This window comes from Tamandua tetradactyla, unplaced genomic scaffold (genome assembly GCF_023851605.1).
Source record: "Tamandua tetradactyla isolate mTamTet1 unplaced genomic scaffold, mTamTet1.pri scaffold_133_ctg1, whole genome shotgun sequence".
NCBI lineage: Eukaryota > Metazoa > Chordata > Mammalia > Pilosa > Myrmecophagidae > Tamandua > Tamandua tetradactyla.
Genome location: NW_027518269.1, coordinates 15,988 through 88,076, shown reverse-complemented (window position 1 = coordinate 88,076; position 72,089 = coordinate 15,988). Strand labels below are relative to the sequence as shown.

Genomic DNA, 72,089 nt, shown 5'->3' with positions numbered 1-72,089 from the left:
TGACCAGGTAAGGGGCATAACAGCTCCTACAGTCACAAAGGCATCAGACAAGAGATAAGGGCTTTTACAGTCCTTTAAGATATCCACACAGCTCAATTATAGCTTAGGACTTTCAGGTATACCCCTCTGTCTACTCCAATATCCCAGAAAGCAAAAGGAACAACTATATAATGATTCAGTAATCAAAATCATCCTTCAAATCCTTATTTCTCAGTTACAATACAAACAACTAACTTCCCCTAATGAAAGTTTGCCAAGAACCTTTGACTCAATCTTGTAAATATGGCAACTATCCAAACTTTCTTTACTATCACTGTCATTCTTTTATTTAACATCTGTTTGCTTTTTCCCTCATTTGAAGCTCTTAATTGTTCTCATTCCCTGGAGTCCCTATCTTCATTTATGTAGCGAAATATATCCATGTACCACTGTCTAAGTAAGAACTGTATAAAATAGATTTCTTTATTATGTCACCTTCTTAACCACTTCAATGATTCTGTCTCCTCCAAGCTCAGAATTTAAATACCATTTAAATTTAAATTTAACATTTAAAATAAATTTGACATTTATTTATATTTAGTTCCATTTTTATCTGTCATTGTTATCCAAGAACTTGGTCTAACAATACCAAATCTTAGCATCATGCCCTTATCCCAATTTGTTGCAGACTTATAATAAATCTAAGTGTTCTTATTAAAATTGTCTATAAATTTTGAGTAAATGGTGTATATGAATATTTGTTATCTGAGCACAGAGAATGAAATAAACTGCAACATTTAATGATTAAGAATTTTTTAATTCTCAAAATTCATTTTTATAGCTTTTTTCTGTTTCTGCTAGATAAATTTGGTGAATTTTAGGTGAGTTGGCCAGATGATTGCATTGAGTTGCAAAGCTCTGATATAAAAGAGCTAGGGTGGAAAGACAAAAATTCTATATTATTGGAATAATAATGATCTCCAATAAGCATTGCCTCCACAGAATGTAGAACTGAGACAGAGATACCAGAATGTAAAAAGAAGATTAATTAGGTGTCCTTATTTCCTAGAAGCTGAACATACTGCATTTGATATATAAATATTAGTATAAACTAAGTTAAATTGTCATTTAAGGTATATGGGCAAGAAAAGGCAGGTTTAGTTCTTTCAACACAATAACAGAGACTTATAATGTGTTGATTAAAAGCATAGACCCTACAGACAGAATACTTGGATTTACATCCCAGTTGTACACTCACTACCTTTGTGACTTTGAGCAAATCATTAATAGCACTATTGCTCATTTTTGGATGTGAAAATTGTATATTACTCTAGGTTTAGCATCATGATCAGGATTAAAAGAACTATTCCATATGAATTATTTTGAAGAATGCTTGTCACATACCAAAAAATCAATAGATATTAGTTATTATTGAACAGTTGGGCAAAGTTTGAGCTTCACTAGACATTATTAACTATTTTAGTATCAACCAGTACACCATTTGATCTCTGTTAAAAAAGGGGGGGGGTAATTGGAATTAGTTCCATGGTAGAATTCTCACCTGCCATGTGGAAGAACCGGCTTCAATTCCTGGTGCATGCACTTCACAAAAAAAAAAAAAAATAAGCAAAACAAAAAAACAAACAAATTAAACTCAATGAATGATGCTGAAATAATGGGACACTCATTTGGAAAAAAATAATGAAAAGTGACCCTGCCATACAGCATACCAAAAAAAGGGCCAATTGGGGAAAGAAATCATGATTGAACTCTCATAGTCTTTTGGATTTCTGCTTTCTTGAAATATATATGATTTCCTCTTTAGAAAATGTCAACAGTCCATTTGTTTCTGTCTACAAACATGGGAGTAAAGTCTGTAAACTGGTGAAGGAGTGGGCCAATGACCACTGCCGTGAAGGTGAGAAATAAAATTATATCCAGTGTTCAGAAAGTGAAAGGTAGAAAGAAATACGTTTTTGTTGTGCACTTCTATATTTTTGTAACTGTGAAGAACAACCCTCAAGAAAGTAAATATCAAAGAAAAAGGCTCATCTTTAGCACCAGTACTCAAATAAGTGAGAGGTCTGGGACATGGGACAAGGCCATCTCTCCCCTGAAGGTGGCTTTCCACTAAAGTCTTATTGCTAATCACAGAATTGAACACTGGGAAGAAATCAATTAGATAATTTATATTGAGGAGTACTTGGAATGATCTTCAAGGGAGTTATAATCTTTAAGACTGAAAGAATATAGCAGAATGCAGAAAAGTTGTGAGATGCCAAATAGAACAATGAAAGGAAACAAAGGAAAAGCCTACTAATGCTCTCCTATGCAATTGTCAGCTTGCAAGAGAAATTCTGAAAGCAGTTAATAAGATGATACATTTCTGCAGCAAGTTTGCTATATTGAATCCTATCATTGCTTTTAAAATATTTTTTCTATTCTGTTAAGGCCAGGCCCCCTCCTCAACCCCAGTCTAGTTACTTGTGTGTCACCTGTTGGTATTAATACATTACCTTGGGGTAGAACAAATAATATTATATCATTTATGGTATTATTTACAACTAAAGAGAATGGCATTTGCATTTGGATTCCTAATCAGAGACCATTAATTCTGACAGTCACTCTATGAATAAAATTTGCTAAATATGCTTCTCTGTTTTCCTTGTTTTTGTTACAAAGAACTTGAGAATTTATGGCTTTTCTTAGCCCAGGCATGCTTCCTTTCAGAACATCAGTTTCCTCTGTGTAAAATGAGTGAATATGAGGAGATGAGCCATTAGAATGAAATCCAGCTCTAATATTCTAAGATTCTGTCACATTACTTACCAGTTTAATACCTTTCTTTCATCCACTTTCTTACTACACTTTCAACAGCCTCAGTTCCTGCTATAGTTGGACAATCAAATTTGTCACTGAGAGTCAAAATTAAAAAATAAATTCATTGCAAAATTTATCAGAAATCATTTGGGGCATGTATTCTGTGTTCATGTAAGAAATTTTGCCTCCCATAGGAAGGCTGTAGTTCCTTAGGAAAATGCAAGACCTTTTTATATTTTGTTCTGAGACTGTTGAGAGTATCTCCATAATCCCACATCAGATCTTGAGGTCCTGAACTCTGATATGCAAATCCCAAAGGGCAAAGATGTGTGAGCAATTAAAAGTTCTATTCAGAGGTTGATTAAACACAAAATGAAAAGATGTAATGTGTTTTTCTACATTTTGAGAATGCCCAAGAGAAATATATCTTGGCTTAATTGGATCATAATATTTGTTACCTAATTTGGTTTAACCATCTCAAAACAATTGAGTATGCAAATTTTTTAATATTCCATATGAAGAGATGGTGGTATAAACTGGGGGAAAACAAGAAAGTTATATAACTAAAAATTGAGAGAGAAAAAGATCCTGGTATTCAACCTGTTTACAAGGAACAAACTGTGATGGAAACTAAAGACACTGTTATGTGCTATGATATATTTTTATCTGTGTTCAAATTGATTTATGGCAACCTTAGGTCAGAACAGGTCAAGGAATCTTCATTCAACCAATATGTATATGACATTCACATTTGGTGAGACCCTGTCCTAAGTATAAAAAAAAGTTGGATAATGTGAGCTAGATATGATTGATTTTTCAAGTACAGAATACTGAATAAAAGAAAGGGAGAAAAAAACAATTAATTACATGGAGACAGAAAAACAACAGGTCAGACTTGGAGATGTGAAAATTAAATTTAGAGAGACTAGATTGCCTAATGGATTTATATATATATATGGCTGAAAAGGCATAGTTGTTTTAGACTAAAATAGACTCAAGGGACATGAACTTTATTCACTGATAAAGAAGATATTTACAATTAGTTGTGTTTGTCATCTTATGGTTCCAATTTCCTTTTTAAATAACTTAAGCAAAAATGGGAATTTATTGTTGCTCTAATTAAAAATTCTGGACATATAAAAGTTAACATGGAATCCAATTGTATGAAAGTATAAAATCAAGCACATGTCTTTCAATGGCTCTTACTATCATTTCTTCCTTGATGACTTAATTCTCAGGCAGATTCTCTCCTCTTCTTAGCTGTTGATTTTGCTGTAGTCTTTCCTGAGGATTCTGCCTTGGCAGAAAGATTTTCTTTTTAAATATTTCCAGCAAAATTGAGCTAATTGACTCACTAGCCTAATTGTACTGTCAGAAACCAATCACTGTGACTCTTGGAGATAATTGTTGATACTTGACCAAACCCAGAGTCAATGCAGAGACAGAGCCCTGTAGTGAAAATGGGAGAGGTGCAGGTCCCTTCAGGAAAGCTGAGATTCTGTTTGTAATGAAATGGGAAATGCATATTGTTCCCTAAAGTTTGTAAGGAAAGGGTGATGATGATTAAAAAAAACCCAAGAAGGAACAGATGTATTCCTTCTTTGACAAATTCTCAGTGCTCATTCATATTCTCAAGAAAGCAAAGTCTTTACCTACGAAGAGAAATTTGAAAGCTTTTTGTGAAGCAGAATGTAATGCACACTGTCTTTTTTTCCTAAGACCATAATAATGAAATAAGGAGTCTTTATACTTAGTACTCCCATATCTCAGAAGGATCAAGAGGCAGGTGTAGCAGGAAGGCCTCCCCCTCTTTCTAGTTCAGCTGTGCTGTCTATGGAAAATCCCCAAACCCCCTCTCCTGACCTTCAGGAATGGGTAAAATTGCAGGCAAGTGAGATAAGACACATTCCTGGGATAGAAACTCCCTCCCCTAGCCTTCAGGGACTGGTGAAGCTGCAAGTAGGCAAGATAAGACATTCTGGGGTGGGGACCCCTCTCTTAATTGTTCAGCTTTGGGCCATTCTCAACTTAAATCAGCCAATGGTTTACCTTGTCTTTAACATGTCAAAGAGTCTATAAAAGCTAAGGTTGCCTTTTGTTCGGGGCTCAGACTTTCAGAGGTTACTCACTGAGCCCTATGACCATAGCAAATAAAACCTGCTTCACAAAACTATGGATCCTTAGTCTCAGCATGTTCTAACTTCGTGGAACATTCCAGGAGGACTGCAGCTTCATTCCTGGTTTTTGCACTACACAGGTAGTTATCCACACTAATGAGATACTGTGTTTTCCTGAAGCCCTAAGGACAAGGGCAGTGTAGATTCTAGATACTCCAAATACATCATTTATTCGGGTAATCAGGAATGAAAGTAAAATACAGAACACAAAGTAAAGTTTAAAACAATAGTAATAATAACAGATAATTATTTAATCAATTACAATAAGCCATATGCAGCATTAATAAGTTACCATGCAAGCTGTTTAATTGTCATGACAATTTTATGATATTTAGAATATTATCTCCATTTTAGATATGAGAAAATTTATAAACTTGATAATTATACATTGCAGAAGAAAAGGTAGAAAAAGAAGATAGCAACCAAAATATGAGTACAAATTATACCCATGTCAGTTTACTAAAGCTGCCAATAAATATACCAGAAGTGGATTGGATTTTTAAGAGGATTTATTAAGTTACAAGTTACAATTCCAAGGCTGTGAAAATGTCCAAATTAAGGCATTAACAAATGGATCCCATCTTTCAAGAATTTTCTCCATATCTAGGACTGATTTTAAATAAATGGGAACAATGGGTGTTCCTGAAGTTATGTTTTCTGCTCTACTTCATCGAAAATAATAAATGTGGGTTATTTGCTTGCCGCAGAGCTAAAGAGGAAAGTTTTCATTCAAATATTCTAGGCAGATAGTAGGGAAGTAGTTTGTGGTAACACAATAGAAAGATCAAAAGAAGATATTTCCTTTTTGAACAAGATAGTTAACATGTCCATAACTTTCCATGAACAGATTAAGTTCACATTGATTCAACCTTCAGAATTAAGGTGACATTTAGAAAGCATCTCTATGTTCATTTAAGATTCCATGAAGGAAACTGGTGTGAATGAAAGAGGAAAGGAGGAAGAAAGAGGGAAGACATAAGGAAAATATATATCCCTTTTAAAAATCTGTATTCTTTCTCATGCTAAAAGATGTCATCCAATGTTTGGTGTTCCGATTAAATTATCCCAATTCCCATTGATAATATTGCAAATTCCAAAAGATTATTTAATGCCATAAGTATATGAGAATAAGGTTTCTGTTAAAATTTCTCAGTTAAAAAGCTGAATTTGACATACATTTAAAAATAATTTTGGGGGTGGTGCATGACCTGGGAATTGAACTTGAGTCTCCCACATGGAGGGTGAGCAATCTACCACTGAATAAAAATAATTTTTTTCAGAAAATATATTAATTTCCATTTCTAGGTGACCAAATGCTTCTCATAGGTAAACAACTTGATGTATAGACATTTTCCCTTGGTCCTGAAGATGCCAGGATGTGTACAAAAAAGGTAAAACTTTATACCATAATTAAACTCCAGGGAACTGTGTGTGTTAAAGTCTCAAAACAATTATTATTCTCTGTAAGTAAATAATTATAAATGAAACTATCTCTATGGAGGGTACAAGATGCAAACAATTAATCTCTATGACAGTATCAGGAATTTGTTTTTTAAAGTATAACTTGGGAAATGATTGTTTAAAACCACATATGTAAAAAAAAACACATATGCCACCTTCTATATTCTTGGTATATTATTCATTATAGACGTCTACATTCCAGTATTATGCATATGACCCACAGCTCATATTGCCATATTACCATTCTTAAATTACATAATTATTTCTTCTTCTTTCTTCTTTCTCATAGTATTACAAAATCTCCTATCTTCCTGCAGGCTATAGAGTCTGAAACTACAGCAGAATTTCTGCAAATATCAGAAATTCAATTAGCCTCCTTGTCAGAAATTAATAGCTTACACAATTGGTACTTATGTGCTTGAATCTGTCCTAAATATTATCCAAGTATCTGCTCATTTAATATTCTTAATATCCCACCCAAAGATCTTAAATATTATGCAAGATTAAGTAGTTTAATCATCACAACATATGAACACGATATCATTGTTCATTATTTATCCACCTATAGGAGATGACTAAGGCATAGAAAGGTACAACTTGGTCAAAGCAGAAGTCTAATCATCAAGCTTTTGTTTTTTCCAGTCATATGACTGGGGCCAGTGCTGGAGCTGCATTTTTCCTAACTAATCTCCCCTATCCTGGTAGCCATTAAATGACACCACCTCAAATATCTGTTCTAGATGTGTTCTTATTTAAAATATCAATAAAGCTCAGCCACTTCCAACTTATGTCTGTGTATGCCTGGGTATCAACAAAGTATTTTCAAGGTGTACATGAACAAAAGTAGTTTCAAGTAAAGCAGTTCACATATTCTTGATTATCATGTAATGCATTCCTAAAATTGATCTTCAAAGAGAGTGAAAATAACATTGAGGAGCTATAGTAGTTCTCCTTCCCACCTATTCTTTCAAAACTTACCAAAAAGGGGTGGTGTGATGGGTTTGATTCCCATTGCCTATCCATGTTAAAAAATCACTCAGAAAACATGCAAAATCAAGTAAAAAATCAATGTTTAAGACATTAATGTTTGAGTTCAAAAAGGTATAAAAATTTAATGTAAGATGTAGACTAAGGCAGAATTTATTTTCATTCCATTTATTCTTTAAATCATTAAAAAATGATATAAATACATAAGAAGTAATCTATACATCAACTGGTTTACCTTATACATAATATTAAATTGCATATACCAAACTGTGATAATTTCTTCAAATATATTCTTTAGGCATTATTGTTCTTCAAATATAAAATTCTTTGAAATCATTATGATAACGTTAATACTGAGTGGAAAAATGGCAAAGTGCTTCAACAGAAATTTCACAGAGAAAAATTTAAAACATATTAATAATGAAATGTGTTTCCACTTGTCAAATTTTTCTTTTTCTCTGTGCCTAATTTTCAGGTTGACACCTATCTGATTTATTCTCAGCATTGGAATTCTTTCTGAAACCCTATTATATGCTAATTCAAAGTGAAAACTTGTGGGCTAATAATCTTGCATAAGTATTTTTTTTCCATTACTTAAATGGAAAACTTAAGGAAGCGTATCATACATTATAAACTTTATTTCTAGGATCCCCTGTTTGGATTATTATCAGTAGCAACATTTCTGACTCTCTTTTCACTGTATCTTTTAATTCTAGTCTTTATACTTAATCTATGGCCTACCCATAGTGTATTAAATTCTCCCTAAAGCTTATAGGTATGCCACCTACCATTGCTCATATTCTTTCCAAGTGTCTATTCTTGCTGAACTACCCTACCTTCACCCTTTATCAATATGCCTTAACTGCAGCTGGCCACTCAGTACAATTAATATGACTAATTGATGGTTTAACTTTACTTCTATTTTGTCTTGCGTCAGTTTCTACATTACATTTACTTTTATAAAAAGAAGATTCTCTCCTTCTACCAATAATTATGTGAGAAATTCAACGAGCTTGTGTTCAGGAAATCATTGGTTGGTGTTTTGACCATGATTTTCTTATTTGATTAGTAATTTAAACTCTCCAATCCTCTATTACCTTTTGTTTAGATATTGGATAATACTTAGAACCTTGCAACATTATATTGAAATTAAATTTTGACAACATATTTGACATATGACAATTCACTGACCAAAGGTAGAATTTAGTTAAGGACTATTTAAGTGAAATAGTTGAAGTCTACTTATCATTTTCTCCTTCACTAATATCAGCATTTTATAGTTTTTCTTCATTTTATTTTATTAAATGGATGAATGAAAAAATATTGGTCAATAAGTGGCATGTGTATCAGACTTAATATATGAACTTAGAGCACTATATTTATATTCAAGAATTGTGAGTTGGTTTATCATTTTCATGAGTATTATATCATTTAGGGTCTACTCACTGAAACAAATCCCTGAAAAGATTTTATACATGACATTTTAGGTGTTGTAAGGCTGCAACAGCCTAATGAGAGTTCTCTAAGTTAATTTAAGGATTATTAACTGAGGGTAAAAATTTTGATTGGGAGATCAAAGGGAAGAGGTGTTGTTATCAGAATGTCAGAGCTTGGAAGAAGATCTCCAGGAAGCTGCTAAGTCCTTTGAGGAAGGCTCCTGGCTTTCAAGGTTTCTGAGCCCTGAGGATGGGTCAGTCCTCAGCAGTGTTCAGAGCTCTCATAGAATATACAACTCCACTGGAACACCAGTCTGCTGCTCCTACCTCAGGAGAGAGTGGTAAAAGGAAGACATGGAGATGAAACAAGAAGCAACAAACACAACTTTAAAGGGACTTGTAATCTGCAATGCAAGGTTCTGTCTTACTTAGCATCTCGTGGGGATGTCTGTTGGGCTCTGCCTGTGTCTAGGCATCTGCTCTTTCTGTTGGCACTCCAAACATTTCCAAACATTTGTGTCTCCATCAGCTTTGAAGCAACTATTCTCAAAGCATCTGCATCTGAGGTTGCTCCAAAATGTTTCCCCTTTTAAGAACTCTAGTAAGCTAATCAGGACCCACCTTGAATGGGTGGAGTTGCATCTACAGCAAATCAAAAAGTCAAACCCACATTTGGGTGTGCCACATCTCTATGGATGTATCTAAGTAAAAGTCCACACCCACAACTGAGCATGTCACATCTCCATGGAAAAATCCAGTTTCCCACCCTAAGCAACAGATCTGTCATCACAAGATTGAATCAGGATTAAAACATGGATTTACAATTGGGGTACATAAGTTTCAAACTGGCACAATGTTATTAGTTGAGATATGGCCAAACTGAACAAGGGTGGCTGAAATCCAACCTGGCTGAAATCCTTGTAAGCAGAGGAAATTTGACAAAGAAGAGAAAACTAACAGAAATTCCCAGGGCCAAGTGTTGCTGATGGCTGGCCTCAAAATAAAACAGTCTTTGGGGAGAGGATATTGCTTTGCTCATGTCTTGATTTTGAATTTCTTCTAGCTACAAAACCATGATCAAGTATGTTCTGCCTGTTTAAGCCAACCCATGATATGTTTGCTATTTTAACTGATGACAAACTAAGACACTTTCCAGGGGAAAGAATGGCATTAGATATACATTTTAGCAGATGTGATGATGTTTACAAATCAGGTAAATAATACCATGCTGCTAATGTTTGTTTACCATCCTTTTCTTTCTAGTGTACCCCTGAACTATTGCCACAGGCTGAATCTATCCTGAAGGAGAGAGGAAAAACTATAAGAGAGGAAAAACTATAAGAACAACTCTAAAAATCACTGTTTGCATTGATGGCTTATATCATCAAGGCAATTCAATCACACCAAAGCTACCATGCCTGTCTCTTTATTTAAATTGAAATAGTTATGAGGTCTTTTTTTTAAGATGGATTCAAATTAAAAAGAAATTTGAGTGGAGTTGATTTCAAGTTCATTATATTTAAATTGAATAATCAAAATATGAAACCATATCCTTTAAATGCAAATGTATGTAATGCACATAAGGTAATATAATTTTTTTAAATGCTTTTATTGTGAAATATAACATAAATACAAAAAGCAATAATTTTCAAAGTACATTTTAACAAGTAGTTACAGAGCAGATATCAAAATTTGATATGTGTTACCATCCTACATTTTCAGGTTTTCACACAATTTTAATGAAAAGTTTAATGCAAGTTTCAATGAGTCAACAATATTTTGATATTTCCAAATTTTCTTATTGTATTGTTGAAATGAATTGCCTCTATGCAGAAAAATAACAGATGCCCTTAATTGTCATACATTAAATCTTGGAAATGGATTTTTGGAAACCTTGCCAGAAATTGAGAATGAGTGACTCCAATGATTGCATAACAAACCATTGGAAAACATATTGGTTAAAAACAACAAACTCTTAGTATTTCTCATCCTTGCATGCAGCTGTGTTGTTTTGCTAATCTACCCTGTGGATGGATGATCTTGGCTTGGGCTGTTCATATGAATGAGATCAGCTCATGGTTAGAAAGCTTTAGTCTTAAGCCTGTTGCTTGGCTAATTGACAGCTTATATGATGTGGTTCATGAGTCTCTCATATTCTCTCAGTTTATTCCATGTTTGTTAAAATGGCAGGTTTTTAAGATTACAAGAGGATGTAAAAGTTATTAGTGTTCTAAAAGATTTGAACTGGCACAATGTCGCTTTCTCTCAGCCAAAACTAATTGCAAGAATTTCATACATTCAGGGAGTGGGGAAACAGAATTCACTACATGATGTGTAGGGCTACTAAGCCACATCGACAAAGGTCAGGAATAAAAATAAGAGTGAACAATCTAGGACATATTTGCAAATGAACACACAGGCTACTGAATATTTGTTGAAAATCATTTCCAAATTTTGGGCTTTCAGCAATATTGAAAGGCAGACTGAGTTCAACACATTCATAAAAATAATATTTTGTTGAAAATCAATGAGAGTAATTGGCACGTAACTTGGAGAGAGTTAAAAATGACATTGCTATAACAATACAATCTTCAGCATGGTTTCTATTTACTTTTAATATGGTCAAATCTTATCAATATTTTATTAGTATATAAAAGTGTAAATAAAATTGATACAAAACCTTATTGTCTTCTAGCATTAAGTGACTGTGATAGTTAGGTTCATTTGTTAACTTGACCAAATTTTGGTGTCCTGTTGTTTGGCCAAACGAGTACTGACCTGATTTTTTCTGGGAAATATTTCGTGTACTTAGACCATCAGTAAGTCAGTTGCATCTATGACTGATTATATCTACAAGAAATCCTGACATTGCCTTCAACAATGAAAGAATCTCATCACATCATTTGAAGGCTTTAAAATGATTTCATCAGTAAGAATAGAGAATATCCATCTGTACTTCTACCAGCCAATGTCTCGTTGGTAATTCATTGAAACATTTCATTAGTTTTCCTAATTTGTGACTGCCCTATGGGATTTGGACCTGCCCATCTGTGTAGTCACATGGGACAACTCTTAGGAAATTTCATAATATTAACTATATTAATAACTATGTATATATATAATTGGTTTTGTTTCCCTAGAGAATCCTAATACAGTGATCTCCTACCATGAATATGCTAATTAATTGAAAAAAATGAACTCACCATTCTAACAAAAATAAACATCCCTATATCTATTTTTAAATTTTGATACTCATATTTTAATTAAAATGTACAATAAAATTACATTTCTTAATTAGCAGTGTATTTATTATTGTGTCATTACAATACAAGTTTAATAAACAAGAAAAATATTTTAAAAACTTTTTTATAGTTAAATGTAACATATATATATACAAAGAAAAGAAAGAAAAAGCAATGATTTTCAAAATACCTTTCAAGAAGTAGGTACAGAGCAGATTTCAGAGTTTGTTATTGGTTATGATTCCACTATTTCAGATTTTTCTTCCTAGCTGCTCTAAAACACTGGAGGCCAAAAGAAATATTTTCTTTCTTTTTTTGTGAAAAATAACATATATTCAAAAAAGCAATAAATTTCAAAGCATGTCACAACAATTAGATATAGAACAGATTTAAGAGTTTGATATGGGTCACAATTCCACAAGTTTAGGTTTTTTACTCCTACTGCTTTACAGATATTGGAGACTAAAAAGAATATCAATATAATGATTCAGCAATCATGATCATTTGTTAAACCTAACTTCTCTGTATAACTCCAGCATCACTTTTGATCTTCCTCCCACTTTTTAGGGGTATTTGGGTTATGTCCACTTAAAATTTTTCATGTTGGAAGCAGCTGTTGATAAGATGGTGCTGTGGCAATATGACAACCCTAAAAGAAAGCATTTGGTCATAAGAAATAAAGAGTGTGAGTCATAAAATCATTTGGAGAAGTGGAATTGAAATATGAATTGAAGGAAAAATATAAATCAGCCTATTTAAATTATGCTATTTGTTTATATTAAAATGAATTATGGTATGTGTTGGGAATCACATGCCATATATATGCTATCTGAAGCTTACATGAAATACAGTATGTGTCAAAATAAGTTTTGGAGTGTATGCCCTTTCAAAAATCAGTTATAGGCATATGGCCAAATATCTGAAGAAAGTGGTCTTATTTTACCAGAACTGCTATGAAAAATACCATAGAGTATTTGATAACAGGAGTACATTCACTCATATCTTTGGAGACTGTCTTATATCAAGGTGTAGGCAAGGCCCTGTTTTCTCCAAAGACTGTATTTTCTGATAAGTCCAGTCCTCTGGCACATAGTGATCACTTTCTCTGGCTTCTCTTCCTTCTGGTCTCTACTTCTCTATCCAATTTCCTTTCTTTTGATTCAGTCATATTGAACTAAGGGCCACTCTCATTCAGTTTGATCATACCTTACCTAATAATTGAATCTTCAAAGGTCCTATTTACAAATGGTGTCATACCCATAGGACTAGAGGTTAGAACTTGAATGTTTTTTGTGGATGACATGATTCAATCCCTGAAAAACTACTAATATAAATCACATTGTACATAGAAGCCAAGGATGTATCATAAAGAATCTGGAAAATCACAATTTGAAAATAAAAGAATAAGAGATTGATGTTAGCACATAGTGTAAAATGTGCTTGCTGATGTATTTGGAGTCTGACATGAATACCATCATTCTGTTACCAATTGCTTTTACACCATTAAAAAGTAACATAAATTGTATGGGCTTCAATTTCCTAAGAGTGAAAGCAAAGTGGGAGTTAATGTTAATTCTATCACACATTGGGATCTTCATTTACCAAAGCAGGAGAGAAGCAAGAGAAATTACTCTGTAGTTTTCACTACATAAATCACATACATAGATGTAAATGATAGGATTACTGTCATTAGTTCAACTCAGGGTTAGTACCAGTTTTCTATTTTCAAACAAACTAAAAACTGTATTAGTATCAGATGTGTAATAAAATATAAATTATTTATAAAAACCTGGTGAAACAAGTTAATTCAATAGAAAAGACATTCTTTTATTAGACAATATCTAAAGCAATATTTACTTTTTCAATTTAAATTTTGTTGGTGCTAATGACTGCTTGTTTTTTTAATTTAATTTTCAGTAAATATTTGAAGGATATTAATCTTTAAAACCTTGGAAACTCCAATCACTTTTTAAAATATTGGATAAGAGTTCTATGGAGAAGGATTTAGAGATTATAACAAGTTTAGGAAAAAACATCATAATGATTAATAATTTGTAATGGCTTGAGGGGTGGATGGCAGAAGGATAACACAAACAAAAATTGGGCACTTACTATATTTGCTGTTTTAATTCCTTAGCCATTAAACATGATACCATGCAATGCATTGCCTGGAACAAAAGTAATTTAGTGGCTCATGGTTTTGAGGTTAAGAGATGTCCAAAATCAGGAAGACTGTAGTGGCCTCTCTTGGCTTTAACCTCTTCAGGTTTCATTGATCTTCAGTTTCTGACTGAACTCTGTGAATTTTTTTTCTGTTTGTTTTTCAATCTGGCCATAAAAGTTTCCATAATCTGGATTAAAGCCCCACCTGATTCATTTGAGCTATACTTTATGTAAAGTAATACCTTGAATATGTCTTATTTAAAATGGTCCACACTATGAACCATGGATTAAGTTTAAGAACATGTTTTTCTGGGGTACATAAACCCAAGCCACCACAGTTTGACCTCTGGACTCTAAAAGGCATGTTCTTTCCACATGCAAAATACATTCTCCCCATCATAATATCCCAAAAGCCTTGAGTCATCTCAATAACAACGCTAAGTGCAAAGTGCCATCAATATTGCCTATGAGTGTCATCTCTTCTGGGACACAATTCTCCACTGACTGTGAACTTGAAAATCAAGTAAATGAGCCATCTGCTTCCAATATACAACAAAGGGGAAGGTAGAGGATAAAATGAGGGATAAAATGAGGGAATCACAGGTCCCAAACAATTTGGGGCAAACTCCATTAGATTTCAAGGTCTGAGAATCATCAAAGAATTGATGTCTGTCCTCAGAGCCTGATGGAGAGGCATCTCTATCCTTTGTAAATGCTTACACAGTGGCCAGGTTCTCCCTGAACAATAACATGAAGTCCCCAATCTTTCTAATGCTTGAGATTGCAACACAGGCTCCATCTTCTCTAAGCATTGATGTGGCAGCACTCTCCATGAAAAGTAGGGAACAAGGCTTGCCCCCCCAAAATGAGGACATATGGCCTGATCTTCCAAACACAGGGGTGAACCTAAACTTCCCACACACATAGGTGAGTGCACATTCTTGACCTGATGAGATCTCATCTGTTCAGGTCTTAGCTTCCACGGTTCCACCTTTGAGGTCATTGTTCATTCAATTTGTTCCATGTTCAGTCAAACACTCACACCTGCTTTATGCATGCAAGAATTATTTTTATTTCAGGGTGCATGGCCTGGGAAATGAACCCAGATCCCCCAAATGAAAGGTGAGCATTCAACCACTGAACCACCCATGCACCCACATACAAGATTTTTTGAGGTCCAATCTACCATTTCTATGCTTCTGGTGTTGAATATTACAGTTTATTTTACTGGTACACTGGAGTTCTTTTGTAAAACACATTCAGGATATAGTCAATATCTTTTGTAATGCAAAAATTACATTTATGCTTAACTAACCTGTACTCCTAACTCTTTCACACACACATACACATGTGTGCATAATTACATATTATTCACTCAATAAAAATTTTTGTATCATTTATTCACTATTATCTTCTCACTTCCTTAATTTTGTTCATGCTATTCTCTTTTAAAAAACTCCTTCCTCACTGAAATCTATCTCGCAAAATCTTGCCCATTCTCTTAGGCTAAGTCAATAAGCATATCTTAGGAAGATATAATTCTAATGTCCTTAAATGTATTAAAATTTTCCTTCTCCTAAACCTTCTCATGATACTGTTATTTCTACTTTAAACAATAACCACTTTCGCATATGACCTACAATTGCCACTGGTATTGTATTCTTTGAAGGCAAGGACTATGCATTACTTTTACAGCAATTTATACTTTTATAAGAGAAATTTGTGGGTTTATGGAGAAACAACTATATTGACAGCACCTTCAAAGAAGAGGAATAAATGAATTTCTATTTAGATTATTCAAGGTGCCCCACAAGACATTTTAATTTTCTTTTAATTTTCACAATCAGACTATTCACAATGTCATGTTATTCTAATTTTGTAGATGAAAAAGTAAAAAATGATAGAAATTAAGTTTACTGATTTTCTCCAGCAAGTAAGAGAGTCAAGTAACGTCTAGGTAAACTAAAATTAATGTTAATTGTAAAACATTAACTCTTTATTGATTTCTACAGATATTCTTTTATATTCTTATTTTGAAAGTTCCACTGTCTACAGATATTCTTAAAAGCAACTTTTTTGAACACAATATATTTACGAGACAGAAACAAATATTACAATATAATATGCTTAATGAGAAAATACTTTAGTGCCCATTATCTTAAAGACCGTTTCCTTGACATCCTTATTTCTGAAACTGTAGATCAGGGGATTTAACATGGGAATCACCACTGTGTAAAACACAGAAGCCACTTTGACTGTGTGCTTAGAGTTTTTGGAGTGAGGCACACAGTAGAGGAAGAGGATGGTACCATGGAAGATGGTGATGGCAGTCAGGTGTGCTGCACAGGTAGAGAAGGCTTTGTGGCGCCCACTGGCTGAATGCATCTTCAGGATGGTAACAACAATGAAGACATAGGTGGCAAGAATGATGATTAGTGTGCTCACCTCATTGAATGTGGCAAATATGAAAAGGAGCAACTGGTTGAGATAAGTATCAGAACAGGAGAGAGAAAGCAGGGAGGAGAACTCACAGAAAAAGTGATTTATTGTGTTGAGACCATGAAAACATAAGTTGAAAGCAGAGCATGTAAGTATCAAGGAACATGCTACACCCCACGTATATGATCCAACCACCAGCAGGACGCAGAGTTTCTGGGACATGGCAACAGTGTATAGCAGAGGGTTGCAGATAGCCACAAAGCGGTCATAGGCCATGACAGCTAATAAAAAGGATTCAGTCACCACAAAGGTGCAAAAGAAAAAGAATTGTAGTACACACCCTAAAAGTGAAATGGATCTGTCTTCTACAACTAGGTTCACCAGCATCTTAGGAGCAGTGACGGAGGAATAGCAGAAATCCACAAATGAGAGATGACTGAGGAAAAAGTACATGGGTGTGTGCAGTTTGGGGTTAATTCTGATGATCATGATCATTCCAAGATTTCCTACAAAGGTAATACTGTAGATAGCCAGAAATACCAAGAAGAGAGGAACCTGCAGTTCTGGATAGTCTGAGAAGCCCAAGAGGGTGAATTTGGCCCCACTTTTATTTCCCTCTGATGATAGCATGTTTTCTATTTGTTGAAATTGAAATGTTCGTCCTGAAAATAAAAGAAAAAAACACATTAAAGAGGGCCAGCACATAGGAAACTTGGTTAACTATCTCTTGCTGATACCAGAAGATGACAAATCATTTTCATCTTTCAGAATCTCTGTTTTTATTATCCAAAACATGCTGAATGTCTACAATTTTAAAACATAGTCATTTTTTATTTTCCTTAAAGTAATACAAATACTAGTTCTGAACTATTTAAATTTTTACCTATTTTTAATATGTAAAAGTATAGGAAAATGAGTTGTAACTTATTTGATGATAATTTTTAATGAACACATCATATAACACTTTCAGATCTTGAGCATTGTCAGTTCATAAGAGATAAGTTTAGCATAAGTCAATGACCAATTATACCATCTCTGCAGTGAGTAACAAAGAATGGTGACTTTTAAACTCATTTATCACAGATACACATGAAGCATAGAAAATGAATACGCTTATAACATTTTTCTTTTCTGTCTTTATTGTTAAGTCCCTCTAACCCCTTATTGTTTTTCTATCTAATGCAGCATATTTGATATCAAATATGTTTTATTAATTTTCCCAGAGAAATTTCTCTTCAAATCATGGATTCCTAAGTTCCTATTCTTCCTCAATGTTTAAGAAATAATAAAATTAAAACATGAAAATCAAGACTAATTTCTTCATTATGCAGGGAACAAAACAGAAGCTAGAAGTCTTGACTTGTCCAATGACTTATAGATAAAACTAATCCCTGAATAAGTGACTAGGCTCTTGATCACCAAACTCCCAGACATGTGTCTCCTTCCCTATAATAGACTCAAATTAATATTAAATTGTTTTATGTGACCAGATTTCCTTTGTTGATAAGCAGACTTTTTAATTTTGAGCAAACTAGAGGCTCAAAAGCTGTGTTAAATATTCCAGTGAAACTGTGACATGCACAGAGACCAGCATCAAGTTGAAACACATAAAAATGGAATTGAGCAAAATTTCATACCCAGAAATACTGTCATAAAGACATTTTGACTTGGCAGCTTTTATTTTTCAGGTCTCTCTCTCTTCTTCCCATTCAAGATACCTAGAATACTCATTCTGTCCCTGTATTACATATTAAGGAGGGGAAAAATGTTAAGTTAATGCTGCACCATGGAGACATTTCATGGGAAACCAGTAATAAAAAATGAAATATGTTCCTAGCACCTGTCAGAACCCACCACACCAGGAAACTCTTTCTTTGTCAGTTCTGGTGAGGTTATTTTTGTTGCTAATTTTCTGATGTCTCAGCAATAAGATATCAGGTCACATGCAAGACTGAGACACTCAATAATTCCTTATGTTCATATACTCACAAAGCTTAAAATCAAAGATAGCCTCAAAAGACAATCCATCACACAGCTGGATATTGAAATTGCTGTGTTTTTTTTCTTAACATCATGTTTCATTTATCTAAGACATGTAAGGATTAATTTTTGACCAATGTATATGTTTCATATACTGGCTTATTTTTGTCTCAACTGCTGGTATTAAATTGACAGTAATATTCACTATATCTCTGCACCCAGGAAATACGTTAGTTAAAACCTTCTTCCCTATAATTTCTTCATATTTTAATGTTCACTTTGCTACCAGAAAAGCATTTTCTGGGCTTTTGTTCCCGGCTTTATAATCTTAATTAAAGCTAGTTTCTTTTTAATTTTTTCATGTGAGAGTTCATTTGATCTCTGATTATTCAATTCTCCTCAAATACATTTCTGCCTTGATACTCCTTTAAAAGCTACTGAAGCAAAGCTCTCAGGCCTCTTCTATTCCTCCAACCCATATACCTGTTGGCAATAGCACAGTTTATTAGGAGCACAGCTGAGCCAGCACTTCTATGCAAAACTCTGTTTAGAGTCCACTTTCTGTTCCTTGCATGTTCAGATATGAAACTCTTGTAATGACTTAATATCTCCCCAAAATTGTCTTATTCTAGTGAATGAGTTCTTCCTCACCCAAGTTTTGTCCTAGAGACCCTATATTGAAATTAATAAGAGTGCATATTTAGAATCTTAAAGCAAACCTGCTGATGGCAAAGGCAGGATCTCTCTTGGTCTGGAAATCTTGGTTGGGATTGAGGCACGCAATGCTAGATCTGTAGCTACAAATGTTAGGACATGAACCCTAGAGACATTCTATTGCCCTATTCCCCAGAGACCACAAAGTAGACAATTAAAATTAATCATCTTTCTCTGATGTAATTTGTATGTACTAGAAAAGTTTGAGGAAAATGTTAGCAGTGTAAGGGACATTGAATGTGAGACAATTTATATTTTAATGTCATTTCCCTTAACCAAAGATCACTCCTAAACGTCCCACAATTATAAAAATGCATGTAATCATAGGAGTCATCATTATCAAACACTATGTGCCAGGCATAGTACTCTTTCTCCATACCACCCATATTGGAGAAGTATAAAGAGCCAGCTTTCAGGCACTCATGAATTATTAAGAGTTAAAGCAGATAAGTGAAACCACTGCCCTCCCCACCTACATGGGACATGACTTCCAGGGATGAAAGTCTCCCTGGAGGTGTGGGAGATGAGCCCCAGGTATAAACTTGGTCGTCATACCATAGGATAGACAATGTCATACTGAGGGGAAGGGGGGGAGTGCAACAAATAAGGTATCGGTGTCTGAGAGATTTCAAATAGAGTCAAAAGTCTACACTGGAGTTCACTTTTATGCAAGCTTCAGTTACACATTGCTACCTATCATAACCTGCTAAAACCCAACCAAAATGATTCCAGCCAATCCTAAAGAATATGTAGGGCATTACATAAGATTCTACAAAGGTTTCATGCACCAAGGTTAACTCTCCAAAACTACAACCTCCAGATGGATCTCTGGACCAGATAAGTCCTGAAATGCAGAGGGGCCAGCCCTTTTGAAACATCAGGTCTATCCCCCATCCCATATTATTGAGACCCCCTTCCAATGTGAAAATGTTAGAATGGCCATAGCCCAAATACCCTTAAAGAATGGGAGAAAGATAAAAGTTGATGATAGAGTTATACACAAAAGGTCAGGTATAACAAATGAGTATGAGTGCTGAATCATTATACTGATATTTCCTTTGGCCTTCAGTACCTTAGAATAGCTAGAAATAAAAACCTAAAATTGTCAAATTGTAACCCTGAAATCTGTTCTACAACTAATTGTTGAGATGTACTTTGAAATTTATTGCCTATACATGTGTGTGTGTGTGTTGTTTAAAGAGAAGGAGGAATATAATGGAGAAGATAGGATTTAACAAGTGAGCATGACTGCTGATTCATTATGTGGATATTTCTCTTGGTCTCCTGTGTCTTGGAGCAGCTGGAAGAAAAAATAGTTGTTAAATGTACTTGGAAATTTATTGCCTTTTTGTATATATATTATATTTCACACAAAAAATGTTTTAAAAATAAAGAGAAAAAAGAGTTAAAGCTGAGGTTTTTATGATAATAAATACTCAGTTGGATAAATGGTCTAGTCTCTGTTAATTCTCTATTGTATTTTATTGCTGTTTCCCTTTCTGTCTTTTCTGACCTCTTTGCAATTCCTTGAAAAAGAAGTACCTTTCTCCTTATCATCCTTTCTACTAGTGTTTTTTTTCTGACTGGAATGCTCTTCTTCTAAGTTTTTGCTCAAATATACACTTTAAATAACTCACAGTTCCATGAACCTACTTTTGTGTTGCAGAGGCTATCCTACTACCCAACATTAATGTTTAAAATACATGATAATCTTCAAACTTATTTTATTGCATTTATCATACATTGTGTTTCCTCCTGCTAGAATAAAAGTCCCATGAAATGGTGGGCCACGGTGGCTCAGTAGGCAAGAATACTTGCCTGCCATGCCAGAGGACCCGGGTTTGATTCCTGGTGCCTGCCCATGTAAAAAAAGAAAAAAAAAGTCCCACGAAAGCAAGGAATTTATTTTGATTTGTTTACTGATCTATTTCAAGTCCCTAGACAGTAATTAGCATCAAGTCAATTTATCAATAATATTTCCTGCAAGAGAAATAAGATCTTCCATGGACCTGGGAAACTACCAAAAGCCTGGGGATTTAAGTTGCAGAGAGGAGGTAATTCAAAGAACAAGGAAAAATCAAGTTGGTTTTAGATGTGATTATTGAAACTGTCAGTCAAAACAAAGCAAAACCAAATGTTCATTCTGCTTGATTTTTCTCTCTCTAGTCAGGTTAATTAAAATACAAATATTAAATTTCTGAAATCAAATTACATACAAATTAAGACAAATGGAGACCAATATCTCAAACCTTCTCCTTTATCAAAAGTTTGGCAAGAAATAATCTTACCAAAGTTTCAATATGGTGCTTGTTTTTGGCGGCATACATATTAAAATTGGATTAGCATGGCTGCAGCACAAAGATGACACAAAAATTCATGAAACATCCCATATTTTTATTTTGGTTTGTTATATACCACCAGAATAAAACTGTTTTAAAAATCCATTCGTGCAAAAAAGGTTTTATCAAGTACATTTATTCAACAAGTATTTTGCATACCCATTATATGCAAAGATAGGCTATTTATATCAGACAAATACAGAAATGAATTGCATTCAAAATTTTCTCAAAGGATATATAATCCCTTTGTGGTAATGGTCATCCCTATTGAACATAGACTAAAGAATATGCAAGCATTAATCAGTATTAAAACAGTCTCTACTTCATGCACTTTGTTTCTGGTATGGGAACCAAGGAAAAGAGGCTGAGTCCATAATGAGGACTCATCCAGCATTAATCAAATATTTGTGATAGGTTTACAATAAGTCAGGCACTATCTTAGGTATTCGGGAGAAAGAGAGGGAATGTTCCTTCCATCATCAAATTGAACGAAAAATACCTAAAATGAATATGTAATTATTTTCCAGTAATGAGGAATGCTGAAGAGATTAAATAGAGGTGTCAATTTAAGTAGGGAGATCAGGCAAACCCACAGTGATTTGCAATTTAAGCACACACACTATGAAGTGAGGAAGCATGTTTTGCAAATATATTGGGTTCCCTTGACTCCCAGCTTCTTAATTCTCCACAGCTTCTCTCTCTCTGTGGCCTTCTTTGTAAGGCCTCCAGAAAGTGGATTAAAGCCCATCCTGATTGAGTTGGGCCATCCCTTAAGTGAAATAACCTCACCAAAAGATACTACTTACAATGGGTTCACAACCAATGGAATGGGTCCTGATTAAGGACATGTTTTTCTGGGGCACATGACTCTAAGCCACTACGAACATACTTCCTTTAATATTACACCTGTAACTCTTCTCTTATGTGGACAAAATTGCTTTCAATTTCATTTATATCATTATTTATCTACTTTATACTAAAATAATCATTATTTAAGAGTGAGGCACAGTCATACTGTATTAAATGTCTTTTAAAGAAATGCTTTACACTATGTAGGCATTATACAACATACACATCTTTTATTTGTATTTGTTTTCAGTTGATAGAGATTGTTTTCCTTTACTTTTTAATATAAATCTATTTTTCCATGAAGTAAATGTTACCTTTTTCTAAATTCAAAACTATTTTGCAAGTTGTCATCCTTACTTTCCTATTTTATTATTTTTTTACTTGTTTTGTGAAATTTGCTATATCTTAAGCAGTTTTCTGCCTCCTGACTTCTTTCTCTTAAGAGTAGATCATGGAACATTATATGAAATCATCCTCTTTCTTTTATTGCAGTTATATAGCGCTTTACTGTGACCCATAGACTATTCAACAATTTTCATATTGAATTTATCTATCTTGTTTTTATAAATAGTGCTTGTTAATATGTTATTCCATATTTTTGTGACTCTTTCTTTAGAACAGATTCTTAGATCTGTGATTGCTTAAAAAAACGGATAAATGTGTTTCTACATTTCTAAGTGTTAAAAGTCATTTTATGTAGGGACTGTATTTTGTTACAATCTTGCTCCTAATGAATAAAAATATCTTTTCCCTCACAGCTTTGTTTTCAGGATATATCATTAAATTTCTGTATTTATGCCAATTTGTTACAAGGAGAAATAATACCTCAGGGAAGTTTTCATTTGCTTTTTTTTTACTATAAATGAGTTTAAAAACTTTTCATATATTTAAGGGCTAATTTGTATCCTTTTTATGGGACTACTTAATCAAATGTCTGTTTTTCTATAGGAATGTTAGTTGTTTACTTTTTCTTTGGGGGGTGCACAGTCCAGGAATCAAACCTGGGTCTCCTGCATGAAAGGGGGGAATTCTAACTACTGAACCACCCATGCACCCAATTGTTTACTTTTCACTATGTGTGATACATAATGATTTCTTCACAGCTATTCATTTGTCATTTTAATTTCTTTTCTGTTGTTTCTCCATGAAGTTTTGGTATATTGGCAATCTAAATTTTAACCTCTATTTTCTAGAATTCTTATTTGGTATGTAGAATAAAGAACAGATGCAATTTTATCTTATTTCATATGATTACTTATTTTTCCCAATATGACACTGTTTTAATGTTAAGAACCTTATCATTTATTTTGCATTTTATAAGATTTAGCCTTTCTGCTCTAATTTGCTTTAACTTCTAGGGTTTTTCCCCTAGATTTTGTGTTTGCTTATTCTTTCATGCAAAATTTTGTTTAGACAGTTTGAAAAATGATTCCTCAATATCCCCACCTAATGATTTATTGCATTTACCTTGGAACTAATAGCTATGAATTAGAGAACAGAAAACTTGAGGAGATTTTCATGCCCAGTAACACTGGGAGTACATATTTTGGAGTCAGTACTATCCAGTCATATTCTAGGTATTGAAATGTGCCCATTAGTCATTTTTTCTGGAGTGCAATATTACTTTTTTTGAATTCTCAAACTGTCAGCCTCAGAAATAGTACAGTGAAAAGGCACTTAATTTAGACCCAAAGGGTTAAGTTACTACCTTAACTTAATCATTTGCAGTTAAATGAACTTGTGGAAATTACAGTTTCCTTAAACCTGTATGCCATCATCTGCAGAACAAGTGTAACCATGATTGTCCTGTGTACTCCTGAACAAATGAAATTACTGTCTCAAGTGCTAGGAAACCTTTTCATAGAATTCACAGAACCTCAGGATGGTAAGTAATGAAGGTGTCAAAAAACTATTCCTCTTTTTATCACTCAGCACATCCATCTATATCTCCCAACAAAGACTCACTGCCTCTTACAGTGTTTGAAAATCACCAATGACAAGTGAATCAAATAACTTTAAAGGGGAGTCTGTCATTACCATATGCATTAATAAATCAGAAAGCCCTTTCCTATAGTGAGCCAACAGCATCCTCTAAGTAACTCTGTTCCACATACTCAATTAAGTGAGAAACCAACACCCTCAGTCATAGGATTTATTGACTCTGTGATGACAGTTTAAATAGATTCATTTAAAAGAATCCTCAAATGAAACAGAATTGTGTGAAGACACTGAGAACAAGAAGAAGACAAGGCATTGCATTACCTACAACAGTTTTGACATCTTCATACAGGGTTATTAGAAGACTCATGCCTAGCTGTTGGGATATAATCCATTTCATTATCAAAATAACTTTTGGCTCACAACAAACTTCTCCTAACTTCTTATTTAACCAGTTAAGAATACTAAAATGTAACTTTAATTAATCAATTAATTAATTATACTCATGCAAAAATAAATACAACTGTCTTCTACTGATTAATGACTTTACTCAAGAGCAGATATTTCAACACCAGAAAATGAAAAGCATTATGTCAAAGTGTGTGCCATTCCTTAATATTTAATATCATGAAAAGCAGCAGCATCATTTATAAAATTCCACTACAGATAGTGAATGCTCTGTGTGGTCCTATATCAGTTTATGGGCTAATGTTTGGATACATCAAAAAAGAGTACACATCTGTTGATCAGAAATTCTGAAAAATATCACTGAGACCTTCTCATTCTGTCATAGATTCAGTCACTTTACAGCTAAAATCCTGAATGGAGATTAATTAATACATATACCTCTCAACACATGATTAAAACAGCTCTTCAGGGAAATGGTGACATCACTGATTTAATTCTGCAAATATTAGCTGGGTACCTGTTATGTATTGGCAAAGTGTTACCTACTTCAGGAAGTAAACTATACCAGTTAAGCATTGTCATGAGAATTTTTATGTTGACTATTATATTCCATTTTTACAAAAAGCACATGAATCATTACTTTCCCTATCCAGAAGTTAGGAAATCTAAATTCATTGTAACAGCCAAGTCCACAGATCCTAGTAATTAGGTGTGCCCACCTTCATGTCATATGGACCAGGGTTTGAATTTAGATTTAGATTGTCTTAATAATGAAGCTTGGGGCAACATTTTAAACTTCAGGATTTCCATTTACAAATACAAATTCATTTTTTGTGGGGGTCAAATAATAAAAAATGCTTATAAACCATATAGTATGGTGCCTGACACATAAAAGTTCTTACTACTACTAGTATTGGCAAAATCAGAGAAGAATAAAAGTAAGTACCAGAGCCTCATGAGCAATGGATAGGAAAGAAGGGTCCTGTCATTATCACAATATGAATTAGGTTCACTTGTCTACCACACATGGTGCACTTCCCTATTTCCAGCCACGTTAACTAAATAGACTTTTCATGGAATCACCATGATATTTTATTGTATGGTAATTTTCACTTTCTATCCTGAATTCAAGATCCTTTCCACAGTCAACTGAACTTAATTTTTGCTTAGCTTCTAGTCCTGGAACATGCACTTCTCTTTCTGGAAGGTGGGTCTCAAAACATTCTTTCTGAATTCAATCACCCTTCTTTCAAAATCTCCTCATGCACAAACAATCATTCATTATATCATGTAGAATCAAAGGTGTTTATTTATACCCCAGACTTGTGGTTAAATTGCATTAAGAAATAAAATCTTGGAATGAATCCTTCTCTGAGACCTTGTTCTGTAACTTACTATCTGTAAAACAGTGGGCAATGTATTTAATTTCCTAGGTTTTGATTCCTCCTATGTAAAACAAGATATTAATATTACCTGACTTCATATACCACTTTGGGCCTTAAATGTGATAACACTTGTTAGAAGTTATCTCAGTGCCTGTCATGAAGAAAGCATTGAGGAAATATAAGTTATTATTATTTATTTATAAGAATATCTACTTTTATCAGCTGTTTTCTTTTATGGTATTTGTATTCGTTTGCTTTTAAAGAATTTGAAGAAATAGATGCTTTATGGATCAAAGTCCTATGGGCTGTATCACAGAATTAAACTTCTGGCATCATCACATAATTGAAATTATCAGTTCACAACCTATTAAAATCACAGTCTTCTGTTTAATACATCTCACAAAGTAATGTAGTCTCTGGCTCATTGGGACGAAGAACAACTTCTGAGGCTGGTTCAGTGAAATATTTCTTTTGATTCCACTAACTTTTGGAAGGCATCCTTCACATCTTTGTTCCTCAGGCTCCAGATCAGGGGGTTCAGCATGGGATTAACCACTGTGTAAAATACAGAGGCCACTTTGACTGTTTGCCTGCAGTTCTTGGAGTTGGCCACACAGTAGAGGGAAAGAATGGTCCCATGGAAGATGGTGATGGCGGTCAGGTGGGAGGAACAGGTGGAGAAGGCTTTGTGACACCTGCTGGCAGAATGGAATTTCAGTACAGTCACAAGAATAAAAATGTATGAAGTGAGGATGATCAGTAGAGTGCTCACCTCATTGAAGGTGGCAAAGCCAAAGAGCAGCAAATGTGGAACATGTGTATCAGACCTCGAGACAGCAATGAGAGCAGTATATTCACAAAAAAGTGGTTGACAACATTGTGACCATAATAGTTTAGATGGAGAGCATAGCAAAGGAGCACCAAGGGGCCAAACATACCCCAGAGATAGGACCCAGCTACCAGCAGGGCACACAGCCTCTGTGACATGGCCACTGCATAAAACAGAGGGTTACAGATGGCCACAAAGTGGTCATATGCCATCACAGTCAGCAGGAAGGACTCCATCACCACAGCAGTACAGGACAGGAAAAACTGCAGCATGAAACTGGAGTAGAAGATGGTTTTATCTGCCAGGACCAAGTTCTCAAGTAGCTTGGGAGTGACAATGGAAGAGTAACAAAAATCAACAAAAGAAAGGTGACTGAGGAAAAAGTACATAGGGGTATGAAATTTGGGGTTAATCTTTATGATTACTATCATCCCAAGATTCCCTAACACAATGATAATATACATAGACAGAAATACCAGGAAGAGAGGAATCTGAAGCTCTGGGAAATCTGTGAACCCTAAGAGGGAAAAGGTGGCCTCCACACTCTGATTTCTTTCAGCCATCACCACAATTGCTTTAATGGAAGAGGATGGGACAGAGTTGTTCCTGCCAAAGAGATTTATGGGGGTGAAAAGTAAATACATAATGACTTTCTATAAAGAAAAAGAAAAAGAGGAACTATTGGAGTGAGTTTCCTTCCTGAAGACCAGGCCTCATTCCAGACAATTTTTTGTACATATTCGAAACCAAACTGAATCTCTAAAACAAATTTGAATTTCCATTGCACTTTGTGTTTTCATGAAAAAATAAAAACTTAGTCGTGGTATATAGGGGAAACATTTTTAAATATTGTATCTTTCACCTTATATCTGTTAGCTAGCAGCATAACATTTGCATATATTACACTGAGCAAATGTTTGTACTTAAATACATAAACTAGTAAAGGATTATTTGAAGAAATATGAAACAATTGCTCAAGGAAAAAAATATATACTGCAACTGTGTTTCCCCTATGTACTTGGATAAAATAAAATCCTTAAGAGAATATGCTTTTTTTTAAAGAATAAGATAAGATGATATAACATAGGAAGAAAATTTAGCAAGCCCATTAACACCTTTTCATTTCCATAAAGGTTACTTCTCTCTTTAAATATATTAGTTGCTGAGGAGTTGATATTAACTAAGGAAGGTAGTGGATTCTCAAAATATATATATATATATTGGATGCCAAGCTTACTAGACAAAATTCTAGCAATACTAGCCACAAGCTTATCTTTTATATGTATTGTAGCACACAGAGCCAATTCTTATGAAAGTTTATACACACCCACTAAAGATGTTATGAATAAGATATGATAAATATCCTTTTCTAGGTGAAAAGTTTATTCTATTCTTTCTGAAATGATTGTTAGCAGATAATAAAAACAATTATTTCTAGGGTATCAACTTCTTATTTAATGTGATTAGGTCCAGTTTCAGCTAATTACAACACAGAAAGAAAAATTAAAGACCCCAGTTATTGTATCAGGAAAATCATATATTCACTGTTTCAAAGAAAATCTGAAGCAACTTACCTATACAGAGAAACAGGCTACCACCTCCTGTTTCTCTGTAAGGTGAATATAACTGAGGCATCAGGGATCTTATACTTAAATCTACAGCCTTTGGGACTCAGACCTTGGAGAATCACTAGCAACTCATTCTTCACAAGCCTCAAACCAAGTAATTAAGGAAAATACTGGGTATATTTTACCCTCTTTAATGACTAGAACTTCCTTGTAGTTACACATAAAATTTGAAAAGTGAAATTGACTACCAGGCTTTAATTGTACATCATTAAAATGCCCTCTGGAATTAATAAAGCCAAGCTAAAACAGAATTATTCAGAGGGGAATCCCTACATCATCTATACCAGAATTGACTGGATTTTGGGGTTATGAAGATTCCCAGGTCCAAATAAGATTTCCTAGATCACTAGTGCTAGAATAGGACCCAATAACATGTAGATTAAAGAAGGAATTTTGATGTCAATTACGATCACTAAAATGTTAGAATCTCTGCTAATCGATTGCTTTAAGAAGTAAAGTTCAGAATAATCACTTAGTTTTACCTAGATGGTGATATGCAGTAATTAAGATCTGTATATTTAGGTGGGTTCTAGAAAATGTGAAGAATAGAACAATAAATTTTGTTAATTCATCCATAAATTTAAGACATTTTTGAAAAGGTATTATGCCTAGTATTGTTCATTATTTTACATTTGCCTTTCCATATATCTACTTTCTCTCTTGTCCCTCTTACTATGCACTTCAGATGGCTGTTATGAATGGGCTGTGTGATCCAAGCTCCTTTTTTGTTGCACTTCAGATAAGGTTCTGTCAGTTGAGTCAGTCAAGCTATTGGTGTAAGGCAGCAGAACTGAAGCCACAAGTCTTTTTGTGGGTACTACATCCCCTGAAGCATTTTCTTAATGTCTTGCTTTAGTTCTCGTCCTCAGAGATTCTTATAATCTATCTTTTGTATCTTCTTTGCCTTCCTAAAATAATTGTTGCTCATTCTTGAATTTTTTTCTTATTTTTGCACTGTTCCTTCTTAAAGAGAAATGTCAGCAAAAATTGCATTAGAGAAATGCAAATCAAAACCACAATGAGATATCATCTCACACCCACAGAATGGCCATAATCAACAAAACAGAAAATGACAAGTGCTGGAGAGGATGTGGAGAAAGAGGCACACTTATCCACTGTTGGTGGGAATGTCAAATGGTGCAACCACTGTGGAAGGCAGTTTGGCGGTTCCTCAAAAAGCTGAATATAGAATTGCCATACGACCCAGCAATACCATTGCTGGGAATCTACTCAAAGGACTTAAGGGCAAAGACACAAACGGACATTTGCACACCAATGTTTATAGCAGCGTTATTTACAATTGCAAAGAGATGGAAACAGCCAAAATGTCCATCAACAGATGAGTGGCTAAACAAACTGTGGTATATACATATGATGGAATATTATGCAGCTTTAAGACAGGATAAACTTATGAAGCATGTAATAACATGGATGGACCTAGAGAACATTATGCTGAGTGAGTCTAGCCAAAAACTAAAAGACAAATACTGTATGGTCCCACTGATGTGTACCGACATTCGAGAATAAACTTGGAATATGTCATTGGTAACAGAGTCCAGCAGGAGTTAGAAACAGGGTAAGATAATGGGTAATTGGAGCTGAAGGGATACAGACTGTGCAGCAGGACTAGATACAAAAACTCTAAAATGGACAACGCAATAATACCTAATTGTAAAGTAATCATGTTAAAACACTGAATGAAGCTGCATCGGAGCTATAGGTTTTTTTTGTTGTTGTTGTTGTTTTTTTGTTTTTTGTTTGTTTTTGTCTGTCTGGTTGTTTTTACTATTATTATTACTTTTATTCTTTCTCTATATTAACATTCTATATCTTTTTCTGTTGTGTTGCTAGTTCTTCTAAACTGATGCAAATGTACTAAGAAATGATGATCATGCATCTATGTGATGATGTTAAGAATTACTGATTGCATATGTAGAATGGCATGATTTCTAAATGTTGGATTAATTTCTTTTTTTTCTTTTTTCTGTTAATTAATAAAAAAATAAAATAAAACAAAATAAAATAAAAAAGTTTATCAGGCAGGCCACGGTGGTCTCAGGGCAGGCCACAGTGGCTCAGCAGGCAGAATTCTCACCTGCCATGCCGGAGACCTGAGTTTGATTCACAGTGCCTGCCCATACCAAAAAAAAAAAAAAAAAAGTTTATCAACTTACATATATTCTTTTGCAGCTTTGCTTTCACTTCATAGTATATTAGAGACATCCCTTCCATATCAGTATGCATAACTCTCCCCCATCACTTTAATGACTGTGTAATATACCATTGTATGAATGTAGTATAATTTATTTAACCATTCTTCTCATTAAGTTGTTTCTGATCTTATAGTCTTGTAAATGATGGAAATACTTGTACACATACTTTTGTGAGAATATATGGGTATTACTAGAAGATATATTTCTAGAAGTGAAGTACAGACTTGTGTATTCAAAATTTTGATGAATTGTTTTCAAAACGGCTGCACCAATTTTTATTCTCATCAACAGTGCTTGAAGAATGCCCACTTTCCCATTCCTTTCCCATTAAAAGGATCGACAATGACACTAGATATTGTCGATCCTTTTAATTTTCTGGCACAAACTTCTAAATGCAATTTCTCCTGGCAAGGTCAGTTTATTTTAATCAAGAAAGAAGACCAAGGGATCACTCTGCTTTTCTTCTTCTAGGGCAAGGTTTGCAGGCTGCACTCCATGGAGCCCTAGGAATTCTGAGGAATGGGCATGAGGAAAAGGCCACCTTATCACCCTTGTAACCAGGGTAACTCAGTTTTTTATCTGTTTACATTTTGCACTTTGGGATAAGATTTTGTTTGAAGATAACATTCTATTGCTAAAAATAAGTTGGAACCATTGTTCTTGGACTTTGCCTCTTTTTGAACCATTTGCAACTTCAAGAGAAATTAAAGATATATTCCTTCAAGGCAAAGAAGAATGGAATCTTAAAGCAGTGATCCTCCAATTGTAGCCATAATATTCTCCTTTATACACTGTGCAGTGTAATTTGTCTATGGTAATAGCCTCCTTCATGCTAGGACTTTTCCTAAAATCTTGACCTGCTATCTTGCAACCAATCCTAAAACACCATTTCCTTCAAGATTGGAATTAAAATTTCCCTTCTCTAACTACATCCCAACACACAAACACACACCCAGATGCACACACAGACAAAACACGAAAATAAGACACTGTGGTTGAACATATCCTTCCCTATTAGGACCCCGGCCCCTCCTAAACAGTCCATAATAAACCTGCCTTAGCCAAGGACAAAGGTCAAGAAAGTAAACAATCTCCCCACAAGGGGAGGAATGTAACCATGGATGTAAAAACAGCGTTGATTGGATCTTAGTCTTAAATACCAATTTCAGTAAAAATCACAATTTAGGCCCCTTTAATGGTTATGCTAGAAACCCAAGGTTCTCATACTATATGGAATGTATTTGTTCTAAAATCACATTACCCACCCCCCACACTCCTATTCCTTGTGGAGCACTAAACTCGAGATCGACCTCCATGGGAGAACCTCTCCTGTTTGTAAGTCCCAATAAATCTATACCTACTTCTAAAAAAAAATTGCAATCAGGGAACATAGAAAGTCCATCCCTCCCACAAAAGCAGGAATAAACTGGCAAAAACTGTTAAAGTCAACTTTCTTTAGAACTCTGAAAGCAAATGAAAAACTTGAAGCAAGGAGGAGAATGCTTTGTTAAGAACAAATAGTTGAATCTTAGTAAGAATTGAGAGCTTTGTGCTACTTTAGCTTGCCCTGTTCTTATTTCCCACTCTATAGCTCAACAGTGGCCTTGAAGAGAAAAGCCAATGTTTTTGTATGGACAATGGTACAAAAGATAGCAGAATAGACCTCATTCTCAAAGAACGGTGGTTGTTTGTTCTGACCTGTCTGGTGGCTCCCTGGAAGCTGGTTCAAAGAGCTTACTCAGATGTCACATATTCCAGGACTTCTGCAGTGCTGTTGGCAATCCATTGAATGAAAATATCTAAAGGCAAGTGTATTAGTTACTGCTGCTTGTGGAAATGGACCTCAGTTGGGAGATACAATAGACCTCCAAAATCACCACCACCAACAACAAAAAATGTGGGAAAAAGGTGGGCCATGAAATGCTTTGAAAAGCTCAGATGTATTTCTAAAAATATAGAATGCCATGTGCTTGCATAAGTCTAGATGCATGTCAGGAAAGACCTGAGAAGGCTCTGACCCCTCATACTTAAGCTGCTGTTCAAGTCCAGCACAAGCCAGGCTGAATGTTCACAGTATGGATCAACACATGTGAAAGTCATCTGGAAAGACTAGGACAATTTTTTTCTTTTTCCAGACATTTTAAGAAATATCTCTCCAGTCACCAGCTGAGCACTAATGAGACAGAGTGGCCTTTGAAATCAGAAATCAGTATTCAAAATCATGTGGTGCTGAGATATGGATAGATAGATAGATAAAAGGAATAAATCTGAGAGTCCAGAAATAGCTGCAACATTCTCATTGCTTAAGTGGGATGGAAGAATATGTAAAATATCAATGTCAATATGAGAGAAATTAGGATTTTCTGGTCCAAAATTTAATTCCTGTATTAGTTTCCTAGGGTAGTCATAACAAATTATCACACACTTGGTGACTTAAAACAACAGAATGTTATTCTTTCACACTTCTGTTTCCAAAGTCTGAAATAAAGTTACCAGCAGGGCTGCACTCTCTCAATGTGCTCTAGAGTGAGGAAGCCTTCTTTGCCTCTTCCACCTCCTACTTGCTCTTGGTGTTTATTGGCTTGTAACAGCCTAACTCTCATCTCTGCCTGCATCTCCACAAGGCCCTCTTCCCTTGTGTCTCTGTATATCCTTTTCCATCTAACACAATGATTCCCCATGATTTCATCTGGATCCTTACCTTAATTACATCTGCAAAGGTCCAACTTCATAAAACGTTCACAATCTGACATTGCAACGGACAAGGTATTTTCTGGAGATGTTGTTCAATCCACTACACTTGAGCTATTTCATACATGATTCAATGCTCTTTCATTAAACATTGAAGTTAGTAGAAATTAAATGATCAGATACATGGTCTGTTACAAAACACTTAAAATTTGGCCAGATAAAACCAATAAAACAAATTGAATCATCATCTCTATTGGAAATATTGTATAATCACTAGATTCCTTTAGAAATGAACAAATTTTCAACAAATATTCATTGGCTGTCTCATTAACTTTCTGACATTCTCCTTTACATGTTTGTTACTGAGGCTGCAGATCAAAGGGTTCAGCATGGGATCACCACTGCATAAAACACAGAACTTACTTTGACAATGAGCCCTGAGCATTTGGAATTGGGGACACAGTAGAAGAGCAGGACAGTCCCTTGGGAAATGGTCATGGCTGTAAGGTGGGAGGCACAGTTGGAGAAAGATTTTATCACCCACCAACAAAAGGCATTCTTTTGACAGTGACAAAAATGAAAATATAAGAAGTGGGGATGATGCCAAAACTATTCATTTCAGTGAATATGGAAGTAACAATGCATTTGGCTGATGTGTCATTCAGAACAGAAGACAGTGACAAAGGCAAAACTGTTTATGATGTTAGACCCATAGAAAGACAATTCTAGGAGAAAATAGGCCAGTGTTAGGTAAGAGACTATGTCCCATGCGTACAGTCCCATGGAAAATGGTGATGGCTGTGAGGTGGGAGGCACAGGTGGGGAAAGATTTTTGTCTTTTATTTTTTGTGTAGAGTCTAGACACTAAGGATACACAGAGCTTTGGGTACATGATGACTGTGTAGAACAGAAGGTTACAAATAGCCAAAAATCTGCCATAGGCCAACACGAATGTTTCTGTCACTGCAAATATACAAAACAACAAGAACAGCATGATACATCCAGTGAAGCAGATGGTTCTGTCTTCCACAATCGAGTTCTCCAAGAGTTGGGTGCAACCATACTGGAATAACAGAAATCCACAAAGGACAACTGACTGTGGAAAAATATGTGGCAATGTTAAGTTTTGGATGGATCTTGTTAATCATGATTATGCCCAAATTCCCCACCACACTGACTATACACAGATGGTTAGACAGAAAGAAGGGCACCCAGAAGGCAGGATACTCTGAGAAGCCCAAGAGGATGAATATGACTTCAGCACACTGATTTCCTCGAACTAACATCATGATTGTTTTTGGAGAGTATCTAATATAATGGCAATAAAAAAATAAAAGTATTAATTATACTCATATACTTATATAAAACATTTACCATGTGTCAGACATTATGCTCCAAAGTTTAAATATATTAATTAAATTAGATCTCGAAAACATCATTAAGTATAAAACAAGTAGCTCATATTTCACAAAGGGAAACAAGCATTTATAAGTTAAGAAACTTGTCTGAGGTTGCATAGTTAGTGAGTGGTGTGCTGGATGTAGAACTAAGAAGATTATCCTAGCTAAAGTGTAGAAAACATGGTTTTCACAGTTTCATCATTCTGAAGGTTGTTGCTTTTAACAGCATTAATATAAAAATGAATGTAAATTGCTTCTGCTGATTTAAAGTTTTATGCCTCCAGAAAAGCCATGTTTGAATCCATGTTTCCAGTCTTGCAAGGGCAGCCATTTCTTTTAATTTTGATTCAATACCATAGCTTGTAAAGTTTTGATCAGATTATCTCCATAGAGATGTGACACACCCAAATGTGAGTGTGACCTTTTGATTCAATGAAGATGTGACACCACCCATTCCAGGTGGGTCTTGATTAGTTTACTAGACACTTCAAAAGGGGAAACATTTTGGAGAAATCTCAGGAACAACAGAGATGACAGAAACTTCAGAACAGAGTTTACACAGGTGCTGACCTTTGGAGAACAGAGACATACATGTTTGGAGATGCTTAGAACCCAGCTGACATTGCTATGAGATGTTAAGCAAGCCAGATATGGAGAGAGCCAAGGCCAGCTGGGAGATGAAATCCAGTCCCAGAGAAGCAAAGTGAGGAACAGAGATGGAAAGCCATGGATCCCACAAGTGAAGGGCTCACAGATGTAAGCTAAGTGATTTCCCACCTGACAGAGGTGTTACTTACCTATCAACCTTCCTTGAGTTAAAGTATCTTTTTACCTAGATGCCTTAGTTTGGACATTTTTATAGGCTTAGAAGTGTAAACTTGTAACTTAGATTAGATTAGAAAACAATGTTAAAATACTTGGTTCCAAGTCTGGCATTATGGAGCATAAGAAATGTTTACTCACCTTTTTAATTTTTAATTCTATGACTACTCAACATGAGTTGGAAATCCTTATATGAATATGAAGCCTCTAAGACTCTGAACAAAGACAGATCTGGCCATCAAAAGGCAAGTTGGAGCAGTGTGAGACAAATGGGAGGCTCACTTTTCTTTCCATAGTCTCCTTTTGACTGCCTTTATTTTAATTCACTAACTATGGCTCTTCAATACATTCTTCAGATTCTCCCCCTTTCCTTTCTCATCACTATCTGGCTCACTACAGTTCCCCTTTCCTCCTCTCAGGTTGGTAGGCATGGTAGAGATATTAAACTGCTACCAGTACACAGATCACCTCCCCGATATGTTCCTACCTTATACTGAGGCCACTGATTTCTTCATGCCTTAAACAGTATAGTTATTATGACAATATAATGCTCCAAAGACTTCAATTTTTCCCTATTACCTAATCTGTCAAATCTAATTGTCTCTGCTTGATTTTACCTGAAGCTTTAACTTTGTTATTTCCCACATTCAGCCTTCTTTAATTATGACAAAATTCTTAGTCTACCATGAACAACAGATGCTTGTTTATGCTTGGCTTATTTCATTTTTCATTTTGTTTACCTGGAGTATCCTGTCTTAGGGGTCTACTAATTAGAAGACTTCATATATTTAGAGCATTTGATCAAAACCAATATAAAAATTTTTACTTTTTACTCAAGCAAGAGTTACCCCATTTTTGGCAGACCTAGAGACATTATTTGTCAGAGAAACAACATTTTATGTCATGTTAGCTATTACTTTATCCATATTATTCTCCTCTTCTCTCTACAAGATGCTGAGATACTGAGGCTATTTTTGTGTCTTATTACTTCAGTTTTAGAATTTTTAGAATGTCTGTACTATGCTATGTGCATGGTGGATATTCTCAGAGCAGAAATCAGAATGATACCCGTGAAGGAGGAAGGAGCCCAGCTTAAGAAGAAGAATCCTTGGTAAATGGACATATGATCACAAAAGATATTATGGTGTTTGAACTACACAATGAGATTAATGTGTCAGAGTTTTCAGGACCTCAGTCTCTCCCATGCAAGAGAAAATTACCACAAGTCATCTCACCTGAAAATCCTGCAACTGTTATTAAAAGTCTCCAGGAAAGTTCCTGCTCAGAATTCAAGCACTTTTTATAATATCAAGATGTTTATATATATACAAGGAGTCCATGTTGCATATTTTTCTTTCCTCATACCAAGAACATCTCAGAAAAGGAGGCCAGAGGAACGGGGGGGAGAAAGAGAGAGAGAGACTGAGAGAGACAGATAGAGACAGAGAGAGAGAGACAGAGAGAGAGAGAGAGGAAGGAGGATATAGAAGCTACCTCCTAAGAAAAAAATCTAGGATTTATGCACACCTCTATGATCTCAGGGATTTAGATCTTAGAGAATCATCACTGAGCCATTTCTTTTAAATCACAAACCCAGAAATTAGATGAAATGTTCTTCCATGTGTTATTTTGGAAGAATGTAATTTCTTCTAAATCACTGGAGACAATGCCTCATCAAGTGTACTATTTTTAAAAAAATCTTTTAATTTTAGGAAATATACAAATGGACTTACAAACCATGATAACTACAGTCAAACACACATGAAAAAAGTTAGCTAATATACAACTATTCAGGGATAAGTTAGGCTAACATTTATTATATTCCTTTTTTCTTTTCTACATATATATTTGCACACACTTGTGCATGGTTTAACTATACAGACTACAAAAATACAGAATATGCATTTATTTCATTTGACCTAAAATAATCATCACTGTCCTCCGAAAATGCTGATTTCTTTTGCTGAAATTAACCTGTGTTTTCTTGTTATATGGGCACATTGATGTTCCAAGTTTATATTAATATAACTGAATAATCCTTCCATATCTTCTTGAAGATGTTTGACTCTGTAAAACTCTTATGTGTTGGCCACCCCATTTGTTCCTCTGCACAAAAATATCACCCAGTTAGATCCACTTATGTTTTCCCTGTGCTCCTGACCAGACTCCTTGCCAGACTCCTTAGCTTTAACACAGCAGGGGAAAGTTATCAAAGGTCATGTGATTCTCTATCATACCCGGCATGGCCTTTTTCCAGAATCCAAGGAAAATGAGATTTCTCTCTTAACTCCAGAATGAGAATTTTTCCTGATTGTCCTCACTATTTAATCAATGAGTTTCCCTTCAACTTTTGAACAAATAACATGCTTTTATTAGGCCATCCTCCTGCAGTTTGGGGATTGCTACTACCACTGTGGTATGTTGACACTCATAACAATAACAAAAAGATTTATATTTTTCAAAAGCAAAAAAATACACAGGAAAATACTTGGTTATTTAACTTGAACAACTTAAAATGAATTTGTTGAAACCCATGGTTTAGGATTAGACTTGAATGCAAACTGACACTAGACCTCAGAGTTTTAAACTCAACAAACATCCTTATATATTTTCTGCATCTTTCCTCTACTGTTCCTTAATACTGCCACTGCTGCCAGTTTTTATACTACAAAATTGAATCCCCACAAAATTTCATGTTATACTAGTGAAGACTAAAATGTATCCAAACCTAAAAAGTGACATTTCATTTCCTGATTAATCTGCATGAGCTGGAACTCCAAGTTTTCTACTTGAATTAAAAAAAGAAATGAATTGACCTGAAGCCAAATGTTCTTGTTTAATTTAATTAGAGTTTCTCTTTATTATTGATGAATTCCAGTCATTTTTCTTCTCAGACATCAATGATCTTATAAGATAATAGTTTTGATGTTTATAATAGAAATAGTATATTTCAACAAGTGAACCAGCAAAATGACATTTTCTAGGACATGAGAAATTTCAGGAAGTGCTAAGAAACAATGGAAAGCTGAATTAACAGTCTAAATTCTGCCAATCTCTGTCACTAATATCTGCCTCCATGAGCTTGGAGATAAAGATGGTGCAGAATTATAACTGGAGTACTACTCAATGGGATGCAACCTAGGAATTGGTTGTTGACATATTCTCTGGTGTCATTGCAGTGGATGCATTTTCTTCTAATTCCTTAGGGATCAGTACATCACCAAATTCATAAGCTTCTTTTCAAAATTGAATTATAGGAATAATGCATATTCATTTAAGTATATATAAACTATAGAGTTTGAAAAGAAGGAACAATCCAGACATTTTTATTGTCAATTACATTCCAAATTCCACAAATTTATAAAGGAGAAACTTGGTAAGCACTACCATAACCAAGCAGTGATTGTGACATCACCATGATGTCATGTGAACATCATGTGTTCCTTACATGCTGGTGTGATGTGAGGGGAATGGCACTTTACCCCTGTGATATTCTACCCCAAAACTCATAACATCAGTTTAATATCAGAAAATCATCAATAAATTCAGATTTAGGAATATTCTACAAGATGTCTAGCTAGTGCTTCTTACAATTATCAAGATCATGTAAAACAAGAAAAGAGTGAGAAACTGTCACAGACCAGAGGAGACTGGGGAGACATGGTAAGTAAATATAATGTTGTACACTGGATTGCATCCTGGAACAGAAGTAGAATTAATGGAAAAATTTGTGGAATTGGTGGAATCTAATAAAGTCTGATGTTTGATAATAGTAATGTATCACTGTTTCTTTGCTATTTTGATGTGTGATGATGATGAAAGATGTATGTGGCTCACTGGAGGAAGGGTGTATTGGAAATCACTGCATGATATTGGAAACTAATTTGTGTATCTGAAATTGTTCCAAATTAAAATATTTATTTTAAAACTGTTAACATTCACCCTGAATAGGCTCCTTTAATCTGCTCACCTCCAACACCAAAACCACCATCATCTTATGCCATGACACCATCATCTCTGACCTGAATGGTGTAAATATATAAGCAATTTCTCAATGTCTTCTTTTGCCCTCAGTAGACCACACATTCACCAGATTGCTTTTCAGTGCATATGGCTATGTGTGTACGGGGTAGTTAACATTTCTAAGTTCTTAATTGGTAATTATATAGTAGCTCATTTACTATGCATGAAAACTCACATGGTATTTCCAGATAATTCATCCATTTCACAAATGAAGTAAACAAGGCATACAGAGTATATTTTCTCAGGTCACAAAGTCATGATGTGGAGTTGCTGTGATTCAGATGCCCTTCTCCCCATGCATAGAGATGCTGCAGAAATAGAGCAACATAAGGACATACTTCAATCATAGTAATAATTTTAAGATTTGATTTATTACTTTCTTTAGGTATCTCCTTACTGCAGTTTTTACTCCCCCCTTTAACATATTGCATTTCTGCATTGTAAGTATCTAACTCAGTGCCCAGGTATATATTTAAAAAATGTGAAATGAATGCATGAAAATCAGCATCTGACATAATTTCCAAATCCAAAGTGTAATTTAGGAAACAATTTTGTATGCATTAACTCACTTGTTTTTTGAAATAGAAATGACACTAGCATGAGAGTTTAATATCTGCTTAGACATTGAATGCAATTTCCAAAAGAAAATACATTTCTAGATATTAGCATTATGTGAGCTATTGTGAGTATTCCAAGCCTGCATTGCTAATTTGAAGCAGAAAATGAATCATCCCCCATACATTTAACTCTCTGTGGTATTTATAATTGTCTATAACTTTCTATGCAATAAAGCACAATGAAAACTTTCTGCAAGTATAAGCTAATTACCAGTGGAAATACATAAATAAAGGTAGAATAATCCCTACTCAATGCTGTGTGTTTGAAACTGCAATCAAATCATCTCCCTGGAGATGTGATTTAATCAAGAGTGGTTGTTAAGTTGAATTAGGTGATGACATGTCTCCACCCATTTGGGTGGGTCTTGATGAGTTTCTGGAGTCCTATAAAACAGTAAACATTTTGGATAAAGGAAATTTGGAAAGAGCAGAGAATGTTGCAGCACCATGAAGCAGAGAGTCCATGAGCCAGTGACCTTTGGATATAAAGAAGGAAAATGCCTCTGGGGAGCTTCACAAAACTGGAAGCCAGGAGAGAAAGCTAGCAGATGATGTCATGTTTGCCATGTGCCCTTTCAGTTGAGCGAGAAGTCCTGACTGTACCTGCCATGTACCTTCTCACTTGAGAGAGAAACCCTGAACTTCATCAGCCTTCTTGAACCAAGGTATCATGACCATGGATGCATTTGATTGGACATTTCTATAGACTTGTCTTAATTGGGACATTTTCTTGGCCTTAGAACTGTAAACTAGCAACTTATTAAATCCCCTCTTTTAAAAAGGCCATTCTGTTTCTGGTATATTGCATTCCAGTAGCTAGCAAAAAAGAAGAGATTTGGGAGGTTTCTCCTCATTTACAGATTTCCATTTCATATTTAACACCTATTCCACTTTTAATTCTGGTAACCAGCAAAACTGTTGCCATTGAGAAACTACCCAGACCACTCAGGGAGCAAATGGCACAAAAGGAATGCATGTGTTTTTCTCACTAGCTGATATCACTCATCTAAAGTCTTCTTTTCCTGTACCTCAAGAAGACCCACAGAATTTTTCAGAAGTATTCAGCAGCATTGTTTTTCAGTTTACAGATCCACATGCGGTTGTGTACTGGCTGTTGTGGGGAACCCAACGTTCATCAGACTTTGCTCATTTGATGGAGAAAACGTGTCAGGGACCAGAGGATGACCCAAACAGAAATAAGCTGACTTTCCACCACTCTAAATAATGAAGGTGCTAAGTCATGATAGAGGCCCATTAATAGGGCTTGTTGACCATAATACTTGAAGCTTACCCACAAAAGGTGAGCTAACAGAAGTTGTAGCAGGAAACCTAGAAGATGGGTCAGTCCTCATTCATATCCATCAGTGGTTTGGTGAAGCTTTCTCAAAACTCACTAGCATCGATCAGGGAAGGTCAAAATCATACTCTAGATTCTGCAAACTTGGTCTTGCCTTTTTTGCCAACTATTCAAACTGAAGTTAGGGAAATGGTGGAAGGAGGGCAAGGACAGACTATTACTCAGATCTTAGCAGCAGCTCTTCAGTTTTGGGATGATCTAGAGAAGAACAAAAAGGAAAAGAAGAAATGTAAACTCATTCTACTAAAACTCTTTACTAAAAGGAATAACCTCTACCCTGACCAATTTATGAAGAGAGAAAAGGAAGAAGGGAAAACTATTTGTTATCACAAGAAGACAGAAGAAAGAACAATTAAAGAGCACTTGTAGAAAGACTCAAGGAGACTCAGGGAAAAAGGAAAATCCAGAAAACTAATGAATAAAATTTATGTTTTTAAGGAAACTCAGAGTTGGGAACTGCTGATACTGGTGTTATGTATGATTTTAAGTGATACTTTCATTGCAATTTACTTAGGAATTTCTCAGTTTGTTTCTTCTGATATATCAAAACAAGATGTTCATATTTTGGGTCAGTATTGTTTCTATGTACATGTTTCTTTTCCTTCACAATTCCCATATGGATGGGTCTTCTGACTGTGGGACAGGTATTTTTTTTTAATTTTTCTAATTTTCCTATAAAAACTTTGGAGTGTGACTTGTCACACAACATAAAGGCTACCATATTCTGTTCTCCACAAGGTGTTTGAGGAGCTCCTGGGAAGAAAAAGGCATATGATGTGGTTACTACAGGCCTTCTGAAAAAAAAACAGGGAACACAGTAGAGAGTGGCAGTATCACACCAAGCTGGAAAAGCCCTCAAAGTACAATGAAACTGGTCCATCTTTTGGGGCTCTAGAGAATGATACTGGATTAATTTGAGGTAATAGAACAACAACAACAACAACAAAACATTTTACCAAAAGGGTAGCATGGGCATGTGTAAAACAGTTTCATTTGTCATGAGCTCATGAGAAGAAATAAAACCAGTTATAAAAGGACTAGAAAAAAAAGTAAAACAAGGATGCTCACTCCATAATACTTCCAGTAAAAAAAATGAAGGTAAACTTGATTTAAGATAAAAAAGAATGGTCAATCACTATTTTAATTTGTATAAGATCATACGGAGGTAAATAAATTTATTGTTGCATCAACCCCTGTAGTTCCTAATACTGCAACCATTCTTCTGCTGACTTTAGTACTGTCATCAGCAGCTTTGCTCTGCATGTAGGTGATCTATATTCTGCTTCTAAATATTTTTTTCTTTCATTCTGTCTGTGGTAGTTAGATTCAGTTGTCAACTTGGCCAGGTGAAGGCACCTACTTCTGTTGCTGTGGACATGAGCCAATGGTACGTGAACCTCATCTGTTGCTGATTACATCTGTAGTTGGCTAGGAGGTGTGCCTGCTGCAATGAATGACATTTGACCTAATTGGCTGGTGCTTAAATGAGAGAGTGCAACATAACACAGCCCAAGCAGCTCAGCATACTCGTCTCAGCACTCGCAGTTCAGCCCAGGCCTTTGGAGATGCAGTGAGGAATCACCCTGGGGAAAGTTGTTGGAACCCAGAGGCCTGGAGAGAAGGCCAGCAGAAATTACCCTGAGCCTTTCCATGTAAGAAAGAACCTCAGATGAAAGTTAGCTGCCTTTTCTCTGAAGAGCTAACAAAATAAATCTCCTTTTATTAAAAGCCAATCCATCTCTGGTGTGTTGCATTCTGGCAGCTAGCAAACTAGAACACTGTCCCTGTAGTGGACAAATCTAAACTCTGTTTGGGTTTAGTTCTTTAAAAAGTCCTGTATTTTCAGCAAAGTATTCCTCAAGGGTTTTGGAACACCTCTATTTTATCTACTCTTTCACAGAAAAACTTGGAGGAATGTGCTCAGATATTAATGGTTTGTTGATATTCTAAGAAACTAAAGATAAATTCAAAAACTAATACTTTAGCTTTAGTACCTTTCTTGCTTCACAGGGGCATAAGGCCTCACTAAGGAAATTATATTGCCACACTGGGGAACAATATTTAGGACATTTATTGTCAGTTGAAGGCCACAAAATATTATTATCTAGGAGTCACCAATTTTTCAAATAAATAAAAAATATCTGTTCATCATACATATTTGATAATGTGTACTGATGGTTATATGGTTAAAATGAAGTGGCATGCCTAGGGTTCCATGCTGTGGTAACTAAATAAATTTTGTAAGTTTTTATTTTTCTGGAATTCAGTCTGCATAAACCAAAGCTAATTGCAGTTACTAGAGCTGCAGTTATGTTTCTGTACTCAAATAGATATAGATATATATGATATAAATATATAGATACAGATACAGAAACAGTTATCAAAATAGATGTAGACAATATATATACATATATAAAGTATATATAGAGTATTGATACATATATATATCTGTATATGTATATCTATCTCTATATATATACATATATATATATCTTTAGCAGATAGACAAAAATATGCTGGAATGCAAAAGCAGAGGTCCATGTAGAAGAAACCTCTGAATAGTGTCTTCCTACATCTTTAGATAAGCAGTTCATGATTATAATTAGCAATCAATGAATGTAACACCTCCAACAACTAGTAGATTAAAAAAGTAAAGACATGATCATATAAATATTTTTAGGATCAATTTCTGGTAAAATTCAACACCAGTACCTGATTAAAAAGTGGTTAGAAGGGGCAGTGCAGTGGTGGCTCAGTGGCATAATTCTTGCCTGCCATACAGGAGACCCAGATTTGATTCCTGGAGACTGCCCATACCAAAAAAGAAAAAAAGTGGTTAGAAAATTAAAATTAGAAGTGAATTTCTTAATTTGATTAAGTTGATTCACATGATATATAAAAACTTCATACTTAATAGTGAAACAAATTATTTCTTTTTGAAAACATAAGATGATATTGTCAACTTTCTTTTTTTGACAATCATACTGAAAATTTTAAACAGCATGATTGGGTAAACTTATTGGTACCTATAAGCATAGATAGACAGGAAGAGAATATTTATAGCAAAACAAAAACAAACATTAAATCATTTTTTCATAGTATATGACATTTTACAGAAACAATTTAAAATAATACTCAGATAAGAGATTTCCAAGGTTGCTAGATAAATAAAAAATATATAAGAATTAATGGTATGTTTATATATGAGCATCATAAAAATTAAAATTTAAAAAAATAAAATACTTATAATAGTATTAAATATAAGAGATACCTAAGAACAAATCATAATAAATTGTTTAATTTCTCTAAATTTATAATTACAAAAATATGTTAAGGGAATTTAAATTGTACCTAAATAGAGTTCTACTATATTTGCAGGTTAAAGAGAATCAATGTTATAAGTGTGACCATTCTTCCCAGATACATTTTATTCAATCCATTCAATTCCAATAAAAAATCAAATTGTTTTTATTATCATTATTAGTATTTCCCTTTGATTTGATAAAATATTCAGGGGAAAATGAAATCATAAGGCTTTGTTTGATAAAAAAAAAAATCAAGACTAGTTTAAATCTATGGTGTTCTAGGTTACTAGCTGCCAGAACACAATATACCAGAAACAGAAAGCTTTTAAAAATGGGAATTTAATAAGTTGCAAGTTCACAGTTTATAGGCAATAGAAATGCCCCAATAAGCAAGTCTTAGAAATGTCCAATCTAAGGCATCCAGGGAAAAATAGCTTAGTTCAAGGAGGTTGATGAAATTCAGGATTTCTCTCTCAAGTGGAAAGACACATGACAAACACAGTCAGAGTTTCTTTCTCATTTGGAAGGACACATGGTGAATATGGCATCCTCTGCTAGCTTCTTCTCCTGGCTTCCTGTTTCATGAAGCGCCTCTGGAGATGTTTTCCTTCTTCATTTCCAAAGTTTGCTGGCTGGTGGATTCTTTGCTTCTCATGGCTATGATGTCCTGCTCTCTCAGAATCTCTCGCTTTCTCCAAAATATTTCCTCTTTTATAAGATTCCATAAACTAATCAAGATCCACCCAAATGTTTAACAATCAAGAGTTGATTGAGTCACATCTTCAGGGTGATGATCTAATTATAGTCTCAAACATACAGTACTGGATAGTGATTAAAAGAAGCAGCTACCTTTACAAAATGGGATTAGGATTTAAACATGGCTTTTTAGGGTATATACATCCTTTCAAACCAGCACATTCCACCCTCTGGACCTTAAAAAAGATATGTTTTTCCCAAATACATAATACATCCATTCCATCACAATATCAGAAAACTTAAGCTATTCCTGTAACATTACAAATATAATAAAAGGTTAAAACCAGTACAAAATCTCAAAGTTAGTTGCAGACCTGGTGTGTTCAAAATCAAAGTTCTCCTCTGATTCTGGAACTGTAAAAACTCAAAACAAGTTATTTGCTGCCAACATACAAAGGAGGAACAGTCACAGGATACATATGCACATTTCCATAGGGAGGAAGAAACACAGGGGTCACTGGACCCGTACAGTTTCAAAAACCTGTAGGGCAAAGACCATTAGATTTCAAGCTTTCAGAGTCATTTATCTTTGGGGATTTAGAAAGCAGCAGTCTCACCCTTTCCAAAGGCCTGTACAGAGACCTGCCTCTCTCCAAATGCAAACTTGAGGGATATTAGGGAGACCAACTTTTTCTTGGCTCCACCTCTCCAAGGATCATGGCTGTACCCAGGCTCTGTGCCATCTCTAGGGCACACACTCAACCCTTCCATGTGGTGGCAGCCAGGCTCTCCCCAGGCCCCAAGGAATGTGCTTTGCCTTCTCCAAGGCCTGAAGTGACATGACTCTTCCACTGTGAGAAGCTGGAAGGCCCATCCTCTGCATCTGGGGCAAACTTGAACTCATGGGCTTGGGTGGGTCTGCTCTCCTGGCCCAAATCTTCTTGACCTCAGACCTCAGTCTCAATGGTTTTGCCTCTGAAGTTATTTTTCCTCCAATGTATCCCTTCTCGGAACCCCCCAGTCCAGACTGACAGCAACTCTGTTTATACAGGTCCCACAACACTCTCATTGGCTTTCTATGCAGTAGCCTTGGATCATGCCCATCAGATATAGGAGTTTCCACAAATCCTTCCTGGATACTCCATGTCCAATCCTGGCTTTCTCTGAAATGGCTGGCTGGTTTCACATTTGGCCAAGACCTTATGTGGGGCACTATTCTCTGGTGTCTCCCTTCCTGGAGGCTCAAAATTTTTCAGAATACCAATTTCTAGTTTCTTTGCACCCAAGAGTTCAGTTCTCAGCTTATCTCCTTCCTATTGCATTTCACTATAAGCTGTGAGGAGAAACAAGGCTGCACTTTCCACATTTAATTTGGAAATCTCTTCTGCTAAATATCCAAGTTCATGGCTTTTAAAATTGGTCTTCCAGTCAAAGCCACTAGTCAATTTTGCCAGAATATCTGTTATTTTAAAACAAGGATTGCCTTCCTTCCAGTCTGCAATAGCACACACCTATTTCTGTCTAGAGCCTGGTCACAGGTATCTTCAGAGTCCACATTTCTACCAACAGCCTCTTCAAAGCATTCTAGGCCTTCTCTATCAGGCCTCTCCATAACTCCTCCAGATTCTTCCCCTTATCCTTTTAAAATGTTCCAACATGTTTGATATCTGCAAATTGCAGCAGCACCCCACTCTCCAGTACCAAAATCTGTTATAGTTTACTAGCTGCCAGAATGCAATATACCAGAAACAGAAGGGTTTTAAAAATGGGAATTTGATAAGTTGCAAGTTCAGTCTATAGGCCATGGAAATGTTCCAATTAAGCAAGTCTATAGATATGTCCAATCTAAGGCATACAGGGAAAAATAACTTGGTTTAAGGAAGCCGTTGAAGTTCAGGGTTTCTCTCTCAAATGGAAAGGCACATGGCAAGCACAGTCAGAGTTTCTCTCTCATCTGGAAAGGTACATGGTGAACATGGTCAGGGTTTCTCTCTCATCTGGAAGGGCACATGGCGAATATGGCATCATCTGCCAGCTTCTTCTCCTGGCTTCCTGTTTCATGAAGCTCCCCAGGAAGCATTTTCCTTCTTCATTTCCAAAGGTCCCTGGTTGGTGGACTCTTTGGTTCTCATGACTATGTCATTCTTCTCTCTCAGAATCTCTCACTTTCTCCAAAATGTATTCTCTTTTATAGTATTCCCATAAACAAATCAAGACCCACCTGAATGGGTGGAGATGTTCCACCTAATCCAGTTTAATAATCACTCTTGATTGAGTCACATCTCCAGGGAGATGATCTAATTATAGCCTCATACAGTATTAAATAGGGATCAGAAGAAATGGGTGCCTTTTCAAAATAGGATTAGGATTAAAACATGGCTTTTTAGGGTACATGCATCCTTTCAAACCAACACATATGTTAAATAATTCAATGTGATATTGTTGTAAGGAACAATTAAGAGTGCAGTGGAACATGAGTCCAGAAATAGGCTTTGCTAAATTGAATGCTTTGTATTGGAGATTACACTAGAGATCTGTGGGGAATGCTTCTCAGCTAATGCAGGTGGGATCATTGAATATCCTTATTGTGCCATACATCAAAATGATACAGCAACTAGAATAGTAATAAAATGACAAAGGGAAATACATACTCAAGCTTAAACATAACTTTTATAAGCTAATGTGCCTCAGAATACGCTTCAGTATGGGAAAGGATTTTTTAAACAAGATATACATCTATGCACACAAACATGCATACATAAAATACTCCCCATAAAGAAAAGATTAATACATTTGTTTTCACTAAAATAATGAACTTCTACTTATAAAAATATATTGTAAGGCATTGGTTTATACATTCCAGATTCCTTCTCTTCCATGTTTCCTCACCAGCTGCTGACTGACCCACAGTAAAGGCCACAGATCTGTTTTATGTTTATTTTGTTTGTTTTATAGCAGTTTTTCACTTCAGTTACCAATTTCTATGTCATTAAGCTTCTGCTGCATAGTAGAATATCTTAAAATCTTAATGAAAAAATTAAATATAGGTTTCTTGATCATAAAACTTTAGGGGTAAGTTGATATTACTGTGTTACACTTTAGGTAAAGTGTCAGTGAGGATGGCCATGGTCCACTCTATTTCTTCTGAGAGTAGTAGCATACCTGAGGTATAGTCTCTTATAATGATGGCAGAAGCAGAGGAGGGCAAGCAGAAATAAACCAGCACATTGCAAGTCTCTACTCATTTTATGTACACTAACATTCCCAGTTGAAAATGGAATTTCAATTCCCCTGTGGAGTAAGTAGAGGGAAAGATATACATATTCAGAACAATAATCTAATCTAAATTGATATATTCATATTCATTAAAAAAATTCTATGCAACCATAAACTTGAAGGAAATGCAGTTACATGATCAAATTGATGAATATTGTGGAAAAGAAGCAAGTTCCAGCTGCAATGACATTTTTCTCCATAGCAAAACTTAAGAGTCATTGCTGTATCTTATCTTATAGGAACAAAAACAAACCAAAAGGAGCAACCCCCCTCTTTTTGCCCTTGTTTTACATTCACATGTTGGTACCCTACATTAGTGACATCTAAAACTTTGAATTTTGAATAAGAACATTATTCAACACAGCCTAGACCAAGTGTATACCTCTTTTGATCTGGTACTGTGTTAATTTTATTATCACCTGAGCAAATTATAGACATGGATTCAAGTTTGGTTCATTTATGTGTGAGGTGAAACCAAAAATTATTTCAACATATTTAAAGTGTTGAAGGAAAAAAAATCTGTCAATCAAGAATTCTATACCCAATAAAACTCTCCTTCTAAAAATGAGGAAAAAATTAAAGCATTCCTGAGTATATGAAAGCTGAAGGAGCTTTTCACCCCTATCTCTGTTCTAGAAAAAAACACTAAAATGAGTTCTTCAGATTAAAAGGAAAGGAAAAAAATGGGAAATTGAAGCTATATGAAGAAATAGAGATCTCCAATAAAGGGAGATGCATGAGTTAATATAAATGTCAATATTATTGTATTTTTAGTTAGTAAGTCTTTCATTTTACTTTTTATATTACTATAATACAAGTACATAAAATATTATAAATCTTTGTTTTTGGACATACAGTCTAAAAAGAAATTTCATGATTAAAACAACATAAAAAAGCCCAGACAGGTATGAAAGCATGACTTATATATGCTATTGAAGTAAGAATGATATTGCTTCCAACAAGATATAAGTTTAGTATATTAAATATGAGCCCCATTGCCATGACCAGTGCAGCTCAGTGCCAGGACTGAAGGGAGGTGTGAGGCAAGGGGAAATTGAGAAAGGAACACAGGAGACAAAGATGTAGTTAAAGATGGAACCAGGTGGTACTCAGCTCGGATGGAGACTCAAAGACTCTGAGAGGTTCAGCACTGTTTATTTTATAGGGCTGCAAGATAAAGAAAGTAAAAAATGTAACTAAAGAATGGGGAAGGAGGAAGCTTGGGCTGAACCATCTGCTTCCTTGTGACTGGATGAGTCAAAAAGTTTCACAGACTCAAGCAGCTTTGAAACATTTTAGCCATTTCAGGACATCAGATGCCTTTTCCCACAGAGACAGCTTTGCTGTATCTCTGCAGTGAGCATGTGACCTCTGTCTCATCCACAGTCAACAGCCTATGATACCTTCAAATAAATTATCTAAAATATACCCAAAGGAATGAGAAATTATGCAAGATAGTTGACTACAAAAGGTCAAGTAGGTATAAATAGAGTCAGTAATATTGGAAATGAGGGACAATGAAGACATAAGACATAGAAAAAGTGAACAGCAAAACATTAGAAGTAAGCCATGACATCAATAATTTTTTAAAATGAAAATTTATTAAAATTTCCATTTACAAAAGAACAGTTTTTCAGAATAGATTTAGAAAAAGAAATCATGATCTAACTCTATGTTATCTACAGGAGAGTCACTTTAGTTCCAAAGACACAAATAAGGTGAACATGAAAAGTTGGAAAAAGATATTCCATGAAAATAACCAAAAGACAGTTGAGGTAGATATATTCACATCAGACAAAATACACTTTAAGTCACAGTTGCTACAAGACATTTTAAATTATATACATACAATATATAATCACAAATTATATATTGAATAGAGGGTTGATTCATCAAAACATATAACATTATAAAAATATATTTCCTAACAAGAGAGTTCCAGAAGGTAGCAACTGAACATTGACATAACTTAAGGGAGAAATAAACAATTCTAGAGTAATAGCAGGAGACTTCAATGTGTCAATTTCAATAGTGATTAAGCTATCTAGACAGATGATCAATAAGAAAATAGAGGACTTGAACATCAGTATAAATCAACTAGACCTAACAAGTATATATAAAACTCTCCACACATGAACATCAGAAAACTCATTATTCTCAAGTGTACAGAAATCATTCTCCAGGATATATCATATACTAAATCTCAAAACAAATCTCAATCAATGTTTGGAATAATACCATGAATTTTCTAAGACTAATATGAAATGAAGCTGGAAATCAACAAGAGAAGCTAAACTGGAAAATACTAAATGTGTGAAAATTAAACAGCACACTATTAAACATCAAATAGATCAAAGAAGAAATCGCAATTGAAAGTTGAATATGAATATGGATGAATGAAAATGAAAACACAACATACCAAAGTGTATGGGATCTAACACAGGCAGCAATCAGAGTGAAATTTAGGCTTTAATATCATCACTTGAAAAAAAAACACATAGAAGACACAATTGATTAAAATTAGAAATGAAAGTAAATCATTGTTAGTGATCTAACAGAAATAAAAAGGATGATAAGAGAGTATTATGAAAGTAATTTTCATTATCTATGAACTAATTCAGCTAATTATTATCTAATAATAGATAATAATTTCATTATCTATGAATAATAAAGAATTCTTTGAAACACACAAATCATCTAAACTGACACAAAAAGAGAAAATTTCAACAAACCAATAACAAATAAACATAATGAATCAGTAAACATAAACCTCCCAACTAAGAAAAAACTGTGACAGAGTGATTATTACACTGATAAACTCTAACAAGCATTCAAATCAGAGTTAATGCCAATCCTCAAATTTTCTAAAAAATTTAGAGGAGGGAACACTTTCTAATTCATACTTTAATGTCAGCAATAGTCTGATCAGAGTCAGATAAAGATACTTTAGGAAAAGAAAAATGTCTACCAATACTGCTCATGAATATGATTTAAAAATAATAAAAATCCTTGAAAACTGAACCCAAGAACATATTCAATGTATTATGCACATATTACCAAGTGAGATTTATCCCAAGAATACAACGGTGAGTCAACACAGTAAAATCAATCATTATAACATATCACATTAATAAAAATGAAGGGAGGAAAACTAAAAAAAACATGATCATTCCAACTGTTGCAAAAATGCGTTTGACAAAATTCAACATCCTCTCATGATAAAGAAACTCAAGAAAACTACCTCAATGTGATGATGGCCATTTATAAAAACCTCATTGTTAACATCATATCCTATGGTGAAAAACTGAAAGTTTCCCTCTAAGACCTAAAACAAGACAAGGATGCCTTACTTTTACCACTGCTATTCAGTGTCATGCTAGACTTCCTAGACAGAGGGTTCTAGTTTACTAGCTGCCAGAATGCAATATACAGGAAACAGAATGGCTTTTAAAAAGGGGAATTTAATAAGTTGGTATTTACAGTTCTAAGGCCAAGAAAGTGTCCCAATTAAATCAAATCTATAGAAATGTCTAATCTGAGGCATCCAGGGAAAGATACCTTGGTTCAAGTAGGCCAATCAAGTTCAGGGTTTCACTCTCAAGTGAGAAAGCCCATGGTGAACACAGTCAGGGCTTCTTTCTCAGCTGGAAGGGCAGATGGCAAACACGGTGTCATCTGCTAGCTTTCTCTCCTGGCTTCCAGTTTCATGAAGCTCCCCAAGAGGCATTTTCTTTTTTCATTTCCAGAGATTGCTGGCTCATGGACTCTCTGTTTTGTGGTGCTGCAGCATTCTCTGCTCTCTCTGAATCTCTTTCATTCTCCAAAATGTTTCTCCTTTTATAGGACTCCAGAAACTTCTCAAGACCCACCCAAATGGGTGGAGACATGTCATTATCTAATCCAGTTTAACAACCACTCTTGATTAAATCACATCTCCAGTGAGATGATCTGATTACAGTTTCAAGTATACAGTATAGAATAGGGATCATTCTGCTTTTATGAAATGGAATTTTGATTAAAACATGGCTTATCTAGGGTACATACATCCTTTCAAACCAGTACACAGAGTAATTAGGCAAATATGGTTTGATTAGGTTTTATTTGTTTACATAAAGTTTATTTGCTCCCTGTATATTATGACAACAAAAAATAAAAATTAGAAACCCGACACTTCAGAAATAATTACAATTTGAATTTCTTATTATGACAAATTCAAAAGAAGAAGTAAAACTATCTATGTTGACAGATATCATGATTTTATATATGGAGAGAGACAATCCCAAAGATTCTGAAAGAAAGGTACTGGGGCTAAGAAATGCATTCATCAAATTTGCAGTGCACAAAAAGATCAATATGGAAAAATTGGTTGCATTTGTATATAATAACAATGAACCATATGAAAATGAAACAAGGAAATAACTCCATTTACATTACCTTCTAAAAAGAATAAAATATCTAGCAGTAAATTTAACCAAGAAAGTGAAAGACCTGTACACTGGAAACAAAACATTGCTGAAAAAAATGAAAGACCTAATGAATGGAAAGGCATATTATGCTCACAGACTATATGTCATAATATTCTTAAATTGTCAGTACTATCCAAAGTGATCTAGAGATTCAGGACAATTCCTATCAAAACTCAAGCAGCTATTTTTCAAAGTGGAAAAAAATTCTCAAATTCATGTGGAATTGCTGCCCAATCAACAAGTAGATCTATAGACTAGAGGTGAGTTTACCAGTGGAGACAAGACTAGATAAATTGAACCAGATGTGTCAGCTGATATTAACAGAGCTACCCAGTTAACCTAGATTAATCTATACCAAATTACTCTGCTACAAAATGTAAAGTTTGTTCAAGATGTACTTATTCATTTTTATTATTCTTAAGAATAATAAAAGTATTGAAATTTTACTTATTTTAGTTATGCACCAATAGCAAATTATCAATAGCAAAATTATACAAAACTTAAGGTTGTCATGAATAACAAATTCTAGTTATAGATAGTGATTTCTAAAGTACTCAGTTTTTAAATTTTATTTTTGTTGTTTTAATATATAGAGAGCAAATACAGTTTGTAATAACTTGGGTCTTAGTTTATTATATTTTACTATGATGTATCTTCATTCATAATAAGATATACATTTTCAGATTATCACTATAAACCCATTCTCTGAATGATTTCAAAAGAACAGGAGGTTTCCCCGGACAACCTTATGCTTATGTACACTAACTCAAAAGTCTTTACATGAAAAACTCTGAGTCTAGAGACAATTTACATGTCCTGGGCTTTAATTGTTACTTATGATTTTACAGTAAATTTATACAACTTTAAACAGATGTTGAGTGATCAGTCAACTGGGAGTTACATTAGATACAGTTACTGCTTTGCTATTTGAAATTGGACTTTGAATAATTAAAATGACTGGAAGTCTTGGATGATTGCCCATGTTGCTCTTGAAAATGAATAAGTACATCTTGAACAAACTTTACATTTTGTAGCAGAGTAATTTGGCATGGATTAATTTCTGGATGATTGTCTTCACATCTTTGTTTCTGAGGCTGTAGATCAGAGGGTTCAGCATGGGGATGGCCACTGTGTAAAAGACAAAGGCCATCTTGACCATGAGCCATGAGCTTTTAGAGTTAGGAACACAGTAGAGAAAAACGATAGTTCCATGGAAGATGGTAATGGCAGTTAGGTGTGAGACACATGTGGAAAAGGCTTTATGGTGCCCCCCAGTTGAAGTCATCTTCATGACAGTGATAAAAATAAAAGCATAGGAAATAAGAATGATCATCAAGCTTCTGATTTCATTGAATGTGGCAGTCACTAAAATGATAATCTGGCTAATGTAGGGGTTAGAGCAGGACACAGCCACAATTGCAGCATGTTCACAGACAAAGTTATTTATGATATTATTCCCTATGAAGGATAATTCCAATAAAAAGTAGGTAAGTATTAGGAAACATACTATACCCCAGGAGTATGAGGAAGCAACCAAGAAACAACACAGCTTCTGGGACATTGCAACAGTGTAGAGCAGAGGGTTACAAACTGCCACAAAATGGTCATACGCCATCACTGCCAGCATGAATGTTTCTGTCACTACACAAATGCATGCAAAGAAGAACTGCATGATGCACCATGTGAAGGAGATATTTCTGTCTTCCACAACCAAGTTTTCTAAGAGTTTGGGTGTAACCACTGTGGAGTAATAGAAGTCAACACAGGACAAATGGCTCAGGAAAAAGTACATGGGGGTCTGAAGTTTAGGATTGATCCTGATGATGACAATCATGCCCAGATTTCCCACCACACTGATTGTGTAGATGGTCAGGAATAAAAAGAAGAGGGGCACCTGTAGGTCTGGGTATTCTGAGAACCCCAAGAGGATGAATGTGGCTCCAGCACTCTGATTTCCTTGGTTCCTGTGGACAAAATAGGAAAGTTGATCCAGAGAAACAAAAATTGAATTAAGCCAATAAAATGAGGACCTTTGAAAGGTATAGTATGTCTCCATAAATAATGTTGTTGTGAACATTTGGTGGCACTGCTGCATTATTTCAAAAGTTAGAATATATTAAGGATGCAAGTCTACAGGGAATAAGATTTGTACTAATGGATTAATGAAGATGACATTGTGAGTAGATTCTACTATATTTTAAATAATCAGACTCAATATCACCAGAAACAGATGGCTTCCTGAGAACTGACAATCTGGCATTGCAAGAATCTGAGTTTATTGAAAAGTACTTGTATTGGTGGAAATACAAACTATGAGTACCTAGGGTTTCTTTCCTACCTCACCTCTTAAGCTAATGGACTACTTTAATGGGTTGTTCCGTTTTCCTTTTCAGTTCTTTCCTTGTGACTATTAACCCTCTCAACATATTCTAGAGTGAGGCTTATAGAAGAATACTGAACATTTTCACTCATGTTAAACTAATTTTGAAACCTTTAATATGCTATTCTTCATTCCATAATATGTCATTTATCAGCAGGTGTTCATTAACATGTCCACTTGAATGAGATCATTCTGTGCATCTGATGTTGTTCATAATCTTATACATTTCTCTGCAAGGGGGTGTCAAATGCGTACACGTGTGGGGTTGATTCTTGCCAGGAGTTCGAGGGGCTCCTGGAGGCCAAGATAGAGCAGCAGTTGAATTCCTGAATTCTCAGAGAAAACCTCCCCTTAGATTTCATGAAAATAACAGACATTGAAATCCCTGGACTCTTTCTGAACCCAGCAACCCATCAAACCCATTCTCTACTCTGTTCTTCAGCCTTGCCCCAACAACTTTGGGATCACAAGAGTCAATCTGATCATACCCTTTATATCTATCATGTTAGTCACTCACTGAAGAGATAGCTGGTTATCCTTCATCACCCATTTACTTATGGTAATCTGAATCCATCCTCACCATTTCTGACACATCCCCTCTGCCTTTCCATCCACTACCACTGTTTACCAGGATGGATGTCATTTGAAAGAAAGGAAGAATTAATATATAATGCATCTCTGTCTTTGACAAACTAGGCAGGCATTATGGCAACTTAGCCACACATGTGTTTGTCTCCTGGAAAGATTATCAGAACTCAGTATTTTCATTCTAAAGTGAAAAGGAAAATTAAATGAATCAACTCACCTAAATACAAAAGCACCTATGTAATTCATTTGCTGAAGATTTCTTTGCTAAGATTAAGGACTCCAGAAATGCTCCTGCTTAATATTCCACTAATAGAAATAGAACTGGAAATAATAGCAGGAGTGAGAGGTATACTTCATTGCACATTTCATATAAATGACTTTTTCCAATATGTTAAGAAAACCCAGATATAGCCAAGAAAGTCAGACTTAAGTGCCAAATCCTGACAGCAAACCATTACAAAAATATACTATTAAGGCCTTGGGGAGGTGTACAATAGGGTATTATTGAAGGGAATCATGCAACTAAATGAAATTATGTCCCATATGATATCTTGGATGTATGCCATTTTTTCTAATGCACTGGAGAATAAAAACCCATCAACTGTACTCCATTCCTATTTAAGAAAATTTGAACCACACTGAATACAGAACTGTGAAAGAAAAAAATTGGCTATAGGTAAAAAATCTGGAGATAGTACTATCATTCCTTCTATTTATTTTTCTTTTTTCCTTATAGAGTTATATTTATTATCTAGCTATAGTTTAAAAAACATTATATTGCATATTTTCCTTTTTAAATTAGCAATATATTGTAAATTTCATTTCCCATTAACATCTGGTTTTCTTAAATAAAAATTTCCATTGATCTTCAAATATGTGCAATGTGCTCTCAGTTTGTGTATATTGATTATTAAATCTGAAAAAGAAATAGAATATATCTCTCAAAAAATTAAGGTATATGGAGGCAATAATATATCTATTAAAGATGGTAACTGTATTCATCATGCCTTAACAAATTCATGTAAAGATACTTACACCTAGACACAAGTTTGTTTCTTACTCATACAATGCCCAAAATGCATTTCTGATCATTGGGCAGTTAGGTGCAATACAATGGGTTTTATAGGGACTCAGCTTCCTTTCAACTTGTGTTTCCACCATTTCATCTAAGGCATCTGAGGTGAAGTTCTCTTCTTCACAAGAAAATACAATTTAAGAGCAATTACATAAATATATCTTCACTGAAGGTAAACTCCATTGAGGAAGACCTCATTTAAAACATAAGGAAATTCATGGGCAGGAGATATACTTAGCAAATTCAGGAGCACTGCAGTCAAGGAACCACAGATGAGAAGATATATGGAAATTACTTAACATGAAGATTTTAAAATGTAAAATAGTATCCATAGATATAGTTAACTAAGGCAAGACAATATGTACAAGCCCATCACTATTTGAAAAATATGGAGATGAGTAATAGCATCACATAAAGAAAGAAAAATCGATGAAAAGGCAGTACAAATTAATTAAGATGGAAAAATACATCTTATTTTCACTTAATTATCACTGAAATTAAGTTTGTCCCTCAATTATGAAGGTAAGCAATAAACCACAGTACTATTATCACTACTTTTGATCATAGGCTCACATATATTATATCATTTAGAGATGAAAAACTACCCCAAAATACTTTTATACTCATCCCCATCTCTGAATGTCAGTAGTCTACAGACAGGGATATAGATATTGTTCTCTAATACATGATTGGTGAATCGTGGTTATTACTCTAATGAAAATTTGCATTTTTAATATTTTGCTAATTGTACATTGTACATCGGTATAATTATTTTTGCAATTCTAAGTATTTTAATTATTTATTTTAAAGTATGCTTCTAGGAATTCATTCATAGTCTCCACCAGACTGCCAAAACAGTCCATGAAGGGTAAAACAGTTACTATAAAACTCAGTAAATTTCATGATAACTGTGTGGTACTGATCCAGAATGCAGCAAAGAGAGATAATGAGATGAAGGAGGATTTAAAATAAGAATCAGAAAGAAAAAATCCTACATATGTCTAATAAATTTCCAGAAACAGATATATGAAAGAATGAGGAAACTTGAGGAGAAAGCATTACTTGAAATTTGTCTGATTTTAACTTTAGCAATCGCAGTGATAATATCATCCACCCATTATTCTTCTACTCGCATTAGGCTCCCTCCTTCCCCCTTCTTCTTTCCCTCCTTTTTTCCATGTCCTTTGCTCTCATTTTCTTTTTCTTTCTCTGTCTCTTTACTTCTTTTTTTCATCCCTAAAATTAAAAAAAAAGTAAATTAAAATCTCTTTGTTTATATTAGTTTATTCACAAATTTTTTAGGCTATACAGTTACATTTGTTTAGTCTTAACAAGCCATAAATTTCACTCATTTTCCCTTGCATTTTATTTTTTTAAGTTTTTTAATTGTGAAATATAACCTATGTATATATATATATAAAATAAAAAATTTCCAGGTACATTTTAGCAAGTAGTTATAGAAAAGATTTTAAAGTTTGGTATGGGTTACAGTCCCAAGATTTTTCATTTTTTCTTCTACCTCCTCCAAGACACTAGAGACCAACAGAAATATCAGTATAATGGTTCAGCAGTCCTACTCATTTGTTAAATTCTATCTTCTATATTATATTCCTCCTTCTCTTAAAATAACATATATACACAAAAGCAATAAGTTTCATGGTATCACAGCAAATAGCTGTAAAATAGATTTCAGAATTTGGTATAGCTTACAATTCCACAATTTTAGGTTTTTATTTCTAGCTGCTCAAATGTACTGGAAACTAAAAGAAATATCAGTATAATCATTCAGCATTCATATTTATTTGTTAATCTCGATTTTCTCTGTATAACTTCACCATCAACTTTGATCTTTCTCCCACTCTTTAGGGTATTTGGGTTATGCCCAGTCTTACTTTTTCATGTTGGAAAGTGCTGTTGACAATATGAGATAGGGGGATGGAAATAGTTGATGTTCTGAAAGTGCTGGCCTCTCTGTATTTCAGGATTTGTCTGGTCCAGGGACCCTCCTGTAAGTTGTAGGTTTTGGAAATCTAACCTGGTGTCTGAGACCTTTGTAGAATCTTGTAAAATGCCTTAGGTATCTTTTAGGATTGGCAGGGATGCTTTTGTTGGGGCTTGGTAAATTATTATAGGTAGCAATGTCTAACTGAAGTATGCATAAGAGTGGCCTCCAATGTAGTATCTTGACTCTATTTGTACTCTCTCAGACACTGATACTTTATTTGTTACACTTCTTTCCCCCCCTTTTGGTCAGGATGGCATTGCTGACCCCACAGTGCCAGGGCCAGGCTCATCCCTGGGAGTCATATCCCATGACCAAGGAGGTTTTCATCCCTGGATGTCATGTCCCATGTAGGGAGAAGAGCAACGGTTTCACTTGCAGAGATAGAGAGAAAGGCCACAACTGAGCAACAAAAGAGGTCCTCTGGAGATGAATTTTAGTCATACTTATAAGTAGCTTCTCAGCTACATACATAAGGTTCATAAGAGCAAACCTCAAGATCAATGACTTGGCCTATTGATTTGGGTGCCCCGAATGTTTGGCACAGTATCCAGGGTCTCTCTGGTGGTAAAGTTTAATAGTTCCATAATTTTTATCTCTTCTGTCAAGGGACTTGCCAATACTTTTTAATTATCTGCTTAGTATACTCTGGGATATATCCAGCCATTACATTAAGCTTTACATGATTAAAGGCTCTCATTCTTATTCTGGGCTCCCTGTGTTTGGGTTGTTTAAATGATCTATCCAGACAGGTTGAGTTAGATTTTGTGCAACACAAAATGTACGTTCTGGACATAACAAAATGTTCCTTCTTTGTTCTCAAAGATTAGGTGAAGTTCTAAAATACAGGTAATGTCTTCCTTACACATGTATTCTGAATTACCTTAATCTAAATCTGATTGGATTCATTCTTATCTCTAAATACCAGATTATACATATGTAAAACTGCCCCTCAAACAGAAATAAGAATGACCACTCTGAACTAAATGTGATGGCTATAAAAGCTAACAATTTAGGCCCCGATTTTCTTATAAGTATTTTTTAATTAGATCATAAAATATTTGCTCTCTTGTTTCTGCCTTATTTTGCCTCAGTAAATGTCTCATGGGTTCGTTTACACTGTTGCATGCTTCACAACTTTATAACAGCACCATGTTCGATCATATGTTTACACCATCATTTACCAATGTACTTCTCAGTAACTGCACATTTCAGCACCTTTATTACTAAGCTTCATGTATAATGTCTAAAGTCAACAGTCCATCAACACTCTCAATTTTAAGATAATTTCATTGCTCCTAAGAGATGGGTAACCAATAAACACATCTTCACCAAATAGAAAATCCAAACCTCCCCCTTACTCTTGTCACTCCCCCCATTATGTACCTCTGGTATGCTGCAGTACTGTTGGTGTTTTCCTTTTAAGCATAGCCCATGGCATGCAATAGTATTTTCCCCCAATACACTGAAATTATACACTCTTTGTACAAGATTCATACCTTGGCAGTAATTTATGCAATAACTTATTTATATTTGTAGTGTTAATTGACACATGAGTTTATGCAACCCCTTTCAATCATGTTCACCTTCATATGGTAATATTACTTATAGACCCACTAGCGAACTGCCTTCACTTCTATCTATTCCCTCCCAATTAAGTTCAAACTCATTAGCAAACTGTTCACCCATCTCAAGCTTCTGTGCCTCTCTGGGCCCTCTTTATTGTGTATTATAAGTCTCTGGCTTTACACTTACCCTGTTCATAAAAGTGGAATCATACAGTATCTATCCTTTTGTGTCTGGCTTATTTCACTCAGCATTATGTCCTCAAGATTCACTCAGCTTGTCATGTGGTTGAGGACATCATTTTGTCTTATTGGTCAATAATATTCCATCATATGTATATGCCATATTTTATTAATCCATTCATCTGTTGATGAGCACTTAGATTGTTTCCAACTTTTAGCAATTATGAATAGTGCTGCTATGAACATTGGTTTCCAAATCTCTGTTTTCAGCTCTTCTGGACAAATACCGAGTAGTGGTATTGCTGGGTTATAGGGCAACTCAATATTTAGTTTTCTGAGGAATCACTAGACTGTCTTCCATAGCAGGTGAAATATAATACAATCCCACCAGCAGTGCATAAGTGTACCAGTTTCTCCACATTCTCTACAACATTTGAAGTTTCCTGTTAGTTTAATAGCAGCCATTCTTGTAAGTGTGAGGTGGTTTCTCATTGTAGTCTTGATCTGCATTTCCCTTGCTCTTCAGAAAAATGTCTACTCATCTCTTAAGTCCACTTTATAATTACATTGCTCGTTCTTTTGTTGTTGGTTTGCATATTTTCTTTATGTATACAGTATATCAAACCTTTATCCCGTGTGTGATTTCCAAATATTTTCTCTCATCGAGTTGTCTGCCTCTTCACTTTTTTGACTAAGTCTTTTGAGGCACAAAAGCATTTTATTATGAGGACTTCCCATTTACCTATTTTTCTTTGGTTGCTTCTGTTTTAGGTGTAAAGTTTAGGAAGCAACCTCCTATTACTAGGTCTTGAGATGTTTCCCTACATTTCATTCTAGGAATTTTATGGTACTGGTTCTTATATTTAGAAGTTTTTGATCCAATCTGAGTTAATTTTTGTATATGGTGTAAGGTAAGGGTCCTCTTACCCTCTTCTGGGCTGTTGATATCCAATCCCCCCATGTTCATTTATTTAAAAGACTATTTTATCCCAATTCAGTGTTTTGGGGGGTCTTGTTGAAGATCAGTTGATCATATATTTGGTGATCTATTTCTGCACTCTCCATTCAATTCCATTTGTTGATCTACCTATCTTTATGCCACTACCGTGTTGTTTTGACCACTGTGGCTGTATAATAGGTTTTACAATTGGAGACTGTTAATTCTCCCACTTCTTTCTCCTATTCATGGATGCTTTAAGCTATTTGGGGTCTCTTTCCCTTCCAGATGAATTTGGTAAATAGCTTTTCCAAGTCTTCAAAGTAGGCTGTTGCAATTTTGATTGGTACTGTGTTTAATCTGTAGATCAATTTGTGCAGAATTGACATCTTAACTACATTTAACCTTCCTATCAATGAGCAGGGAATGTCTTTCCCCCTATTTATTTATTTATTTATTTATTTATTTATTATATATTTATTGTGTGAGCAGGCACTGGGAATCAAACCCAGGTCTCTAGTGTGGCAGGCAAGAACTCTGCCTCCTGAGCCACCATGGCCTGCCTTCTTTGAGTTATTTTTACAATGTTATGTAGTTCTATGTGTACAAGTCTTTTGTATCCCTAGTTAAGTTTGTTCCTAGATAAAATATCAAGTATCTAGGAATTCAGTTAATATTTTGAATGAATTTCTTTTCCTTAATTGACTCCTCCATTAGGTCATTGCTTGTGTATAGAAACATTACTGATTTTTGTACATTAATTTTATAACATCCCACCTTGTTAAATGTAATTTTGTTGTAGATTCCTCAAGATTTTCCAAGTATAGTATCATGTCATCTGCAAATAACGAAAAGTTTTCATCTTCTTTTCTAATTTGAATGCCTTTTATTTCTTTTATCTGCCTGGTTGCTTTCACTTGAACTTCAAGTAAAACGTTGAATAATATTGGTGACAGAGGGCACCTTGTCTCATTCCCGATCCTAAAGGGAAATCTTTCAACCTCTCACTATTGAGTATGATGCTGGCTATGGGTTTTTCATATATGCCTTTTATCATGTTGAGGAGTTACCTTTGTATACTACCTTTTGAAACATTTCTATCAGAAAAAGGTATTGAATTTTGTCAAATCTTTTCCAACATCAATTGAGGAAATCATTATTTTTTCCCTTTCGATTCATTAATGTACTGTATTACATTAATTGATTTTCTTACTTTGAACCATCCCTGCATTTCTGGTATAAAACCCACTTGGTCGTGGAGTATAATGCCTTTAATGTGCTGTTGGATTAGATTTGCTAATATTCTGTTGAGAACTTTTGCATGTATGTTCAATAGGAACATTGGTCTGTAGGTTTCCTTTCTTGTATCATCTTTACCCAGTTTTGTTATTAAAGTGATGCCAGCTTCCTAAAATGAGTTAGGTAGTGTTCCTTTTTCCTCAATTTTATGGAAAGCTTTGAGTAGGATTGGTGTTAGTTCTTTTTGGAATGTTTGATAAAATTCCCTTTTGAAGCCATCTGGCCCTGGGCTTTTCCTTGTAGGAACATTTTTGACGACTGATTGAATATCTTTACTTGTGATTGGTTTGATGAGATCTTGTATTTCTTCCTGAGTCAGTGTAGCTTGTTTGTGTGTTTACAGGAAGTTGTCCATTTCATCTAAGTTGTCTAATGTGTTGGCATATAGTTGTTCATAGTATCCTCTTATCAATTTTTATTTTCAAGATCCATGGTAATGACCCTCCTCTCATTTATGATTTTGTTTATTTTCATCCTCTCTCCTTTCTCCTTTCTTCTTTGTCAGCTTTCCTAGTGGCCCATTGATTTTGATTTTCTCAAATAACCAACATTTGTTTTTATTGATTCTTCCCATTGTTCTTTTGTTCTCCAATTCATTTAACTCTGCATTAATCTTTGTTATTTATCTCCTTCTATTTGCTTTGGGGTTAGTTTGCTGTTCTTTCACATGTTCCTCCAGATGAGTAATTAAGTCTTCAATTTTTGCTCATTTTTCTTTTTAAATATAGGCGTTAAGAGCAATAAATTTCCCACTCAGGACAGCCTTTGTCACATCCCATAAGTTCTGATGTGTTGTATTCTCATTTACATTCCTCTCCAGAGGCTATTAATTTCTCTGACAATTTTTTCTTTGATCCACTCATTTTTTTAAAGAATGTGTTATTTAATCTTCATACATTTGTAAAAGTTCTTTTTCTTTGGTGCTTGTTGATTTCCATCTTCACTCCATTGTGATCAGAGAAAGTGCTTTGAATAATTTCAATGTTTTAAAATTATAAAGACCTCTTTGTGCCTCAGTATATGATCTACCCTGGAGAATGCTCCATAAGCACTAGAGAAGAATGCATATTCTGTTGTTTTGGGGTGTAATGACATATATTTAAATGCATTGACATTTGGTTACAGCTTGCATGGAAAATCTTTTTCCACCCTTTCCTTGTCAATCTATTTGTATTCTTCTGTCTATGAAGAATCTCTTGTGAGCAGCACATAGCTGGATTATACTATCAATCCAATCCACCATAACATAACATAGCATATGCCTGTTAACCCTAATTCACTCATCAAGTTGATTAAGTTCCCTATTTCCTTGTTAATCATTCTCCCTGGTTGTTCTGTGTATAGAGGAGAGTGGTATATTGATGTCTTTTTACTATTATTGTTGAAACACATATCACTCCCTTCAGTTTTGTCAATGTCTGTCTCATGTACTTTGGAGCTCCTAAACATAGACATTTATGATTGTTATTTCTTCTTGGTTAATCATCCCTGTTACTTATATGTAGTATCCTTTTTTGTCTCTTAAATGTCAATACATTTAAAGACTATTTTGTCTGATACTGGTATAGCTACTCCTGCTTTATTTTGGTTACAGCTTGCATGGAAAATCTTTTTCCACTCTTTCCCTGTCAATCTATTTGTATTCTTCCTGTCTGTGAAGAATCTCTTGTGAGCAGCATATAGCTGGATTATACTATCAATCCAATCCACCGGTCTGTATCTTTTAATTGGTAAATTTAGTCTGTTAACATTCAAAGCTTTTACTGTAAAGGTATTTCTTGAATCCACCATCTTATAATTTCGATATTATTTCTCAGATCTATATGTTCTTTTCCCTCTTTTACTTTTTATCATCTAAGTTACCCTTATTGGTACTCTTCAATTTTGAGCCATCCTCCAAATTTCCCTCTCCTGTCTTTTATTCAGCTGGTTGAACTCCCTTTTGCATTTCATGTAGAGCTGGTCTCTTATTGACATAGTTTCCCAGACTTTTTTGTCTGTGAAAACCTTCACCTCTCCCTCAGTTTTGATGGACAATTTGTCTGGGCACTGAATTCTTGACTAGAAGTCTTTCTCTTTCATGGTCTTAAATATATGATACCACTGCCTTCTGACCTCCATAGTGCCAGTTGAGTAGTCTTAACTCAGTCTTATATGGTTTCCCTTGTATTTATTAGATTGTTTTTCTCTTGCCACTTTCAGGATTTTTGGCTTCTCTTCAACATTTGACAGACATATTAGTATATACCTTAGGAGAGACTATTTGGATTTATTCTACTTGGAGTTTGTTGGACTTTGATTTGCACATTTATATCTTTTATAAAGTTTGGGGTTACCCCATTATATCCTCCACTAATCTTCCTAGCCTTTTACTCTTCTCTTTTCCTTTTGTGTCACTGATTATTCTCGTATTTTTTGTACTTTGTTTGTCTATCATTTCCCTGAGATTCAATTCAAAATTTTCCATTTTTTTCCTATTATTTATTTTTATTCCATATGTTCTACTCATCTGTTGACAAGGTAGATAAAAGGGGCATCAGACACAAGGTTTTCACAATCACACAGTCACATTGTGAAACCTATATCATTATACAATCATCATCAAGAAACATGGCTACTGGAACACAACTCTACATTTTCAGGCAGTTACCTCCAGCCTCTCCATTACACCTTGGATACCAAGGTTATATCTACTTAATGCATAAGAATAATCTCCAGGATAAGCTCTCAACTCTGTTTGGAATCTCTCAGCCATTGACACTTTGTCTCATTTCACTCTTCCCCCTTTTGGTTGAGAAGGTTTTCTCAATCCCTTGATGCTGGATCTCAGCTCATTCTGGGATTTCTGTCCCACATTGCCAGGAAGATCCACACCCCTGGGAGTCATGTTCCACATAGATGGGGGTGGTGGTGGTGAGTATGATTGCTGTGTTGGCTGGAGAGAGAGGCCACATCTGAGCAACAAAAGAGGTTCTCTTGGGGGTGACAATTAGGCCTAAATTTAAGTAGGCTTGACCTATCCCCTGTGGGGTTAAGTTTCATATGAACAAACCCCAAGACTGGAGGCTCAGCCTATAGCCTTGGTTGTCCACACTGCTTGTGAGAATATTAAGAATTCAACTTGGGGAAGTTGAGTTTTACCCTGTTCTCACCATTCCCTGAAGGGGACTTTGCAAATAATTTTCCACTCACTGATCAAATCACTCTGGGATTCATCAGGGCATCACCTGGACAAAATAACAAAATCTCATGTCCTATACAAAGTTCCATGTACTTAAGGTGTTCAACAAACTATCTACATAAGTTATATTAGGAGATGCACTAGTCAAAGTATAAATTTGTACCAAATAAACATTTTTTGCTTTAGTCTCACATGTAAGTTGAAATTTTAAAATATTAATTACCATCTATTTTCAGCATACTGCACTAATGACATTCTTTTGTTCTTCCTCATGTAAAAATTTTTTTAAATTTGTACATTTAGTCACTATCATTATACACTCTAAGCATTCCTAGGTTATACCATCTCAATCTTTATTGTCTACCTTTCTTTGCAATTTCATTTATTCCCCAGCCTTCCTCCCTCTATCATTCTCATATACAACTTCATTCAGTGTTTTAACATAATTGTATTACAGTTAGGTAATATGTGCTGTCCATTTCTGAGTTTTTATATTCAGTTCTGTTGCACAATCTGTATCCCTTCAGCTCCAATTACCCAATATCATACCCTATTTCTATCTCCTGATGGTCTCTGTTACCAAGGAAATATTCCAAGTTTATTTACTAATGTCAGTTCATATCAGTGAGACCATACAGCATTTGTCCTTTTGTTTCTGGCTAATCACACTCAGCATAATGTCCTTAAGGTCCATTCATGTTGTTACATACTTCATAACTTTATTCTGTCTTACAGCTGCATAATATTCCATCTTATGTAAATGTTACAGTTTGTTTTGCCAACTGTCTGTTGATGGACATTTTGGCTGTTCCATCTCTTGGTAATTGTTAATAATGCTGCTATAAACATTGGTGTGTAAATGTCCATTTGTGTCCTTGGCCTCGTGTCCTTTGAATAGAGACAGCATATAGATGGGTCCTGTTTTTTAATCTATTCTGCCAGACTATGTCTTTTGATTGGAGAGTTTAATCATTAACATTCAGTGTTATTACTGCATGGGTAGTACTTTCTTCTACTATTTTGCCTTCTGGATTTTATATGTCATATCTAATTTTCCTTCTTTTTACCTTTACTCATAGTCTTCCTTTCTACACTCTTCTCCACACCTCTCTCTTTTGTCTTCGTATCTGTCTCTAGTGTTCCCTTTAGTATTTCTTGCAGAGCTGGTCTCTTGGTCACAAATTCTCTCAGTGATTTTTTGTCTGAAAATGTTTTAATTTCTCCCACATTTTTGAAGGACAATTTTTCTGGATATAGAATTCTTGGTTGGCAGTTTTTCTTTTTTAATAATTTAAATATATCATCCCACTGTCTTCTTGCCTCCATGGTTTCTGCTGAGCTATCTGAGCATAGTCTTATTGGGCTTCCCTTGTATGTGATGGATTGCTTTTCTCTTGCTGCTTTCAAGGTTCTCTTTTTCTCTTTGACCTCTGACATTCTGATTAGTAAATGTCTTGGAGTATGTCTATTTGGATCTATTCTCTTTGGGGTATGCTGCACTTCTTGGATCTGTAATTTTAAGTCTTTCATAAGAGTTGGGAAATTTTCAGTGATAATTTCCTCCATTAGTTTTTCTCCTCCTTTTCCCTTCTCTTCTCCTTCTGAGATACCCACAACACGTATATTCATGCACTTCATATTGTCTTTCAGTTCTGAGTCCCTGATCATATTTTCCCATTATTTTCCCTACATTTTCTTTTTCTTGCTGGATTTCAGATATTCCATCGTCCAGTTCAGTAATCCATATGTTCTGTCTCTCTAAATCTACCATTGTAGGTTTCCATTGTTTCTTCATCTCTTCTACCAGGCCTTTCATTCCCATAAGTTCTGTGATTTGTTTCTTCAGACTTTCAGTTTCTTCTTTTTGGTCATTCCTTGCCTTCTTTATATCCTCCCTCAATTCATTGATTTGGTTTTTGATGAGGTTTTCCATGTCTGTTCATACATTCTGAATTGTTTCAGCTCCTGTATGTCATTTGACCTCCATAGTGCCAGTTGAGTAGTCTTAACTCAGTCTTATATGGTTTCCCTTGTATTTATTAGATTGTTTTTCTCTTGCCACTTTCAGGATTTTTGGCTTCTCTTCAACATTTGACAGACATATTAGTATATACCTTATATATACTAAGGTTTGCTCCTTTGACTGGGTCGTATCTTCAATTTTCCTAGTGTGATTTCTTATTTTTTGCTGGCATCTAGGCATTTAATTACCTTAATTAGTTTATTCTGGAGATTGCTTTCACTTCTTTTACCTAGGGTTTTCTTGCTGGATGAATTTGTTGTCTATCTCTTCTTTGACATTCAGTTCAGCTTTATCTGGACCTCTAGCTTAAGTTTTGTTTAACAGAGGAGAATTTTTCAGTTCTTGTTTTCTTGTTTCTTGCCCTGCTTGTATGGTGCCTCCCCCCCATCCTTAGGAGGGTCTACTTAGATATTATAGATTTTCCCAGACCAAATTGTCCTCCTATCAGGAGGAAAGAGTCACCTGCATCGGTTTTCCCTGAGGGTGAGACCCAGCAGGTTGAAAGACATTTCTGTGAAGTCTCTGGCCTCTGTTTTTCTTATCCTGCCCAGTATGTGGTGCTTGTCTGCCTGCAGGTTCCACCAGTGTAAGATGATGTGGTACCTTTAACTTTGGTTTTCTCTCCCTGCTGGTGGGCGTGGTGGAGACAGAGGAGAGGTTGTAGGCTGATTTTAAAGGCTTTTAATGGCTTCAAATTACCAAGCCCTGGTATCTGAACTCCTTGAGGGAGGGATTCCACCTGAGTTGAGCTTCACCCCTTCCCTGGGGAAGGCACAGGCTCCAGACAAACCCCCAAAAGAGCTCACTTCTGCCTATGCCTGGGGAAGTTGCAGCCTGAGAAGTCCTGACACTATATCCAAAGGCAGTCAAGCCTTTGTAGAAATGCAGCCACAAATACTTCTGTTTCCTTCTCCTCCCCCCCACCTTTTTCTGTCAGCCCTGCCCCCTTGGCACCAGGGCAAAAATGAGCAACCTCCATTTTGACCAGGTTCACCTAAGCTGGGTGCCTATATTTAGTAGTCAGAATTTGTTAATTAATTCCACAATTGGTGTTTGATTGTGCTCAGCCCCTGCTGCTGGTAAAGTTCCTTTCCTTTCCCCTCTGGGAAGCAGCCTCTGGGGGAGGGGCACCAGCTGCTGTAGCTTGGGGAACTCACGGTTCTGTGGGGGCTTGCAGCCAGTCCAGCTGGTCCAGACTGGGGTATGCTGTGTGTCTGGCCACTGATGTGGCCCCAGGAGCTGTTCTGTACTGTTTCTGGTTATTTAGTAGTTGTTCTGGAGGTCGAACTAAAATGTGCACATTGTTAAACTGCCATCTTGACCTGGAAGTCCCTTTCCATCTTTTTTGTCATTTGCTTTTTTGAGTTTTCCAAATCAATTGTCTTGTCCTCAGTTTAATAATTCTTTCTTCTGCTTCTTCAAATCTGCTGTTTTGTGTCTCTAGTGTATTTTTTATTTTGTCTCTAGCATCTTTAATCTCTGTGATATCTGCTATTTTTTATTTATTCTTTCAAATTCCTCTTTATGCTCTTCTAATATCTTCATGATCTCTTTTATGCCCCTAGCCATACAACTGATTTTATTTAGTAAATTTATATAAACATGTTTTATTAGTTCCAATTTCTGTGTTTCCTGTGGTTTAATTTTGTCATTAGAATGGGCTGTATATGTCTCTTCTTCATATGGTTACTGATCTTCTGTTGTCTTTGCAGCATGTAAATATTTTGTGTTATTTTGGATGTTGATTTCCCTCAATATTCTAAAGTTCTTTGTCACCATCTCCCTGTCTGTGCACTCCTGATGGCTCCAGGCCTCCATTTGGAAATAGATGTACTCAGCTGTTTGCACTAGCTGTCCAGTCTCCAGTTCCGTACATCTCAATTGTCCTGCTTTTTCAACCATTGCCTCCCTTTGTGATGTAGAAGACACTCCCAGGTCACTTACACCCTGGAATCACTCTCTGGTTTCTTTTCTCTAGCTGTTCTTTGGAGCTGGTATGAACTCGATTTATCCTCTTCTGTAATTTTCCAGGAAGCTAATTTAAATATATATATATATATATATCTGAGGAAATATTAATCACTTTTGTAAAAATGTAACAGTCCTCTAAAAAGAAAAACACTGGATTTAAGAGGCAGTAAAATGGGGAATCAAGTATGATACTACAATGTGAACCACGGCCACCAGGAAGATAGTGATGCTGGTACTCAACCAGAGGCACCAGAGAGACAGTTGGGTTTGACTAAAAGTGACTACGTTGCCAAAGGATTTGTGAGCTGGTGACAAGAATAAGGTAAATCCTTGCTGGTCCTGTGTGTCTGGGATTTGGGAAAGAAGGCAGGGACAGCTGTAATAGTCAGGTTTCTCTAAAGAATCAGAACCAACAGTGGATATATGTAAATATGGGATTTATAATGGTGTCTCATGCAACTGTGGGAATAGGTGAGTCCAAAATCTGCAGGGCAGTCCATGAAGCTGGCCACTCTAATGAAGAGTCTGGACAAACTCCACAGGACAGGCTCATTGTCTAAAGAAGCAGTGAAAAAGTCTCTCTTCTCCCTTAAATGCCTTCAACCGATTGGATTATCTAAGTGATGGGAGGCACACCTTAGTTGATTGCAGATGTAATCAGTTCTAGATGCAGTCAACTGAATGATGATTTTATACACCAAACTTCAGGCTTATCAACCAGATACAAAATACCCTTTCAGTAACAGTCAGGCCAATTCTTTCCTCACCAGACAACTGGGCATCACCATTTGGCCAAGCTAACAATAGAACATGACCATCACAGTCCACCCCTTGTCAACTTGGCAGCTATACAGATCATATTGAAAGAGGCTTCACTTCCAAATAGAACACAATAACAGACATATATTTCATCTAACAAAACTCAACTGTCCTGCATATAACCATAAATATACAACATCACTCCAGAATGGTGTGCAAATCCTTAAGTAATGTTCACTCTTTAACCTCATATCCTATGACTTAAATAATATGATATGAACAATACAACTTACTGTCATATGACAAGAGGAAAACAAGGTATTTGCTTATATAGAAATGCAAACTTACCCATAACAAAATAGGGAAGAAATGGTCATACAGTCACAGTACCCTGTAGCTAGTCACACGATTGTAGCTCATATTTGTCACTGCCTTATTCTATTACCCACCCCATTTTCCTTTTACCCTCAGCAAGCACTACAGCTA

At 35.2% G+C, this 72,089-nt stretch overlaps 2 protein-coding genes, 1 long non-coding RNA gene and 1 pseudogene across 7 annotated transcripts; 2 read left to right on the top strand and 2 right to left on the bottom strand.

The window, feature by feature from the left end:
• Positions 1–14,756: 14,756 nt before the first annotated feature.
• LOC143673126 (olfactory receptor 5D18) lies at positions 14,757–58,894 on the bottom strand. Of its 5 annotated transcripts, XM_077147471.1 has the most exons (7): positions 56,826–56,860; positions 55,535–55,604; positions 49,061–49,189; positions 44,610–44,704; positions 41,832–42,095; positions 40,099–40,231; positions 14,757–17,366 (listed from the first exon to the last, which is right to left on the bottom strand). In XM_077147471.1, exon 7 carries the CDS (start codon positions 17,332–17,334, stop codon positions 16,393–16,395), a length of 942 nt encoding a protein of 313 aa, XP_077003586.1. In that variant the 5' UTR covers positions 17,335–17,366; positions 40,099–40,231; positions 41,832–42,095; positions 44,610–44,704; positions 49,061–49,189; positions 55,535–55,604; positions 56,826–56,860; the 3' UTR covers positions 14,757–16,392. The 5 variants fall into 5 exon arrangements, with proteins under 5 accessions (XP_077003586.1, XP_077003589.1, XP_077003587.1 ...); XM_077147474.1 differs by lacking the exon at positions 41,832–42,095; XM_077147472.1 differs by lacking the exons at positions 55,535–55,604; positions 56,826–56,860 and adding an exon at positions 51,594–51,794.
• Positions 21,702–21,794, top strand: LOC143673131 (U6 spliceosomal RNA; annotated as a pseudogene).
• On the top strand, positions 27,324–32,896 carry LOC143673127 (uncharacterized). The gene is made up of 3 exons (XR_013170197.1): positions 27,324–27,514; positions 31,459–31,549; positions 32,579–32,896. It is a non-coding gene; the product is annotated as an uncharacterized LOC143673127 (long non-coding RNA).
• LOC143673125 (olfactory receptor 5D13-like) lies at positions 51,939–58,823 on the bottom strand. Its single transcript, XM_077147470.1, has 2 exons — positions 56,826–58,823; positions 51,939–55,604 (listed from the first exon to the last, which is right to left on the bottom strand). The coding sequence occupies exons 1-2, from the start codon at positions 56,852–56,854 to the stop codon at positions 54,662–54,664; spliced, it is 972 nt and encodes a 323-aa protein (XP_077003585.1). The 5' UTR covers positions 56,855–58,823; the 3' UTR covers positions 51,939–54,661.
• Positions 58,895–72,089: the final 13,195 nt, after the last annotated feature.

Excerpts from the sequence above, each read along its gene's own strand:
- LOC143673126 (XM_077147475.1), bottom strand. The coding sequence starts at position 17,334 with ATGCTATCATCAGAGGGAAATAAAAGTGGGGCCAAATTCACCCTCTTG.
- LOC143673125 (XM_077147470.1), bottom strand. The coding sequence starts at position 56,854 with ATGAATTACATAGGTGCTTTTGTATTTAG. Across the intron at positions 55,605-56,825 it reads ATAGGTGCTTTTGTATTTAG|GAACCAAGGAAATCAGAGTG; the intron begins GTGAGTTGATTC and ends TTTTGTCCACAG.